Raw genomic sequence first — 72,089 nt, 5'->3', positions numbered from 1 at the left:
TCTTTTCCCAATCGGCGCACAGCCTATATGCATCCTCTACCACCCCAGACGTTCACTGCCTGATCCTGCTCTCTGTTTCGCTCGCACCCCCTTCTCCCTCACACAGCCTCTCTTCTCCCACTCGCTGCACAGCCTATATGCAGTGTCCTGAGCACACATTGTTTCCAGTATACTTCAATGCTTTAAACATCACCCTGTAATGCAGCCATATTGACGTACTTACAATGAACTGTCTGAAGGAAAGCTGCTATGGGGGCACTTTCAACACACATCAGATTCCTTGAATCATTTAAAACAGGCTACATTCCCAAGCTTTCAGGTCTATCCTGATGAACGCCCTTTATGCCCTAATAATTGAACATATGCCCATTTTCCAGGATCACAAAGACCCATTGTTTCTCTGTTAAATGTGTATACCAGTAAAGCCCCTCCTCCTTTAACCCTTTCTTTGTTTTATTAACGAGGGTGACCTCCCACAACACCCCTCTTCTCTGTTATCCTCACTCGAGCATTCTTTATACCGCTGAGTTTATTCCTTTACCATTCTCCTTCAAATATGCATTTTTCTTTACCCTTTGCCCCAACTTATACCCTACCTATACGCTACACTTGCCTATTTACCCCTAACTGTAGCCTAGTATGCAGGCTGCTACTTCTATCCTACTACTGCTACCTATACCTGAGTACCGACATGCCTGCCTGTAAGTTAGTATCCTCCCCACTTCTACTCTAGTACCTTTACACTAATAACACATGTGCGTTTCTTGGGTTTAGTAGTCTTTTCCTCTTTTTAAACAAGCATTTGCAATGCAATAGATCTCGCATTTGTGGGAGCTTGATCTATTGGCGTTGTAATTGGCAATGCTTTTTATTTACCTATTTTGAAAACCTGGAAACGGTTAATAAATATGCACTTTGTACTTATAGTCATTCCTTACGAGAAGCAAGGCTGGCAGTAACTGTGCCTGTTTTACTGCCAGCCGTGCTTCTTGTGAGCAAGGACTATAAGTACAAAGTACGTGTTTACGCACCGCTTGTAGGTTTTCAAAACGCATAAATAAAAGGCAGTGCCATTTACAATGCCAATAGCTCAAGCTCTCGCGAATGAGAGACCTATTGCATTGCAAATGCTTGTTCCCCTTCCCCTGGGTTCGGATCCAAATGGTAGAGAGGGACAAAGGCAAGGGCAGGCCTGGTGTCAGGTACCTTTGTGTGTGCAGCTGACAGGGTCCTATGAAGTTTAATCAACGCACAACTCTCCCCAAACATCCTGTCAAGAAGATGCTCTACCTCCACACCATAGTGGAGAGTGGAGATGCAGTTGTGTGCCTTCTGCTTTCAATTCTAAAAACACCTCAATACCTCAGCACCCCAACACCAGGTTAGTAACTCGCACCTTGGTCTTTCAGACCAGTGCCAGGAGGGGCACAATAAGGAAGCATGCCACCCATTGTGTGGGTGAGGGCTTTCCGTCCTGAAAACTCCAGTACCTTTTGATATTTTCTACACCCCACAGAATTTCTAAATTATCAGCTAGGAGGACCTTTTTGTAATCATTTAGTAATAAATAACTATACATTTCTAACATGGAATGTTAAGAACATGGGACATGTTTTCAAAAATACACAGTTACCTGAAAACGGAGGGGGTTACACAATTTCCCTCCAGGAAAATCCCCTGATTGCAGTGGAAGGGTGCAACTGTTTGCTACAGAGTTCTCAGAATATTGATCTGGGATAGAACTTAGTTCTTCTTTGTGCCCATTCAGGTGGGCATCAATCAATCAATCAATCATGTAATTTGTAAAGTGCACTACATACCCGTAAGGGTTTCAAGGAGCTGGGGGGGGGTGCTGTTGCTACTGGTCGAAGAGTCAGGTCTTGAGTTGTCTCCTGAAAGTCAGCAGGTCTTCGGTTTGTCGTAGGTAGAGGCAGAGGGTGTTCCAGGTCCTGGTGGCGCGGTGGGAGAAGGACCTGCCTCCGGAAGTTGTTCTACGGATGCATGGGACCGTGGCCAGGGCGTGGTCAGCAGAGCGGAGTTTCCTGTTGGGTACGTAGAAGGAGAGTAGACTGTTGAGATAGGCTGGTCCGGTCTTGTGGAGTGCCCTGTGTGTGTGGATCAGGAGCTTGAAGGAGATTCTCCTGTCGACGGGGAGCCAGTGCAGGTTCCTCAGGTGGGGGGTGATGTGGTCGCGGCGTGGGACATCGAGGATCAGGTGTGCAGAGGTGTTCTGGATTCCCTGCAGTCTGTTGATGAGCTTTGTCGAGGCTCCGGCGTAGAGGGCGTTTCCGTAGTCAAGTCTGCTGCTGACTAGGGCCTGGGTGACTGTTTTCCTCGTGTTTGTCAGGATCCATCTGTAGATCTTGCGGAGCATGCGGAGGGTGTTGAAGCACGTGGAGGAGACTGCGTTGACTTGTTTGGTCATGGTGAGTTTTGAGTTGAGGATGATTCCCAGGTTGTGTGCGTGGTCGAAGGGGGCCAGGGGGGTCCCCAGTGATGCGGGACCACCATGAGTCGTCCCATGCTGAGGGGTTGGACCCGAGGATGAGGATCTCCGTCTTGTCTGAGTTCAGCTTAAGTTGGCATTCCTTCATCCAGTCTGCGATTGCCTTCATTGCCTGGTGGAGGTTGGATTTGGCGCTGTGAGGGTCCTTGGTGAGGGAGAGATCGAAACTTACTTATTGGACAGTGGTATGCTATTTGAGGGTGATGGCGCTCCAAGGGTAAATTCACTCCCTATCTGGATTAGAAATACTGAGTGTTTTGATGGTGCTGAAAGGTGGGGAGAACCACTAGCCTTCCCAGGTTAAATGAAACAACAGCCACATTTTTCAATACAAAAAGACAAAAGCCCCAGCACACATTTGATATAATGAGATGACAGCTTTCGCAATCATATGTCATAAAGTACAGGAAATCTTTAAATATATTTTCTATTGTCCTTTATTCTTCTTTTTTTGGATCCTTAGATTTCAGTATTCTAATACAGGTTACAAGCCACACAGGTAATAAGCCAACGCGTGTTTCTTCGCCAGAGAGGGATTACCCCGTGACTTTTTCAAGGCTAAATATAAAAGTGTAAAATTGCATAATCAGTAAGCACATTAATTGCGAAACAAATAGTAAGATAAAATAATACAAAACTCAGACCCAAGATCCAGAAATATGAGACATGGTGCGTGAAACCGAAAAGACCAAAAAGCAAAAAGTGAAAGGTATAGAAACCTGACACTATCAGTAGAGTGACAACATATACAATGTGGCGTGATAAGGGTGTGTGTGTAAGTGAGAATCACATCATACTGTGTGTTTACAGTCCCAATCTCCTTATGCAACTTCCATTTTACTAAAGGCAGACCGTGAGGAACAACTTGTGATTGAAAAGGTTCGTGCATCACTAGAGTAAGCGTTCAGTGTAAAGTTCTTTCTAAAAAAAATAAACAAGGAAAGGCAGCATTTAAAGGGACATCGCTAAGGGAATCCATACTGCAAGTTATTAGCAACAAATTAGTAATAGTGATTAGCTGTATAAATACATACTTTAGGTGTGGTGATAATTCCAACCCACACGCTCTTTGGGTAAATAGTTAGGCCTCAGAGTCAAAATCCAGAACCCCAATCTGGTCTAGTGTCTGTCAAGATAAGAAAAGATGTGGAAAAAGGACCTAATACTGTTGGTGAGTAGAACCTGGTTCGAGTAAAAGAATGATCCCTGTCATTTTAAATTTGTTGGAAATACGTCCTAATATTAACTAAAAACTAGGTTTGCAGTTGAAAGGAAAAAGAATCAAAGTGGACGGTAAAGGACCTCAAACGGAAATAGCGCAATCGTTAGAAAACCATAGTCAAAGAGTGAGAAGACAAACAGCAGTATAACGCCTGAAACAAGGAGGGGTAGTAAGTGTAAGGCGGCCGAGACCAAAATGTAGTCCCTCCGCTCAGCAATAATCTAATATAACATAGGAATGCGCTAACAAGGGTAAGAATATCGTCTGGTGCATAAATATAGTCTTCTCAGTGCTGATATTAGGAAAAATCCCCTTAATTAAGAGTAAGAGAGAAACACTAAGTACAGCCTAAATTTAAGAATGCCGTCTGTCAGAAAAATGAGGAAATGGGGGGGCTGAGAATCAATAGAATCCTTCCCTTCTTGTTAAGTATACTGCGGTAGTATACATGAATATAAGTCGCCCCTAGTTAACGAAACACATGTTGGCTTATTACCTGTGTGGCTTGTAACTTGTATTAGAATACTGAAATCTAAGGATACAAAAAAGAAGAATAAAGGACAAGAGAAAATATATTTCAAGGTTTCCTGTACTTTATGACATACGATTGCGAAAGCTGTCATCTCGTTATATCAAATGTGTGCTGGGGCTTTTGTCTTCTTGGTGAGGGAGAGGATCAGCTGCGTGTCGTCGGCGTAGGAGATTATGTTGAGGTCGTGCTGTCGGGCGATGCATGCTAGTGGTGCCATGTAGACGTTGAACAGTGCCGGGCTGAGGGAATATCCTTGATGGACGCCGCAGATGATCTCGGAGGCCTCGGACCAGAACGGGGGGAGGTGGACTCTCTGAGTTATGCCGGAGAAGAAGGAGGTGGTCCAGTCCAATGCCTTCTCCCAGATCCCTGCGTCTTGGACTCGCGTGCGTAGTGTGTGGTGGCAGACGGTGTCGAAAGCGGCGGAGAGATCAAGGAGGATTAGGGCCGCCGTCTCGCCGTTGTCTAGAAGGATCCTGATGTCGTCTGTGGCGGCGATGAGGGCGGTGTCGGTGCGGTGGTTGCTGCGAAATCCTGATTGGGAAGGGTCCAGGATGTTGTTGTCTTCGAGGTGACGGGTGAGCTGGGTGTTAACTATCTTCTCGATGACCTATGCTGGGAACGGAAGCAGGGAGATGGGCCGGAAGTTCTTGAGGTCGCTCGGATCCGCCTTGGGTTTCTTCAGTAGGGCGTTGATCTCTGCGTGCTTCCAGTTCTCAGGGAAGGTGGCGATCTCGAAGGAGAGGTTGATGATTTTGTGCAGGTGGGGTGCGATGGAATTGCTGGCTTTGTTGAAGATGTGGTGTGGGAGAGGGTAGGACGGGGATCCGGAGAGGATTGTGCCATGTTCTTGATTGTGTCCTCGATGCTCAGGTTGGCCCAGGTTGTCAGGGTGTCGTGGGCAGTGGGGTGCGGTGGGCCCGTTGCGGCGGGGTCTGCAGGGGTCGTCCAGGGTTTGAAACTGTCATGGATGTCGGTGATTTTCCGGTGAAAGAAGGTGGCGAGGGAGTCGCACAAGGCTTGCGATGGTGGGATGTCGTTGGACAATTCCTTCACGATGGTGAAGAGCTCCTTGCTGTTGTGGGCGTTGTTGTCAAGGCGGTCTGTGAAGGAGGCCCTTTTGGCGGTCCTGATGAGGTGGTTGCGGATGGCGTCTTTGTGGGCAGCGCGGCTGTCTGGCGTCTTGTCGCTGTGCCATATGTTCTCCAATTTCCGGCAGGTGCGCTTTGAGTTGAGGAGTTCCGGGGTTAACCAGCTGACTCTTTTGATGGTGTATCTGTTGGTGGGTTTTTTCAGCGGGGCTACTGTGTTGGCGCAGTCGTTCAGTCAGCATTTGAGGGTGAGGGCACCCTCATCGTGGTTGTTGGGGTTAGTCGGAGGGTTGAGTGCGAGGCTTGTCTGTAGTTGTTCTTCAGTGACTTTGCCCCAGCAGCGGCGGGGGGTCTGTAGGGTGCGGTGGTGTGTGAGGGGTTTTCGGAAGGAGAAGTGGATGCAGTGGTGGTCTGTCCAGGTGAGCTCGGAGGCGTGGCTGAAGGTGACGTGGGGGCTTGAGGAGAAGATGGCATCTAGCGTGTGGCCGGCGATGTGGGTCGGCGTCGTGATGAGCTGTTTCAGTCCGAGGTTGGCGAGGTTGTCGATCAGGGTGGAGGAGTTGTTGTCGTTGTTGTTCTCCAGACGATAGTTCAGGTCTCCGAGGAGGATGTAGTCGGTGGAGGTCAGCGCGTGCGTGCTGATGATGTCGGCGATGGAGTCGCAGAATTGAGGCCAGGGTCCTGGCAGTCTGTAGACGAGGGTGCCTCTTAGGGTGGTCTTGGGGTCCGTGTGGATCTAGAAGTGCATGTGTTCGGCGGTGCTGAGGGTGTCGTTGGTGTTTATTGAGACCCTGATGGTGTTTTTGTGGACGATGGCGATTCCTCCTCCTTACCTGTTGGTGCGGTCTCTGCGGGTGATCTTGTACCCATCTGGGATGGCTATGGCGATGTCTGGCGAGGAGGCTTCATTCATCCAGGTCTCGGTCAGGAGGGCGACGTCCGGTGATGCGGTGTCGAGTAGGTCCCAGAGTTCGACGGCAGGCAAGGGATGTAAGTGCTGGTCAGTGGCAGATTAGAGATCCTGGATGTGGTTCTGGGTATTCTGCATTCCCCAGCTTTGATCAGCTTCACTTCTTTGAAGGGGCCTTAAGTTTCCATCATTCTCGGAGGGAACACCAACTTTGTGCTAAATATTAAATGGCATAGGCTGCTGCCCCCACTGGCCAACACTACACTGGAGGCAGATGCCTAGGATGCATAAGAAATACTCATCTTGCTAATAATGAAGATCGAATGTGGCAGGCAGTCCGCACCAGTACCAATATGGCAGCTCCTATGCACTGCACTGGAGGATCCAGTATTTAAAGAATCTCTAAAAGAAGTGATGGTTTCTTTGAAGGCTGATTAGATAAGACAGTGGCAGTGCAGCCTTCACCCAGATTTAGCCTTCTTTGATTATTATTGAGAACTCTACAGGGCAAGCAACAGGGTCCGAACCACTGAGCTAAGGGCTGCAACATAGGTACCCAGCTGACAGAGCCTCACATAGGCATCTTTCAATGGTGAATCTGGATTATAAGATTCTCAGTACGGTGTTGGCCATGAGGGTATACCTGCATATGTCAGTGTTTATTCATCATGACTTAAAACGGGTTCCTTCCCATTAGAAATACTGCCCTTAATTTCATTGCGTCTTCTATGAGTAAAACACAAAACACAGACATGTGCCCCTTTGGCATAAGATTGCTTGTTTGCTGTGGTAAACTGAGAAAAATCCTAACTTTAAGACTTTCGGTATTCACAGAAGGCATTTAGGAGTCCTAACTTTACTACTCCTAAACTGAGAAAAATACTAACTTTAAGACTTTCGGTATTCACAGAAGGCATTTAGGAGTCCTAAAGTTAGGAGTCCAAACTTTACTACTCCTAAACTGAGAAAAATCATAACTTTAAGACTTTCGGTATTCACAGAAGGCATTTAGGAGTACTAAAGTTGAGAATGTGACTTTGTAATAAAGACCTCTTTCACCCTACACTTGGGGGCCGATTACGGATCGTTGGTCGGAGCTTTTCTAGATTAGAATCGCGAGGTTTAACAAGTTCTCAATTTACTGCAAACAGATACCAACACGAAAACAAAACCCAGGGGAGGGCATAAATGAACCATCCTTCCAACACTTTAGAAATGCAGCTAAACTGTAACGATCAAGGTCCTAGGCGCAGAACAGGGTCAAGATGTGGTACATTTGGTATTCCCACCAAAACACTACGTTGGGATCACTGCCCCTCGAACGTTCACCTTGAAATACAGCATACATATTCTGTACTGCTAACTACCCCAAACAACAGTTTCTTGTCCTAGAATTCTCTAGAACATATACACTCAAAATTCACCATCACTATTGGCACAATATTTACACACTTGTGACTGTATTATCAAGCGCCTGAGATACTTGTGCTCATGTAAAGGAAAGCGCTCTGATACCCGATGTCTCGGGTCTAGTTTGCTCTATATAAAAACTCAATAAAAAATATATATACGCGCCTACCTGGATCGCCAGCATTCCGTACTAGACCAGAAGGCCCACAGTGCCTGTTAACTGGCAGCCTCGGGTCTCATCTGTACTCAACATGCCCTCCTTATTGCAGGCCCGGCAGGCTGCCTTGCATCAAAAACGGTTTCTCATGTAAGACTCCCATAGGATTTCACTCTGTATAGTGGTAAGTGGACATCGCGCGAGTATCGCCCGATGCCTGTCGAATATGTGTGTTTTGTATTGGTTTGAAATGTGGCTCACGCTTAGAGGGTTCGCTCAGTGGAGGTTCAAACGGTGTTAGTTGCCATTCATGCTTCTATCTGGACGGATGCTCCGTGCATTGGGTGGAGTTGTTTCCTAATAAACTCCTTTCTCAAGTCTACTTTGGAGTTCCTGTTATTTCCTCTACATTTGGCGACGATCGGCAGTCACTCCGCCCACACACCCACACCGAAGATTACCTCTATGTTCAAGTTCATGCCGTAACCGTCAACCCTTTTTCTTCCAATCGCCATCTCCTTAAATCCGGTGAACTTTAATGATCTCCGGTCGGATTCCGGCAGCGACGATAATCAGGGTGAGACCCAGCAAAGGTACGTGAATTTTGGTTATCCACAGACCTCCTATTGGCCCGCACTCTGCCTTGCGAGAAGTTAATTGGCCCGAGTGCATAGACTTCACGCACTGACGTTTCTATGCTACGCAGCGCCATCTTACTTAAACTGTGTTCCCATTGAAACACTGACTGCTTGTATTTGGAAGCACCGCACACGCTGACGTTTTCACGTTACACAGCGCCATCTTTGTTGAAGTCAACCACGGATGGATACATTATTCTACGCAGCGCCGCTTTTGTTCTTTCACCTATTGATTTATAGTTTGACAGCGCATTAAGCTACCATTTCAGCGACGCGCACGCTAAACAAATACAGATTTAAATTCAGCGCGTCCGTCTTCAGCGATGCGCACTCTACAGTTATATTCTCGGTTTAAAAAAAAAAAGAGAGTTTCTCAACTTTATCAGCATCCAACCAGCATAATTTTTACAGAAGATCCTGTTCATTTTAATTATTTTACAGGGGGACGTTGTGTGTTTTGGTATGAATCTTCAGCGACACGCACGCTTTTATTTTTAATTTTGGATTTGTAATTTTTATTTTAGCCTATTAAAATTATAATGGCTAATGTTCAGCAGATAACACAACCTCCCCCATTCCTAAGTAACCCAGGAAGTCCTGCAGTTATTTGGTCAGAATGGTGCAGACTTTTTGAAAATCACCTAGTTGCTATCGATGCTGTGAATCATTCACCTGCTCGTAAGTTTGCTTTGTTATTTGGATGTCTGGGCTAAGCTGATCAAAGGATTTTCGATAGTATTGTGCCTATTCCACCTCCGGCATCTCACTTTGGTGATGGACAGTGGAGTGTCTATTTGGAAGCAGTCGCACGCCTTAAAAAATAGTTTTCCGAGGAACCTAATATTATGCTGGAGCTGCATCATTTTTATAAAAGAAAACAAAAAGAAGAAGAGAAGGTAGAAGAATATATATCTGCACTCAGAGTATTAGCAACTACATGTGTTTTTCGACCATTAGCGGACAATTATATAAGGGATCAGTTTGTCTTTAATTGTGCATCACGTAAGATCAAAAAAAGGATCTTAGGGTGCAGAAACCCTTCTTTAGATGAGGTGATTGAACTGGCACTTAGTATCGAACGTTCTGCTATCTCTTGCAAAGCCATGCAGGAAGACCCTAAAAGCGGAGTTAATGTCATTTCATCACCTGAGGGTGAACAAGATAATTCTATATGCGCTGTGAATGTTAAGAGCAAAAATGTTAAATTTATTCAAAGGAAACAAACTTTGTTTTGTTATAGGTGTGGGTCCAAAAAACACATTGGCAATTCTCCAAGTTGCCCCGCCATTAACAAACGTTATGTAATTTGTAAAAAGATGGGGCATTTCCAAGGGGTATGCAGAAATGCTAAAAGATCATTTAATGTGAACAGTATTGATTTAGATGTAGACACATGTAGTAATTCTCTTAATAATATAATTGTAACTCTAGAATGTGAAATTGAAACAAATTCTATAAAAGGCCCGTTGTGTTTTGCTACAATAGATAATGTTTCTCTCCAGGTGATGGCGGATTCTGGTTCGCCGATAACGATTCTGAGGGATACTACCTTTGATGAATTGTGGAACAATAGAGTAAAATTGTTACAGTCTGACGTAAATCCAAAGGCATTTGGTGAAAAAGCCATAAATATGATTGGATTTTTTACTGGTTTAGTACAATGCCTAGGTAGAGAAACAATGACAAAGATATACGTAGCAGAAAAGGGAAAGAATATCATTGGATGGAAAGACCTTGCTCGTATGGGCTTATACTTAGTGCCTGGGGATGAGAATCCAATTAAAGTGGGAGATTTACCAGTGTGTAACATTGATTGCAATATGCCACAAACAGATACTAACATGCTAAAAGAAATAATCTCTGAATTTAAATCTGTGTTCAGTGAAACAGTAGGTTGTGTTAAAGGTATAGAACATCACATCAGATTAGTACCTGGAGCCCAGCCTGTTTCACACAAAGTACGTTCTGTACCATTAAGTGTGAGAAGTGAATTGGAAAAGACTTAAAATTTTTTTTGTGATCAAGGCATTATAAAAACTACTGATTCTTCACAGTGGGTGGCACCCATTGTTGTTGCCCGCAAAAAGTCTGGCGAAATTTGGCTTTGCGTAGACTTACGCGCCTTGAACAAAAATATAATTGTGGATTGCCACCCACTGCCTAAGATTCATGAGTTATTGGTGAATCTGGGAGGGGCCAAATGGTTTTCTCTCATAGACTTAAGGTCAGCTTACCATCAAGTCGCTTTGACGACAGATTCACAAGAATTAACAACATTCGTGACCCCCTTCGGGGCATACATATTTTTACGACTTCCATTCGGCCTAGCTTCGGCTGGAAGCGTATTCCAGAAGCTGATGGATACACTGTTTCACGAGGTTAAAGGTGTTCAAGCATATTTGGACCATATTTTAATATTTGCTGAATCATCAAAGGAACATAATGAGATTTTGAAACAAGTACTTTTGATTTTGAAATTTTGGGAAATGACTGTACGGTCCGACAAATGTAAGTTTGCAGTCCAAGAACTGGAATACTTAGGGCACACGGTATCTAAACACGGGATTAAACCTACGTTTTCTGTCATTAGGGCAATTGAGGATGCTAAACCACCTTCTGATAAGGACGCTTTAAGGTCATTCCTAGGGTTGGCCGAGTATTATGCTAGGTTTGTTCCTTACTACGCTCAGGTGGTTGAGCCATTATGCATGCTCCTTAGGAAAGGTCAAAGTTTTAACTGGACTATGGATATAGACAAAGTATTTGGGGAAGTTAAGAAGATTATCGTGTCTGCACAAACTCTACGTGTGTTTAGGGAGGACTGCACATCTATCATAACAGTAGAATCAAGTGTTTCAGGTCTCGGTGCTATTCTCAGTCAAAGAGTCAAAGGTCACAACCAGACCGTGGCTTTCGCCTCGAGATCGCTCAATCATTCGAACAACAGTACAGTACCATAGAAAGAGAGGCTTTGGCATGTGTGTGGGCAGTGCATACATTTAAAATGTATATTTGGGGACGAAAGTTTGAGCTGGTGACCAATCACAAACCCTTAATTTATATTTTCAATAGAGTAAACTCTTCCAATATGTCTGCCAGGTTGATGAGGTTAGTTTCCAAGCTAAAAGTGATCAATTTTGATGTAAAACACATTCAGAGCGGAAAGAATTTCCGTGCGGACTGCCTTTCAAGGTTATCCATGCATAAAGATGATGATGAGGATATTTCTACAGAAGACATTGAGTGTGTGGCGGTTGTGGATGCAGTTAATGAATATGATACGGTATTGTCGGAAAAGGATTGGAAATAAGCTTGTGAGGGTGATGTAGTTCTGCAAAAAGTAATGGATTATACCACTCATTGTTGGCCTGAGACAAGATGTTTAAATGGTTATTTACGTGTGTTTGCTCAAGTTTCTGATGAACTTTCGGTGGAGAACAATATGATCTGCAGGGGGGACAAATGTGTTCCTCCATTAAGTTTGCGTTCTTTAATTGTGGACAAAGCACATCAGGGACATTGGGGAGTCACTAAAACTATTATGAAAACAAAGCAACACTACTGGTGTCCTTCTATGGACACTCAGGTTAGGAAGACAATTGATAAGTGTCCAGAATGTCTTTTATCAGATAAGCATTGGCATACAGTGAAGGTTCCATTACACCCCACAGAGTTTCCACATGCTCCATGGGAGAAGATTGGTCTCGATTTTTCGGGTTCTTATTCCATACTGGATCAGGATAGTAAATATATTATCTTAGTTTTTTACTACTTCTCCAATTGGATGTACTATGATTTTGTGGAAACTCACGATACTAAGTCAACTATACCATTTTTGAGTAAAGTATTCTATTTAGAAGGTTCACCTAAAGTTATTGTTACGGATAACGGTACACATTTTGTATCAGAGAAGATGTGTAAATGTTTAAAAGAGTTAGAAATTAAACAACTTAAGGTTTCTTTGTATTCCCCATCATTGAATGGTTTGGTAGAAAGAGGAAATAAAGTGATCAAAGAAGGGATACAAACAGCTTTGGCTTCCAATCTCATGGTAGTAGAGTTTATTAAAATAAAAAGTTTGGAGCTATAACACTTCACCACACTGTACCACAGGGGTTTCACCTTTTACTTTGTTGAGAGGGAGAGAGGCACATACTGTTTTATTTCCAACATGGCTACGAGATATATCTGGAGAGAATAAGGTCAACTTTAAGGAAGTAACCGAAAGAGTAAATGCCAAACAGATTCAAATGAAAATTAATTTTGATAACAAATTCAGTTCTCATAGTAAGGATGTCCGGGTGTGGGACTGGGTTTTAATCAAAAAAGTAAGGAAAGGGGAATCAAAATTCTTAGATCCAGTTTAAGTAGTCAAGGTCAGTAAGGGAGCTGCTTTTATTGAAAAGAAAGGTTGGTGGAACAGAGACAACTTGTCAAGGTATCTCCACAACAAGTGGAAATTATGCAGAATAGACGAGGAAAGATAGAAGAAGATCTTGATTGGGGTCATTGGTTAGATTCAGTAAAGAAAGATGCTGAATCACTCCTGTCACCATCTACTTCCTCTACATATTCTGTTTCAGGTGATCATGTTTCTTCAGATGGAACTTCGAATTCTCACAATGTAAATGGAAGTTCTTCTTGTGGTCGTGCTATTAAGACTCCAAGGAAATTTGATGGTTTTATTAGATATTACGTTTTTTATATATGACTATGTATTTTTATTATTAGATGTGTTCTGTAATTTCTTGTCTTCCATTTCTGTGTAAGGGGGAAGGTGGTGAAGTGGTAAGTTGACATCGCACGAGTATCGCGTGATGCCTGTCGAATATGTGTGTACTTTGTATTGGTTTGAAATGTGGCTCACGCATGGAGGGTTCGCTCAGTGGAGGTTCGAACGGTGTTAGTTAGTTACCGTTCGTGCTTCTATCTGGACAGATGCTCCGTGCGTTGGGTGGAGTTATTTCCTAATAAACTCCTTTCTCAAGACTACTTTGAAGTTCCTGTTATTTCCTCTACACTCTGTCAAGGTCGCTGGAGGAGGCAGTGACTTATAAATAGGAGCAGGGGCTTGGCGGAAGGTGTAGGACTGCCTAAGGCTCGGAGAGGGCCATGACGTCACACATGCGATGGGGCCAGCAATGCCATTACTCCCTTTGTTGATGCAACCGCGCCGGTCGCCTACTGCACCAGACTAGCAAACACACTAGACACGGTTCAGGCAGGAGTTCACAATTTTCGAGCTCTAAAATGGCACAAGCATGGTTTAATTTGTGTGTTCTCGCTTAAAATTGCCTCTGCTTCATTATCATTTGTTCTGTCGGGGAATTACAATTGCTTTGGGATGTTCACAATATAAATGCATTACATGTAACATGTATCCATGATTTAGGAAAAGCAATGACAACACCCAAGCAATACTTTTGAATCGATATTTTTAAGAAAGAATAATGAATAATTAGGGCTACAAAAATACAATTGACAGAAATGTGAAGAAGAAGTGACATGTAAAGGTGAATACAAACGATACACTTAATACACTTAATATAACAAACACGATTGGGTAGAAGTAATTTTTGGAAGATTGAGTCCATATACTTGATCACATACGCATCCTGTTCATGTATGAATTGGTTTTGGAACTGAGACGTTGTGTGGACTCATGGTGTACGTCGACGTTTCGACCCTATGTTAGGCGCAAAATTTTAAAAAAGCGTCACGGCGGGTCTTCCTCGGGACGAAGGGGTAGAAGTGTAGCCTATGGGGTAGAAAGGAACTTCTTTAAGGGTGTGTACTTGTCATTACAAGTAGTTAAATAAGTGTTCAGTAAGTAATTAATGCTTACCCTGCGCAAAAATCAATCACTGCGCGTGAATTGGGCTTCTAATTAACGAAGGTCGGTATGAATTGACCTAAAGGATAATATCAAAAGTGTGGTAGTTTCAGAAACTGGCCTTATCAAGAAAGCCAAGGTTAATAAACACAGTGTGTGTGCTAGATTATATAAATGCAATAAAGGTGAAATAGCTTCAAAAAGCTGTTAGTTGAGATGAAGCTTCAATTGTGATCAAAGCAGCCGACAAGGGTGGTGCCGTAGTAATACAAAACACTGAAGCCTATATTACAGAAATCGAAAAACAATTGAGCTGCACTGAAAGCTACCAAAGAATAACAAAAAACCCCACCATGGAAATTAGTGCACTCATCAAAACACTCACCCAACGAGGTTTGACAGAAGGCTTTCTGTCCCAAGACGAGTATAATTTTCTAAACAAAAAGGACCCTAGAATACCGACCATATACACTCTGCCAAAAATTCACAAGGATTTACACAATCCACCTGGCCGACCCATTATATCAGGTTGTGGATCAATCCTCGAGCCCCTCAATCAGTTTTTGGACAGTTTTCTCCAACCATTTGTAATGGAAACTCGCTCCTTCCTCCGAGATACCATGCATACAATACAAATAATGGAAAATCAACCCTATGATAAGGAAACTCAATTTCTAGCTACCCTTGATGTGTCTTCATTGTACACCAGTATCCCCCAAGAACATGCCATTCAAGTTATAAAGAGGACACTGGATAAACGACCAACACCTGTCTGGATCCCAACTGAGTTCTTGGTAGATCTACTTGAAATCGCAATGAAAAAGAACTATTTCATTTTCCAAAACAACTACTACGTGCAATGTAAAGGCGTGGCCATGGGAGCCGGATTCGCTCCTAGCTTAGCCAATCTGTACATGGATGAATACGAGGACATGTTTCTCTACGATTCGACCAATCCCTACCTAAACAACATTTCAATCTGGAAGCGTTATATCGATGACGTGCTTATGGTATGGACAGGGAGTGAACAAAGCCTACTAGAATTCAAAATATGGCTCAATGAACGCAGCAATGACATACAGTTCACCATGTCCCACAATAATCAAACCATTGACTTCTTGGATATAACAATACAAAATGAGGACGGAAGACTATTCACCACCCTTTACACCAAACCCACTGCACGAAATACCACCCTGAAATATAATTCACATCATCCAAGAAGTCTCAGGGATAATTTACTGTATGGCCAATTTCTTAGACTACGGCGGAACTGCTCCAAAAGAAGTGACTTCTACAAAGAAACAGACATCCTCATAAAAAAGCTGAGGGACCGTGGCTACCCTAAGGGACTGTTAAATCGCTCACGAAAAAGAGCATGGTACCGACCCAGAGAAACTCTTCTGGAAATACAACCACATACAGAAGATATTCAAAAACTGGTTTGTGTGACCACCTTCAACACACGCAGTCACGAAATAAAGAAGGTACTACTTAAATATTGGAATTTAATAAGTACTGAGATTGGAATACAGGAGAAGCCCATGTTTGCTTTTAAACGAGCCAAAAACATCAAAGACTATGTAGTAAGCTCTTTCCTCGAAACCAAGAAACCACAAGACCTGAGACAACAATTTAATTTACCACCATTAATTGGACATTTCAAGTGTAGCACGTGCAAGGCCTGTGCAACTACATTAACAGGTATGACTTTTCAACACCTGGGCAAAACATATCACTTACAACATCATAGTAACTGTAATAGTCACAATGTGATTTATGCCATCAAATGCCCTTGAGGAAAAATCTACGTCGGTCAGACAACCCAAAAAGTAAAGATCAGGATTCTACAACATCAGAGTAGAATCAGATGTAACGTACAAGGAGCACCATTGGTTGACCACTTCACCACAAATAAACACACTGCTGACGACCTACAATGGTGGGTAATTGAAAAGGCCACACTTCATCCCAGGGGTGGGAGCATACTGCAAACACTCAACTTCAAAGAGTGCAGATGGATTCATCTGCTAGACTCAGTTAAAAATGGATTAAACGAACAGGAGGAGACATATAAACAAATGACAAAACTGTAGAACCTTTTTACATAGGATTTAATGTTTGTTGTCCAACCGTTCTATATAACTCAATGTGCATATGTTTTTCCTCTTGATAATTTATCCTCATCACATTAGTGTAAAAAATTCCTCAATTTTTTTACACACAATTTAAATACATGTCATTTATTTTTCTGTTCAAAGGTACCCTGAAAACGCACATATTACATATCTTGCCTTTGCTTGAATAAGAATGCTTTTCAATCTGTTTTAATTCCTCCTTAAGATATTATAGGTGTCACATCCTTGGATGCCAAACAGAAATGTTATCTCGTTCGCTTTTGCCTAGCCAGTATTTTCAGTATTTTATAATTGTTTAAATAGTTGGCTTTAATTTAATTTAATTCCTCTGTGTTTACCCAGCACCAAACTATGATCTATTTACTTGCTGCAACTTGATGTTTCGTGTTGGAAAATATGTCACATTCTTTGATGCTAAACAGAAATGTTATCTCGTTCTTTTCAGTCTAGCGAGGCATTTATAATTTGTTTAAATAATTGGTTTACCCAGCACTATAACATGATTTATTCACTTGCTGATAATTGATGCCAAACAGAAGTTTCAGCCCAGCGAGGACTTTTTATATTTGTTTAAACCAAATAATCGGCTGCAGTTCAGTTCTTCTGTGTCTACCCAGCACCAAAACATGATTATTGTGCTAACTTTTATCATACGTAATCAACTTGTGTTATACCTGTGTTTTTCAGCACACATGATTTTCAGCACATCCCTTGACTCAGGTTTTCACGCGCCTTTCTTTTTACATCACATCCCTTGCAATTACACAGGTGTAGCCAGTGACACTTTTTGCATCGTCATGGGTGAACGTGCACGTCTGAGGCACGTTTACTGGCGCATATAAACAGTTTCCCTTCTCTCGCCTCAGTACTGCATCGGACTGAGAGCTGGAGAGATGCTTTTTCACCAGATCATGGTAAGTGCGAAGTCTCTAGCCTTGACCCTCCTTAATCATTTAAACAGACACCCTTTAAAACCCCTTCATTTTCGTTACAGTAAAATTACTCGACTGGCTTTAAAGGATTTAATCACCTGGCAACCCTCCCAGACTTTCATGACCCGTGTCACTCTGGAGGTATGTGTATTTAACCCTTGAGCATGTAGCCTTGAAATAGAATACTTGACCTTTGAACACCAGAAATAATCTTTTGTCCGGGGAGCACTCTGAATCCCTTTTTGTGTCCATACACGGAGCCTTTAAATGCACTGCATGACTTTTTTTACTCGAACCAAGTCCGATTTAGTCGTCTGAGCTTCATCTCAACTAACAGCTTTTTGAAGCTATTTCACCTTTATTGCATTTATATAATCTAGCACACACACTGTGTTTATTAACCTTGGCTTTCTTGATAAGGCCAGTTTCTGAAACTACCACACTTTTGATATTATCCTTTAGGTCAATTCATACCGACCTTCGTTAATTAGAAGCCCAATTCACGCGCAGTGATTGATTTTTGCGCAGGGTAAGCATTAATTACTTACTGAACACTTATTTAACTACTTGTAATGACAAGTACACACCCTTAAAGAAGTTCCTTTCTACCCCATAGGCTACACTTCTACCCCTTCGTCCCGGGGAAGACCCGCCGTGACGCTTTTTTAAAATTTTGCGCCTAACATAGGGTCGAAACGTCGACGTACACCATGAGTCCACACAACGTCTCAGTTCCAAAACCAATTCATACATGAACAGGATGCGTATGTGATCAAGTATATGGACTCAATCTTCCAAAAATTACTTCTACCCAATCGTGTTTGTTATATTAAGTGTATTAAGTGTATCGTTTGTATTCACCTTTACATGTCACTTCTTCTTCACATTTCTGTCAATTGTATTTTTGTAGCCCTAATTATTCATTATTCTTTCTTAAAAATATCGATTCAAAAGTATTGCTTGGGTGTTGTCATTGCTGTTCCTAAATCATGGATACATGTTACATGTAATGCATTTATATTGTGAACATCCCAAAGCAATTGTAATTCCCCGACAGAACCATTGTATCCGTATAATACATATACCCAGGTTCTGAGGGACACAGGGTTACCCCATTATTTTGTATAAATCTGCTTCATTATCAGTCAATGGAAAAAAAAAAGAATTTGTTTTCAAAATCACCCACTTTTTTGTTCGAAACTGTTGGCAGGTATGGTTTGGGTCTTAAAAAACTCAGTCAAAACAACCTGTCCCCGCATTTACAGGGGAGCGCAGACATGACAACAATATCTCTGTGTCACAAGTGATCGGTTTTCTTTACACCGTCATCTGGCGAGAAGCCGACATGACACAGCAAAAACAGGTGGCGGTGAAAACCCTCAAACATATGCAGTGTCGCCTCCAAGTCATGAATGCCAGTCAATGTAAAGGCATAGGGAGTACAGTTCACTGAGATGTCATTGTATGAAGTAGTACAGGGCTATATCACAGTACAATAATTAGGTCCAATAGCATAAGAAGTAAATGTGGGAAGGGTTCTGGTAACCAAAAGGAGACATGCGCAGGTTAGTATCCATTTAAGTGTCATATCCGTTTAATTCTACTGTGATAACATGGATTTAAAGATTGTAGTGTAGTACTAAATGTGTGAATGTGACTTATTAGTACAGTTGCCCTAAATGACGAGTTACTGGTCCATAGCACCAGGGTAAGCAGCACCATACAGACACCAGTTATTGTTCAGTCCTATTATGATGGCTGGGGACGAGGCCCAATACAAAGTGGAGCTTGCAGGTTAGACCATCTCCTAACTAGGCTATAGACTTGTAGATTTGCCATAAAATCCACCATCTGCTCGTTAATTTGCAGATTGTAATCATTTTTTTTTGTTTCTGGATCAAACCATTCAAAAGTTAGTAAAAAACACACAGTGATGCATGCATGTTGCTGTGTAGCGGAAGGCCCTTTGAAAAGCTCAAATGGCAACCTTTCTGTTGCTTATTGCAATTTAAGTGTTAAACTGGTACTAGTTAGGTGCAACCAATGCTCAGACAGTGTAAAAGTGACAAAGTAACAAAGTAATACCATCACAAAATGTGTTGCATTGTGCCACATAAGCGGTCTTTTCTTGCAGCATAATTTACTCAACCCTGCTGCATAATTTGGCCCTTCCAAACCTCCTAATAACAGAAATGTACAAGTATGAAATGGACATCGTTTGACTATGCCCAGCTTCTCCGTTGACCTGCAACTCCAAAATTTTAGAGGGTGGCCTCATTAAACTGAATAATCTCCCTTGAGCGGTTGGTACCCATTTGCAAAGCGAGGGCCTTTTGCTTTCGAGAGGGTAGATGTGATTGAAAAAGGTCAAAACTGACCAAACGATCTGTGACAAGCATACTCCTGGAGTAAAGTGAGTAGAAAAAGTGATCAAGCAGGTTTTCAATTAATAACACACCACGGGCCATATTATCAAGAACGGCGATAAGGGGCTTGATAATATGCCCTAGAGAATTCCAATAGAAGCCCAGGTTCTGGTGTCAAGGACATCGAACATGGGCTTCTATTGGAATTCTCTAGGGTATATTATCAAGCCCCTTATTGCCGCTTTAGCTGCAGTTTCCTGTCGCTAAAGCAGCGATAATGTTTGCGCCGTTCTTGATAATATGGCCCCACATAGCTTAAATTGTTCCAAAAGAATAATATCGCAAATGAATAGTAGGGCGATTTAAACAAAGAAAAGGGCCGCACTTAAACCAGAAGATCACTATGAGGGCATAAATACACAGCATTTCTGAGAAGTCCATCACAATTAAAAGATGATCCATATATTAAAGCAAACAGAACAATTGATGGACAGAATGCAGAACAATGTCGTACATTCACCCCAGTACAGAGATCTGGGCCTAAATCCGTTGTTTTTTTTGCTCCCCATGCCATTCCAGTTTGAACTCAGCCATATGCAAATCAATCTTGACCCTGTGCCCAATGGGAACAGTCCAGCCCGAACTGCCATCTCCTTGTGTTTGCTTTTCTCGCCCTAAGTTGGCAGGGTATGCCCAGACGTGGGACCCTTGCTTACTTTGCCACTGGATTCAAGCTAGCCTGGCTGATGAAGGGTGTTACCCAGAAACCGGTCCAGGATGCTTCTTTCCGGTTCAGGGAAGGTTTTGCAGTTCGGGCAGGACTGTTCCAATGAGGCATAGGGTCAGGACTGATTTGCATATAGCTGGGTCTGAACTGAGGTGGGAAAGTGAATTAAAGAATGATGATGGATTCAATCCAGATCTGTGACTGGGGGTGGTTGTCTGAAGAGTTTCAGTGCTCCGTCCATCATCTCCCTGTGTTTGCTTTGATCCATATTGTTAGATCTGGGGGTCTCTAGCTGGCAGAGGTAGGTACCACTGTCCTTACTTCTAGTCAGGGTAAGGGAGATACACTCTTTAGATAACCCCTGCTCACCCCCTTGGTAGCTTGGCATGAGCAGACAGGCTTATTAAAGGCAATGTGTAAAGTATTTGTACCAACACTCACAGTAACACAGTGAAAACACCACAAATGGACTCCACACCAGTGTAGATAAATAAAGTACTTTTATATAAACTACACAAGACCAAAACGACAAAAATCCAACATATACAGTTCGAGAATATGGCTTCAAAAGAGTTCTTAGCTTAGTGACAAAATAATCCACATTAGTGTCGATTTTAGCCAACAGTACCTGGTGATGAGATAAAAGTTCCTAGTAGCGCTCAGGCGTTAAAAAACAAGCAACAGCGTCAGTCCTGAGACCCTGGGGAGGTGATGCGACAACCCCGCTTCACGCAGCGGGCGTGTGCGACGAATCCGCCCTGTATGGGGAGTGAGGCGATACTTGTATGGAGTCCAAGGCGTAGCTTCTCCGGTAGAAATTTACTCGCAAAGGCACGATGCGACAATCTTCGATGTTTCTGCGATGATGTTTGCAGCGATGAAATACGGCCCGCAAAGGAGTGGTGCGACGATCTTCGATGGCTCTGCGACGATGTTCGCAGCAACGAAATGCGGCCCGCTAAAGAACGGTGCGACGATCTCACTCAGCGGCAGCAGGCTTTAAAACCCATCCGCCATATTCAGTTCTGTCTGATGCTTCAGCGCTTGGACGCCCTCGGGCAGCAACCGCGCTATATAAATGACAATACAATACAATACAATGATACTCGCAGCGAGGGGAATCTACCCGCTCCGTGGGCGATGCGCTCCGAAGATGAACGCGGCGTTAATGTTGCAGCGGCGACAGGCGCTGCGACGATCTTCGCAGCGACAGACATTTTCTCGCTAAGCCGGCGGTGCGTGAAAAAGTTACAGATCTTTTACTTCTTTTCTCTTGGTCAGTTTCCCAACAGCAGGCACCACTTCCAGAGGCCCCACAATTGGATCAAGCACTCTAGGAAGGGCAGAACTCACACAGCAGAGTTCAGGGGGAAGCTGGGGGTGAAGTCCTTTTATTACTGGGACTTCTTAACAGGAGGCCTGCTCTATTCAGGTCCTTCGAGATTCCTTCAAGCCAGGGGACACAGCACACAGCAAAGTCCTTCCCCTCTCCTTGGCAGCAAAGCAACTGCAGGTCAGCCTTACAGCAGGTCAGTCCTTCTTTTTCAGTCTTCCAGCTTTCTCCTTGGCAGAGGTTCCTTCTTGATTCCAGGATGATCTAATTTTCTGTAGTCTGGGCCCCAATACTTATACCCAAAAATCCTTTGTCCTCTGAAGGCAGAGGGGCCTTGGCCTAGTCAGAACCAGTTCTGGCCAGTCCTGGAGCACTCTGTTTACTTGGTTTCTTCTTTCCTTTAAGAGAGAGGGGCAGGGTCGTCAGCCGCCCAGCAGGGGGTGGAGCCAGCATTGTGGAAGGCATGCACAGCCCTATTCAGGCCCAGGTGCTACTCCTCCCACCCATCTACAGGGGAATTTCCCTATTCAGCCCTGGGCTGACTCATTCAGCCTCTGGGAGCCACCCCTGTCCCTGTCACTCACAAACCAGACAGTCAATTCACAAACAGGCCAAGGCACACAGAAAGGGCAGAAAAGGAAACAGCCACTTTCTAAAAGTGCTGTTTTCACACAAAGGATTTAAAAACCATCTTTCCTAAAAGATGTGTTATTAAATTCTGAGATTAGGGATACCAGACGTTAATTTTCCATCTTGCTCCTAAGGGAAGATATGCAGGTAAACATTATACTCAGCATTCCCCATTATAGACTATGGGCAAGATAGCCTTTCAATAGTGAAAAACGAAAATGGCTGTAATTCACTACCAGAGCATGTCACCTACACCAATACATGCTCTACCATTCACATACACTGCACCCTGCCCAGGGGGTACCTAGAGCCTTCCATAGGGGTGTTCAATGTATACAAAAAGGGAAGGGTTAGGCCTGGCCAGTGGGGACACTGGTCAGGTCAGCATGACAGTTAGCAACTGCACCCAGGCACTGTGGTGGCAGGCCTGTGACACTATTTTAGGGCTACTCCTGTGGGTGGCACAATCAGTGCTGCAGGCCCACTAGTAGCATTTGAATCACCAGCACTGGCACACAGTGCACTTTACTAGGGGCTAACAGGTGAAACACATATACCAATCATGGATAACCAATCAATATAACAAATTACCTAGGGAGCACTTGCACTTTGAAACTGATCAGCAGTGGCAAAGTGCCCAAAGCATCTAAACCAGTAAAAACAAAATCCAGCACAGCGTCAAAAATACAGGAGGTAGAGGCAAAAAGTCAGGGGAAACCACACCAAAGATGCCAGGTCTAACACGTGTCCCCTCCAGCTGAAAGTGGGGAGAACTACCCACCCTCTTGGGAGTTCTCATCGCTAAGGCCGAAAAACTTGGACAGACCATCAGCGTTGGCGTGTTCTGTACCGGGACGGTGTTCCACCGTAAAGTCCATTCCCTGTAGGGAGATGGACCACCTCAACAGTTTTGGGTTCTCACCCCTCATCTGCATTAACCATCTGAGGGGCCTGTGGTCTGTCTGAACCCGGAAGTGAGTCCCAAACAAGTAGGGCCTCAGCTTCTTCAGAGCCCAGACCACAGCAAAAGCTTCCTTTTCAATCGCACTCCACCTCTGTTCCCTGGGAAGTAGCCTCCTACTAATGAAAGCTACAGGTTGGTCCAAGCCCTCGTTGTTGATCTGTGAGAGCACCACTCCCACACCATGCTCTGAAGCGTCTGTCTGCAATACAAACTCACTGGAGAAATCAGGCGCCTTGAGCACCGGTGCTGTGCACATGGCAGTCTTCAAGGCATCAAAAGCAGTTTGACAGACATCGGTCCAATTCACTCTCCTGGGCTGCTTCCTTGAAGTCAGCTCTGTCAAGGAGGCAACAATGGTGCCATATCCCTTGACAAATCGGCGATCATACCCGGTGAGTCCTAGGAAGGCTCTCACCTCTGTCTGGGTCTTGGGGGGCTCCCAAGCCAGGATGGTATCAATCTTCGCTTGGAGGGGCGCCACCTGGCCGCTCCCTACCTGGTGTCCCAAGTACACCACAGAACCCTGCCCTATCTGGCACTTACTGGCCTTGACAGTGAGGTCTGCCCCTTGCAGAGCCTTCAACACTACACAGAGGTGCTGCAAGTGCATAAAAGATTTGATCCGCACTCAATAAAGTATAAAACACACAATTCCATCCAATAATTGTATTTTGTATATTCCTTTATTCTTTTATTTTTTGAGTTATAATTTCTTTCTTCCTAGTAGCCAACGCGTTTCGTCCTATTTAAGGACTTCTTCAGGGCTCATCTGTTGTCTTTCGGGTAGTTTTAGATCTTGTCTTGCTTTCATCCCCTCTACCTTGTGTTATTCTTTCTGTGTCATCATTCCGAATTCCATGACTATGTAAATTTGAATGTTTTTTTTTTTACATATATAAAAAAGCAATCCTTCAATGAACTCAGGTCATAGTTGACTCAACAAACTCAAGTAAAGAAATTGGAGGGATTCACGGGAGTGGAGCCACAGGCGTGTGCTCGGACGGCGTAATGACCAATAGTCGATGAATGCGCCGTGCTACTCAGGGGTCAGCATCCGGGATGCTGACCTCCTGAGGGACGATGCGACGATCTTCAATGTTTCTGCTACGATGTTCACAGCGATGAAATACGGCCCGCTAACGAGCGGTGCGACGATCTTGGATGGCTCTACGACGATGTTCGCAGCGACGAAATGCGGCCCGCTAACGAGCGGTGCGACGATCTCACTCAGCGGCAGCAGGCTCTACGACGATACTCGCAGTGAGGGGAATCTTCCCGCTCCGGGGGAAGATGAACGCGGCGCTGACGTTGCAGCAGCGACAGGCGCTACGACGATCTTCGCGGTGACGGAAATGTTCTCACTAAGCCGGCGGTGCGTGAAAAATTTTCAGATCTTTTACTTCTTTTCTCTTGGTCAGCTTCCCAACAGCAGGCACAACTCCCAGAGGCCCCACAATTGGATCAAGCACTCTAGGAAGGGCAGAACTCACACAGTAGAGTTCAGGGGGAAGCTGGGGGTGAAGTCCTTTTGTTCCTGGGACTTCTATAACAGGAGGCCAGCTCTACTCAGGCCCTTGGAGATTCCTTCAAGCCAGGGGACACAGCACACAGCAAAGTCCTTCCCCCTCTCCTTGGCAGCAAAGCAACTGCAGGTCAGCCTTACAGCAGCTCAGTCCGTCTTCTTTAGTCTTCCAGTTTTCTCCTTGGCAGAGGTTCCTTCTTGATTCCAGGATGATCTAATTTTCTGTAGTCTGTGTCCCTAAACTAATACCCCAAAATCCTTTGTCCTCTGAAGGCAGAGGGGCCTTCGCCTAGTCAGAACCGTTCTGGCCAGTCCTGGAGCACTCTGTTTACTTGGTTTCTTCTTTCCTTTGAGAGAGAGGGGCAGGCCCAGGTGCTACTCCTCCCACCCATCTGCAGGGGAATTTCCCTATTCAGCCCTGGGCTGACTCATTCAGCCTCTGGGAGCCACCCCTGACCCTGTCACTCACAAACCAGACAGGCAATTCACAAACATGACTCATCAGTGAGAATTATTTAGCTCAAAGGCAAGTAATACAGTGGAGGAAGAAGAGGAAGAAGGACTTATAGTGAGTGGCTGATAGTATACGAGTAATGAAAGGTGTTAGCTTGGACAAGGAACATACAATCATCCTATAAATCCACACACACATTTTTAAAATGTTAGTTTGAATAACGAATATACACATATGAAAAACAAGTTTCAAAAGAGACAGTTATAGACATTCATGTGAGAACATGTATATATCAACATTTCTCTTGAGAAAATGGCAATTAATCTAATCTGGTGTTAAACAAGGAAACAGAGACACAGGACTACAAAAATGGTTAAAATGATGTATTCCAGCTATGTTATCCTTTGCCAGCTTAAGCTATGGGTGGTGTAGATGACATAGTGCTTAGTACAGTGAGTGAAGAAACACAATGTAAATTGTGCAGAGAATTGCAATAAAAACAAATGAGCTCATTAATTGGTAAACAAGTGGTGAAAATGCTTTCAAGGATCAAAAAGTCCAAACTGTCCTGGTAATCACTGCATATATCAAAAACAATTAAGTGTTTCTACATTTACTTTATTTTCATTAAAAAATATAACATTTTCTCTTAAAAACCATATCAATATTTGGACTTAAATTCATGTTGAGTCAGCAGCACAAGTGAATTTACTAAAATCACAATACAATTAATAATTTGGCATCATTTGTAAAGGTGAATACAACATCCATAAATTTCTTCATAAATAATCAAAAATCTCTCTGGTGGCCAGAAAGAATAGTGGCACATAGCTGAGTGTATAAGAATATATTTGTCTTGGATAGAATCATCTTGCATTTTAAATAAATGCATAACTATATCAGAGTAACACTTTGTCAGATATTCTACTGTACATTTCCTGCATTAATAATAAGGAAGCTTGTTTTGAGGAACTACATTCATATAGCAATTCAATTAATTAACTGTGAGAATTATTTTTACAGGCAAAGAATGCTCTTGCACATGGGTTAAAGTCTGCCTGCCATGGCTGTGACTTACTACGTGAGCAATATGAAGAGGAGCAGGAGACAGCTGCAACGAGCAATGTCCAAGGCCAACAGGGAGGTTGCTCAGTGGAGGACCAAGTATCAGAGAGATGCCATCCAGCATACAGAAGAACTTGAGGATGCAAAGTAGGGTCCCCTGAAGTTAACATTTCCTAACAAAATATATTTTGCTTTCATTTTTTTTAATAGTATCTCATTACATTTGAATATTCCTTCAGAAAAAAAACCTTTCTCAGCGTCTTCAGGAAGCTGGAGAACAAATTGAAGCTGTAAATTCAAAATGTGCCTCACTTGAAAAAAAAAGCAAAGAAAAAGCAAAGGCTTCAAAATGAAGTGAAAGATCTCATAATTGATATGGAAAGATCCAACAGTGCCTGTGCAACTCTTGACAAAAAACAGAAAAACTTTGACAAGGTATTACTGAACCAGGTTTCAGCTATTTGCCTGTTGTCAGTTGCCTAGTTGTTACATTTATATAAAGTGTAATCTGTATTTTAGATTCTTGCAGAATGGAAACAGAAATATGAAGAAACTCAGGCAGAACTGGAATCTGCCCAGAAGGAGTGCAAAAGCCTGAGCACACAACTCTTCAAGATGAAGAATGCTATGAGGAGTCTCTGGATCAACTTAAAACTCTGAAGCGGGAGAATGAAAACTTACAGCGTAAGGATCTTTGTCATTTACATTCAACACAATTACATTATATCACACAGTAGTATGTTGTATTGCTAAATCTAGATCATAGATTATATTAGTTTCTTCTTTTTAAAAACAGAGGAGATTTCTGATCTCACTGAGCAGGTTTCAGATGGAGCAAAGTATGCCCATGAGCTCCAGAAAGCAAAGAAGCAAATTGAGCAGGAAAAGAGTGAAATTCAAACATCTCTTGAAGAAGAAGAGATATTTCATTAGTATCCTTCCCACATCAACTTACTAAGCAATTTGTCTTTTTTCAAACAGTACGTGTGGTGTATTTTTTCTGGCTTCTTCAGTTTAGACTATATTCTATAATTGACTTTATCATTTAAACCTAGGCTTCACTTGAACTTGAAGAGGGAAAATACTACGTATCCAACTAGAGTTGACACAAGTAAAATCCGAGATAGATATGAAGATTGCAGAAAAAGATGAAGAAATCGACCAACTGAAAAGAAACCACCAAAAAGTGATAGACACCTTGCAGACCACACTTGATGCCGAAATCCGAAGCAGGAATGATGCCATAAGGTTAAAGAAGAAGATGGAAGGCGACCTAAATGAAATGGAAATCCAGTTGAGCCATGCCAACCGCCAAGCAGCAGAATCCCAAATACAGCTGAGGAATGTAAAAGGGCAACTTAAGGTAGTCTTTGCTGTTATATTTTATATTTTGTGGACATTTTCTAGTATTAAATCTAAAGAACAAAGATACTATTGATTAATATTTGTAAAATCTAAAAGTTAGGTCATCTTTTAACAGGATGCACAAATTCATTCGGATGATGCACTGCGTGGTCAAGAAGACTTGAAAGAACAACTGGCCTTGATGGAATGAAGAGCCAACTTGATGCAGGCAGAAATTGAAGAGATGAGGGCTGCCCTTGAGCAGTCTGAAAGGAGCAGGAAAGTGGCTGAGCAAGAATTGCTTGACACAAGTGAATGTGTTAAACTCTTACATTCACTGGTACTGAACTCCAGAAGGCCAATGCAAACACAGAAACACAGTTACCCAAATCTCTGAGCAAAGATGTGAATATATCTCTCTGTACCCTTAACTAAAACTGACATTTAATGTTGACAATAGTATAAATTGTTCTTACAGTTAGAAAGACACATATACTGTAAATTGTGAATCCATCCAATTCCCTTACATAATTAGAGCTAATTTAATAGAAATGAAGATATCACAAGGATATTATTCATGTTATCATCACATAATTATTTAACTATTATGCCAACCCTTACCAATTATATTAAAATACAATTTCAGCTGGTTTAGAGCCTATTGTAGTCTTAAGTGCATGTACATGATTATGTAACATTTACACTGAAAGGGAGATCTGAATATCAAATCGGTAGGTGCATCCCTAAGGTTCAATCCTCTCCACTTATTAATAAGTGTGTCAGGCACTTTCTGTAACATTGCCATTATTAGACATTTATGGATACAAAGACAAGGCAGACAGGCAAGAAACGTGTTCTTGACCTGGTGGCTACAGTAGGCAAAATGCAAGATACACACTCATGAGCTCTTTCAAGGCCATCTTAAAGGTCATTGTGTTTTGGGAGAGCAATGTATGAAATAATAAGACAGCACAATACTTCTCTACAATTGTATTTTAAAATGTGTAGTATCAACTGACAATCTTAAAAATCTTTAGCTAATGCTGACACATTGTGCCACCTAATTGACTCCTACAATCATCGTAGTTTGCTGTTTACTTTAAATACACTAGCATTTTGTCCCTTTTAATGAAGTTAGATAGTTAACTTTTTAAAAGTAAAACAATAAGGCTGCTTTGAGGTGAAAAAGGATATGAAATAGTTAGCAATTTTTTTAAGCAAGATTATGGAAAATAACCTTTTACCACTTTTAAACAGAACTCAAGCTTGATTAACGGAAAGAAGAAACTGGAAACTGATATTGCCCAGCTTCAAAGGGAAGTGGAAGAGGCCATCCAGGAAGCACGCAATGCGGAAGAGAAGGCTAAGAAAGCCATCACTGACGTAAGTATTAGCCAATCAGAGTAGTAGCCAATTTAGTAGCTGGATCTCTTTGTTCTAATTTCTTGCCTGATCCAATAGGCTGCTACGACGGCCGAGGACCTGAAGAAGGAGCAGGACACAAGTGCCTACCTGGAGAGGATTAAGAAGAACTTAGATCAGACAGTGAAGGGTCTTCAGCACCGTCTGGAGGAGGCTGAGCAGCTGGCATTAAAGGGTGGCAAGAAGCAGCTTCAGAAACTGGAAGCCAGAGTGAGTATTTCTGCAAATAGGATTATGTCTCTGGTAAACATGATAAAACACTTGGATAACTCGCTCTCCATTTCTATATTCATTTTAGATTCGTGAATTGGAAAATGTAAATCTGTAAAGCGCAACCTACTCACCCTTGCGGGTCTCAAGGCGCTGGGGGTCATCATGGAAATTAAGTGAGCTATTGCCCAGAGTCACATCGGGCTGAGCTGCCGCCAAAGCCGGGGATTGAACTGTGAACCCTTTGCTCCGAAGCCAGCTGCCCTGGCCGCTGCTCCACACCTCTCATGAACAAAAATTAGGTGTGGAGGCTACAAAAGGCTTAAGATAATGTGAAAGGAGAGTTAAAGAACTTTCATAGCAGGTACTCAAAGTATTCCTGAGTCTTGATTTTTATGTGGTGGACATCAATAATATGCAAATTCAACTCGTAAAAGTAATCTGATATTAAAGCAAGTTTCATAGTCTACTGAGCTTTAAGGTAATTTATTCGTTTTTATAATAAAGAAAACACAATAAAAATTTGATAGAAAACAGGACATAGTATTTCAGAAAGAAAATGTGTTTTGAAAAACAAGAATTATATTGCTCATTGAAAACAAAAACAGTCTAAGGCCAATGTTAATGGGCAACTCTATACCAAGATGATTATTTTTCAGTGAAATTGTTTTCTTTCCTAATATAATTGAGTGGACAGGATACTCTGGATGTCACTTACCATATGGATATTTTGGTACCTGAAGACTCAGCCACATAAATTAAGATGAGCGAGAAAATAAATACATTTGACTGATAAGTTCACTGAAAGCAAATGCCCTGTCCAGCCAAGGACGCATGCACTCAACCCTTTCCTTCTAAGGACCCATATTTCCTTTCAATGAGGTCCAATATTTATGCATTAAACAAAGAGCGTATTCATGCACTATATTCTGATGATATGGTCTAAATATTTTTGACTAACATATTTGCACTTTCATAAAGAGATGTGGCAGACTACATACACTGCCCTTTTTGTTAGAGAAAAATTATGTTTGCAATAACTAGTCAATTCAAGAATAACATTTGTATCAACTGAAAATGGTCAGTGCAAAATTATCTGGTAACTAGTGGCAAATTGCTCAGTCACAAATTCACAGGATGTACTTGTGTCACTTTACTTCAATCATTTGGCTAGTGCACTCTTTTTACCGCTAAAATTATAATTGTATAAATCCATCTCTGTAAAGCACACCAGCTGGTTTGCAAACAAAGCTGCATGTTACAATGCAAATGATCTGTTTCATCACAAAATATACAATTACAGAGATGTCAAAATCTCCTTCCTCAGGAAAATATGCAATTCGAAAAGGATCACAAAAGCCAGTTTGTGAACCAGAAAGACTTTTTCAAACTGGAAAAATTGCTTTTGTACATTGTAAAAAGATATTTTGCAGTCACAAACCTGGAATTTTGTGAGATGAAGACTTTATACCTGTAAAATATCTTTGTACATTTGACTTGTTATTCTCTGCTTTGCATGCTCTGTATGCTCTGTAATACAGGTTACATGTCTTAGTAAGTCTGTTATTTAGAAATAGTATAGGGTTTTATGCAGATTGTTGTGTTAATCACATTATTTTTGATTACTAAGTATGAGAGTATCTGAATACGAAATGCTAAAAACCTTAAAGCATTTCTTTATTGTTCTAGCATATATTTTCCATCATTATAACGAAAGACAAGGCATATACATAGAAACTTTGTGTGCACCAATCTATATCGTCATTACTAGGTGTGGGTATTACTCGCATAATTTTGTCTATTGTAAATACCTGAAATTACCACAAAAGTATGCAAAATTGAACACAAATGTGCAAAATGCATCTCACACTCACATAATTACCCAAACGGTTCACTCAGGTAAAAATTAATTGCAAAAATGTAATTTACAAATTGATTTCCGGTTGCCTACATTTAAAACACTGCAGCTTGCATTTGGATTTGCAGTTTTGTGCTAAACAAATACCTGAACGTTCCACTCGGGTAAAAAAAATCTACCTGAAATATTTGGTTGACCTCCCATGTTAAAGGAACTGCTGTTCATGTGCAAAACACTGCTGTTCACATTCAGATTTGCAGTTTCCCTCTCAAAAATTACCTGAACTGTCCACTTGGGTAAAACTTGACATGTAAGGGTGCTTGCGTTAAAAAAAGACCACAATGGTACATCTTGCAGTAAAATGTCTCGACGAAATTGCACGATGTGGTGTAATTGTGTAATCTGTGTTATTTCACATAAAGTTTGTTTTGTAAAATTACAAAGATTAAGCCAATCATTTGGGTGTAATTAAACATTTGTCAAGGCCTAATCAGTACATAATTTCCTATAACTGCTTTTTCAACAGTGTACTCATTGAACATTTGTATTTCGTACTCTCTCATCACTTTGCACTTTGGAGGAGTTTCATAATATTATATGTGATAAACACTTGGCAATAGTATTGCAATCACCTCATCACTGCACTGTAAATTACATAAATAATTACATTTGTATCTCCATTTATGCTTCTCACCAAAAGATATTATTGCAGGGGTTAAGACTATTAAATATATACTTAGCTCACAATTTAGTATTAGGTTGAAGTCACGGATGCCATATAATTGAATGTTGTTATCCTCGATATATATTACCATACCGTTATCACTTTTCAGATGTGTTGGTGCAGTCAGTCGTGACATGTTTTTGAATCCCATGAAGCATGATTTGAACATGAGTGTCCAGTATTCCTAAAGTGTTTTGTGACACATTCTGCCTCTCTTTAAAAAAAACAGTATCTGATGAAATATTATTTGATGCATGTAAACTAAAGTTCAGTAAATTAGCTGAGATTAGGAAGTTGATACACTTGCTTTCCATTGGTGAAGTTTGTTTGAAACAAAGTAATATTATTTTACCCCATTGGCTACTTTCTTTTTTACAGTCCTTACTTTATGAGTGTTCTAATCATGAACAGGTACCCTATACCTGCCCTTTAACTAGAAGACATACTGCCCACAGCTTGCCCTGCAATGGCTAAGACGGAAACAATGAGCCAATAGCAGACCCAATGCATGGCGCCATAGCTTATTATTTTTTCACAAACAGAGAGTGAGAGAATAAACAACACGGTTGCGTTCTCCCAAATCAACTTTTTATCACAAAAAGCAACCACTGTTAAACTGGCAGAATAACCAGATTCAGGGAAGTGTTGGAATGTTATTCAACTATCTACTTCTCAGGTGGAATGTCAAAGATATTGAAGTAAAAGCCTCACTCACATAATAGTGACATGCTTCATCATAGGCAGTTACTCCACACCCAGAGAAGATGGTACTCTCTGGGCGGACTCAACCAAAGATATAATGAGAGTACTTAGATAAATGAACAACTGGTTAAGCAGGGAACCAGATCAGATTAAAAATACCTATGAGTGTACCCTTTTACGAGTCCTTTATTCCTGGGCACTCATGGTATCACTAAAAACTTATTATTGGGGTTCTTTTGAACTTGATTCTGTTCAATTATACCCTCAACCGTGTGCCAACATGTTTCGGCCCATATGGGTAGCCCAATCGGGTCTGAGGGCCTTCGTCAGGGCGTTATATCTCTGTTCCTTATTCTCTAAGGTCCCTGCGGTGTAGCCGTACATGAGTTACATGCAACCCATCAATACGTGAGGCCTAATGCACTCACCTGTCCGTATATTATCTCCAACTTCAGTAGATTTTCTACTGTCCGATGCCTACTAGCATCATGCGGATCTCATGTGTTCAGGTGCTGTCCTGTAGTCAAACATTCATCAAGGACACCGCACCGCCGTTTCACCTAGTTAAACACATCGTCCGCCGTCATTAGGCCTCACGTATTGATGGGTTGCATGTAACACATGTACGGCTACACCGCAGGGACCTTAGAGAATAAGGAACAGAGATATAACGCCCTGACGAAGGCCCTCAGACCCGATTGGGCTACCCATATGGGCCGAAACATGTTGGCACACGGTTGAGGGTATAATTGAACAGAATCAAGTTCAAAAGAACCCCAATAATAAGTTTTTAGTGATACCATGAGTGCCCAGGAATAAAGGACTCGGAAAAAGGGTACACTCATAGGTATTTTTAATCTGATCTGGTTCCCTGCTTAACCAGTTGTTCATTTATCTAAGTACTCCCATTATATCTTTGGTTGAGTCCGCCCAGAGAGTACCATCTTCTCTGGGTGTGGAGTAACTGCCTATGATGAAGCATGTCACTATTATGTGAGTGAGGCTTTTACTTCAATATCTTTGATATTCCACCTGAGAAGTAGATAGTTGAATAACATTCCAACACTTCCCTGAATCTGGTTATTCTGCCAGTTTAACAGTGGTTGCTTTTTGTGATAAAAAGCCATAGCTTATTAACCTCTTCTGTGCCCATGACGAGATAGTCTCGTCATGAAACCCGCCCACTAAGGAAACGCCCGGCACAGGAGGGGGAAAGGGCGTGGCACTGAAGGGGTTAATGCAAATGGTCCCTTGTTGGCCAAAATAGGGACTATGGGCCCGATTCACAAAGGTAAACTTAGACGTTTGGTCTAAACTTAGACCAAACCACTAGGTTTGAGACTTTGGGAATTCACAAAAGTAATTTGCGAGTAGTATCTCAATGTGTGGAGTCGAGGCAGAAATCTGCTCCGAAGGGATATATAAAGATACTACTCGTAAATGCCCTTTGTGAATTCCCAAAGTCTCAAACTTAGATGTTTGGTCTAAGTTTAGACCAAACGTCTAGGTTTACCTTTGTGTATCAGGCTCAGTATGGGTTGTTTTTGTCAATCCTGTTTGAGCCCGGAGGAGGCTGGGCCACCGCTCTTGGTTCTGTTTTTTAAAGGTACTGTGTAGTGCAATTTTGACTGCCCTCTAGGAAACCGGGTTTGTACGATGGAGGCAGATTAAATAGTTCTGGCAGCTATTAAAAGTCACATAGGACGCTTAGCTGCCTGTTGTTTGACCTGGAGTGTTAGCAGGATGGCTAAGTGAAAGTACAGCCCTAATATGAAGGGAAAAACCAAAGAAAATGATGGACGGAGTGTTGAACATTGCAAGCACTCACCCCCAGTCAACTGATCTGGGTTTAATCCATCACCGTTCTTTAGCCCACTCTGCCACCCCAGTTCAGACATGGCCTCAAGCAAGCCTGGCTGAAGACGGCTGAAATGCCAGAAACCGGTCCTAGGAAGCTTGTTTCCGGTCCAGGGAAGGCATGGCTTGGCAGTTCGGGCTGGACTGTTCCCATGAAGCACAGGGTCAGACTGATTTGCATATGGCCATGTCTGAACTGGGGTGGCAGAGTGGGCTAAAGAACGGTGATGGATCAAACCCAGATCTGTTGACTGGGTGTGAGTGTTTGATTGGTTCCGATGCCCCGTCCATCACCACCCCCTTTTGTACCGCTTTGTTCGCCATAAGTTGGCAGGGTATGCTCAGATGTGAGTCCCTTGCTCACTTTGCCACTGGATTCAAGCAAGCCTGGCTGAAGACGGCTGAAATGCCAGAAACCGGTCCTAGGAAGCTTGTTTCCGGTCCAGGGAAGGGAAGGCATGGCTTGGCAGTTCGGGCTGGACTGTTCCCATGAGGCACAGGGTCAGACTGATTTGCATATGGCCATGTCTGAACTGGTGTGGCAGAGTGGGCTAAAGAACGGTGATGGATCAAACCCAGATCTGTTGACTGGGTGTGAGTGTTTGGTTGGTTCCGATGCTCCGTCCATCACAACCCCCTTTTGTACCGCTTTGTTCGCCATAAGTTGGCAGGGTATGCTCAGACGTGAGTCCCTTGCTCACTTTGCCACTGGATTCAAGCAAGCCCGGCTGAAGGCGGCTGAAATGCCAGAAACCGGTCCTAGGAAGCTTGTTTCCGGTCCAGGGAAGGCATGGCTTGGCAGTTCGGGCTGGACTGTTCCCATGAGGCACAGGGTCAGACTGATTTGCATATGGCCATGTCTGAACTGGGGTGGCAGAGTGGGCTAAAGAACGGTGATGGATCAAACCCAGATCTGTTGACTGGGTGTGAGTGTTTGATTGGTTCCGATGCTCCATCCATCACCACCCCCTTTTGTACCGCTTTGTTCGCCATAAGTTGGCAGGGTATGCTCAGACGTGAGTCTCTTGCTCACTTTGCCACTGGATTCAAGCAAGCCTGGCTGAAGACGGCTGAAATGCCAGAAACCGGTCCTAGGAAGCTTGTTTCCGGTCCAGGGAAGGCATGGCTTGGCAGTTCGGGCTGGACTGTTCCCATGAGGCACAGGGTCAGACTGATTTGCATATGGCCATGTCTGAACTGGGGTGGCAGAGTGGGCTAAAGAACGGTGATGGATCAAACCCAGATCTGTTGACTGGGTGTGAGTGTTTGATTGGTTCCGATGCTCCGTCCATCACAACCCCCTTTTGTACCGCCTAATATGAAGGGGGCAGCTGCAATAAAGCTGGTAAACCTGATGCGTATATTGAGAAGGCAGTGGGGTCCTAGATAAAGACATCCTTCTTGCCGAATTGTGGCTATCAACTACCCTTCTGTCCAATGACTGTGGAGCCTCATTCATCACATTAACCCGGGCCCCTTCTGACAAATATGCTTCCCCCTCTAATACGCAGGATGTGTGGCAAGTTTCATCACCTTGCAGTAAACGGAAATGAGGGACAACTCACAGACAAACAGTTAATTTAACCAAGCCACCAACCTCTAGGAATCCAATGCCTGATACCATCTTCAATAATAAGAGGTCATTGGTGGTATATTTGCCCAGTTTAGCAAGGGTGTTGCTGACCTCCTTGATTCCAAGTTATCAGAGCTGTATGAACGTTTGGGGTGTATTGAGGTGAAACTTAACAAATTGGATGTTAGGCCTGCCGAAAGCCTAGTGGGAGGGGGTGGCTCCATAATTGTCCTGATGCGATCAAGTCTTATTCAGGACACACGGCTCCTGGTTGAGGGGAAGGGGTAGCTGCCCATTTGTGTGTCAAGTGGAGCTCCTGAGTCTGGTGTAGATACTTCTAGCTGTGCAAGGGAATCTGAGCAGCCCAGATTACAAGCTGGGGGCCTCAGGACAATGGGAAACCCTCATTTACCTCCCAATCAGGTGGGTTCAGCTATGGGATGCATCTCTTGATGCAAGCTCCCGCCAGCAGCATGCCCATTGCCCCTATGTCATAATTATGGCAAATATTCCAATCCTATGCCCCTGTGAGTCCGCTGTGAAGTTAATTAACAAGACTACTCACTGGATTAACAAGAACATAGGGTGCCAGGGTAACATTATTACTGAGGTTCTTATGGCGAGAAAGGTGGGCTGAGTTGGGAAGATGCATAAAGAATTTATGGGGGATTGTGTTATTGTTACCTTTAGAAGACCTAGATTTGCAGGTGATCTTATTCGGGCCTCTTATCAAGGTCAAAACAAATTTTGTTATGGTACAATATTGCCCCCTTGGCTACTTCTATAGAGAGTTGGTCAAAAATACACCTACACAGGAGAGTTTTCCCTGCTTATGCCTGCCCAGTCATTTTCCCACGATATTCCCACTCAAAATGACTTTCTCTCCTTGGGGATTTGTCAGAGAACGACTGACTAAGCGTTTGTAATGTGATAAAAATGACCCCTGTCCAGGATGTTAGAATTGGAATGGGCCCTTCCGTTGTCAGGCCCTGCCAACCCCTTGGCAAATTGCAAGGATTTGACAGCCGTCAATTTTAAAGAACACTACTTGTCAACTAGCAAGGTGAATCAAGCTATCTTTTGGAATATTGCTGGCCTTGCTAGAAAGTGGGCTTCGAGGATTGGGATAACATCATACGTAAATTAAGATATTATTTTTTGCAAGAGACTTGGGCCACTGAAACTACACCACACGGTTTCTGTGGTACCAGCTTTGTTGAGCAGAGCAAGGGCAGGATTAACGGTCTGCTGTAAAGTCACTCTGGAGCATAACAATAGTCTGGTCCCTTGCAGTAGCAACTTATTTGAAGCTTTGTTATCCATGTGGCCTGATAGTTTGAATATTGTCTAAATTAGCTTCTATAATGGATATTTTGAGTCTCACATTGTTGCAAATCTTAATATGTTATCTGATTTTATTCTCAGCCTTGAAATCCAACTTGCATTTTTGCACAAAGTGTATCAAACTATTTTAGGAGTGAATTTTAATGCTAGTGTTGCGTTAAAACAGGTGGGAAATGAGTGCACCATGTTTGACAATATTAGTATAGGTAATGATAACCAGTCCAGGGACCAGAGGGCCCATGTTCTCTTCCAACTGATTAAACCGTTCGATCTTACCAACATCAGTGAACTTTTGGACGCGGCCTATTCTTCTAAGGCTACTTTTGAAAGGGGAGAGTAACGCTCTGTCATTGACTATATTTTTGCCTCCCATGAACTGCTGGCTAGGTCTTTTAGGGCAGTTATAGACGTAAGCTGATATACTGACCATAGGGGCACATGTAGAATAGTACAAGTTTGCAAGTCTTTAATAGCACATTTTTGCGAATCGCTATTAAGGACTCGCAAACTGCTATGTAGGTAGGAATCTGATAACATTTAGAGATTCCTACGCATTCCTTATTTACGACTCGCAAATTGCGAGTCGCAAATAAGGAATGGCTTCCCAAGAGGCCCATATGAATGTATGGGAATAGTGTGCGCAATTTGCGAGTACCCAATAGGTCATTGCAAATTGCGCACGCAATTTCAGGGCTACAAGGGATCCTAAAGGACACCCTGTTGCACCCCTGCAATATACAGGTGTGCACATGTGGCGCACATACATGCCCAGGGGCATGTATGTGCACCACAAGGCACTTTGAAAAATGCATTAAATTACATTTTTAAAGGAAATCGCAATTTACCAACAAACTGAAGTTGGTGGTAATTTGCAATTCCTTACAGCAGAATTGCAAATTGCGATGTCTCCCAGAATAGCAATTAGGGAATCGCAAATTGCGATTCTCTAAATGCTTGCGCAAAATAAGGAATCGCAAATTTTGCGATTCCTCATTTTGCGAGTGGGTTTCAACTTAAGCGATTGCAAACGCTGAAATTCAGCGAATTTCAGCATTTGAAAACGCAATTTACCTTGATACATCTGGCCCATAATCCCTTAAGCCTTGGTTTATGTATCATTGATTTGCCCAATTTAGGGTCAGACTAATTCCAATGATTTTCCCTGATCGGGACCTCCAAGTGAGACATGGCAGACTTCAGCAGGGAAAAAAAACAATACTCCCCAAGTGCAGGGAGAAAAATCCCGGAGCATCAACAACACTATATATTTGTTTTTCTGGAAAAAAACAGCTTTGAACGTTCACTTTTGAAACCAAGAAATATATGTCAAGTGGGACCTGCTTGCCATTCATCTGTGCCTTCAGTGCAACTGCTGTACTGGTAGATGCACTGAAGGCAAAAAAGATCCCTGCAAGCAGGCGGGGATCACTCAATATGGCAGATTTTCCTAAGGTAGGCTTCTGGGTCACTCCACAAATAACAAATGAGATCTAAGATCTGTTGTTGACACATATGATATGACACTAACATGTTTTCTGGGCAGAAAAGGATCTGCAGTTTTTACAAATTGGAAACAACCACCTAAAGAGGGTTGAAGTTCACTCCTTCTATTACTGTTGAGACACATCTGCGTCTCTATGTGGGAGCAATCTCGCTAATGGCAGTTAAATGCTGCTCTATAAGCTATACTTTTTCACACCTGACATCTAGGCAGTCCATTTTACCTGCAGCAGATACTCTATAATTAGCAGGGAAGGATCTATCCTCTTGTTGTCAGTATTCCTTTTGTTAGACCATGTCAGTAACAGTGCTTCACAGACTATGCTTGCTCTCCATTGCCTTCTATATTGTAATTTATTTCCATCCTGTCCTTTTTTTACCCTCTCTAGTCAGAGGAAGGCAGGAAGGATGTTCTGAGGCTGCAAGATTTGGTCGATAAGCTGCATCTCAAAGTAAAAGCTTATAAAAGACAAACTGAAGAAGTTGTAAGCGGAATTTTAAAATATGTTAGAAATTGATTCATATTTTTGTTCTATCAGATCTATAATGAAAAATATTTGTTTGATGAAATAATCTCCAACAGAACAGTGTATTCCATCAGTACGTTTGTCGCAGACACAATTTGCCCATGATTTAAGTATGATTTAGGATAATTAAAGCAACGAAAAGGCAATTGCAGGACAAGGCAAATGGTTAGTCAAATGGATGCCTTGTTTATGCAGTTATAAATGTCACACTTTCTGGTGCAGACATATCAGTTTAGAAACTGTTGTGTTAGCTATTCTCAGACAAAATGTTGAGAAATGCAGTTGGGTGGCCAAAGAAAAATGTATATCTCACAGTTTTGGTATGGCTTATTCCACGTGGCCATCAAATCCAGGTAATGGTGCCCTCAAAGGTTCCTACAGTTGTGTTCACCAGCCCACTAACGAGCCCCAAAGTTGAGACGAGAATGCTAAGCAGGGGGCCTCGGGATTACCATTAGGAATGGAAACTTTAGACAGTAATGTAATAAGGAATGGAAAGGGTCGGTGTGTGAAGGGAGGAACAGCGAAAGTGTGTAGCCAGTGAAGGCAAAGTCAGGATGCTTGAGGGACAGTACTTGCTTTTGGGAAACATTAGATGCATTTTAACAGGTACTTTGGTTAAAAAGCAAGGAATTTAGAGGCAATGGGGGGTCTCAAGGTTGCAGGGTGTGCCACTTCCTCACTAGAAAGTTAAGTGAATTGGATTATGATTGAGACAGAAGGAAGTTGTAGGAGAGATTAGAGTTATTTATGGGGGTACTACCATTACAATGTACTAAACAACTTGCTGACTTTGTAGCGACAATTGATGTTGATGGTATAGAATTTATAAATATATATATATATATAAAAGTTAAATCATTAAAAACAATTGTTTACAGTTTACAACCTATTTATTAGACAGGCTTCCATTATTCTTTACTTATCAGTGCTCATTTGACCAAGAATCCTTCTCCAACTAGTTCGCCAAGTGGTTCTCATTTAATAATACAAATTGTGCTCATGCTTTCAAAAAATATAACTTCTCTTAAATGTATTTAAAACATAAATTATACAGAAGCGCTCATTTCGAGTCGTAGGTAAAATCTTATCACTGTGTAGAAACGAGGTGCTGGAATTATTGCACAGGGTATTTCCCCAGACTGAGGTATTTACTGCATTCACTAATTACCACCTTCCCTCCCCCCACAATTTACCCAGATCGATTTCGCCTGTGAAAACCTAGTGAACTTTACTGGAGTAAAATGCTTAGAAAAAGTCAAAACATTCTGAAGTTGGCGTGGGAAATACCGATCTGCAAAACATGTTTCATTTCCATCTACAAAACAGAGACTAGTAGTGATTTTCTGCACCTAGTAAATACCCTAATGAAACTACTCATAAACAGAGCCTAAATATTCACAGATACCATAACACTAATGATCCTACATTCACATCTGACCTTGAGTTCATTTGCAATTTTCTTGAAATTCACGCAAAATAACCAGAGCACGCCTAGGAAACTATAACACTCTCAATGCATTTGTGCATGCATAAAAATGGACATGGAGGGGCAGATATACTAAGATTTTACGCTTTGTTTGCATCACAAAAGTGATGCAAATCGGCACAAAATCTTTTTGCCCAATATTCTTTCCAAAGCTAAACTTTGCATTACCTAGCGCCAAGGTGGCGTACCATGGGTAGTGCATGGGCGTTCCCATGCAACCACCCAAGGTTTCTGACGGTTAACCCAATCTACTAAATAAAGTAGACAGAGTTTAGCCACAGAGAAAAGTGCACCCTTCAACTAGGCGCTATGAAGGAGAAATGCTTTCTTTCTCCTTTATTTTCTGACTTTGCATGTGTGCTGCCTGTAAAGGACACATACAAAGTGGGAAAATGTTTAAAATGAGTCTAAGCATAGTATTTTGTGCTGGAAGGGTAGCCTTCCAGTACAAGACCTATGCTTGACTCATGGGGAAACCCTTGCACTATGACGCAAAGGTGTCTCCGTGGCGCAAATCAGCTAATTGCAGTGCCTGGGCTAGGGAGAGGGGAAGAGAGTGCCATATTTCAGTAAATTTCACGCTCTCCTGCTCTCTCCTTCTTTCGCAGTGGAGCACAACATTTGCGGCTGCTGCACTGCGCTGCATGAGAAATTGGTAAATCTGTCCCCTAGGCTTTAAGTCCTTGAGAAAAAGTTTTTGCTATATATTTAGTTGAAACCCATTTTTCTTGTGAAGTAATTCCATCCTCTCTAATCCCCGAGATTATAGAGGTTTTGACTCAGTGTTCCCATCTTGGCTTTGTCCATACTCATATCCCTTATAGGAATAAACCTCCAACTGTAGCTAGGAGATTAATATGAGTCTTGAAAAAATGTGGGAATCCCAGGAAACGCGTGTACACTGTCGTGCCAATGACTTTCAGGCTCCGTCTTTGTAGATCAGAATTAAAAACCATATTTTACACACTGCATTAACATGTGGTTCCTTTTTAGGAGGAGCAATCCAATACCAACATTTCTAATTCTCGCAAGATTCAGCATGAGCTGGTAACGCAGAATCGCAGGTTAACAAGCTCAGATTTAAATCCCGCGAGATCACCAAGATTGGCAAAAGTGAAGAATGAAAGAGTTTCAAAGCAGGCGGGTCGCCAAGAAATTAGCAAAATGTGTCGTTCCTTGTGACCCGTAAATACCCTGTACAGTAGCAAATACATTTAAAAAAAATCTCACAGAATTATGAATGCTTCCTTTTATTTCAACTAAAATTGATCACATTGCTCGCAGAGTAAGTTTGCGAGAGTTATTGCTTTTTTCAACATCAAATTCAGTGAACCTTACGACTCCATGTTAATAGTCCAGTCAAGGTCTTTTGTAGGTTTTGGGAGCAAAGGATGAAGCACACCTTAATATTAATAAAAGGCAGACTCACAAGGCATGAATTCCACACCGAGCCCATAAGCGATCCCACCTACGCTTCTATCAAAAAGATGCAACATTATATCATTTTACAGTAAAACATTCAGGACGTTGAACAGAAAGAGTGAACAGGAAGTTCCCGTATATTACTACTGCATTTTTTATGTACGCCAGTTTAATTACGGCACTATGTGGCTAGAATCATCTTTTCCTGGTGCTGCTGTTAAAGAAGCTATGGTGTCACTTGAATGTGTCCAAATGCACATATCATCATTCCCTGCTTAATGGCTCCAAAGGAAATCTTCACCTGATTACATTGCTCGCTAGGGAGATCGTGGGGTAAAGACTTACAATAAAAAAGTAAGGACATCCATTGAGTGGACTTGTGGGAAATCGAAAGGAACGCCTGAGGGACATTGGAAGGACCTGTATTAAACACAAACTTGTGCTTATAAGCTAGAGGCGTGCAGTGTTGATCCACAAGGTCCATAGCAATCCTTGTTTTGAGGATGCCAACATCCGTTGATATGACTCAATGTTGAACTGAATTTTGACCCAGTCAAGAGGTACTTTATTTATGCCACTGATGTTCGTCCTGTCATCCTGCAAGTCATTTTTGTTGGGGTTTTCATATTGTTTAAATGAGATTTTTCTTGGTCAATACTCATTAGAAAGTATCAATACACTGTATAACAATGATACATTAAATCAAAAGCTGCAGGAATATGCTTGTGTGTGATCCATCCTGTTACCTTGTGGTTCCATGACTAAATTTGTTTGAGTAGAGCATTTTTTAGTGGTAATACCCCATGCACCTTGTTGCAAGACTGCTTCCTCAAAGGTGCTAAATACCTCTAGCAGTTTTCCTAGTGGAAGACCTTCTGCTGGAAAAATTAAATGCTTGGATTTCTAGTTGTGCCCCTCTCTGGAGCTGATTGACTCATAGTACTAGCTAATCTTGTCTCTGTGAATGTGCTCCATATCCTCCAACTGAGAGGCACGGGAGTGATTTGCTCTCTGTATCACAAAGGTTGAAGGGGGCCTCCAGGATCTCATTGCATGAAGTAAGCAGCTCTAACATGATTGCTTAATGAAAGGATGTGACAATTCCCACTGCTAATGGAATGAAGGTTGAATTATTAACTGTGGTAATTTAGCATCATGCCTATAGCAGTATCTGGAAGAAATATAAAAAATGTCTTCAAGTGTCAGACTACCAGCTAAGATACATGTTTTTTATCTGCTGTAATTTACTACAGTAATGGAACTCGCAATGTTTGCTTTCTTTTTACTTGTTTGTAATTCATTTGTGAGTTAACTGTTTACTGTTTACTTAGACTGAGAAACGTTCACATTATGGTGCTTGATAGGAATACTTTTGTTAGATCTGATATTCTTGTCATGGTATTTCCTGAGATGTTTTGCCTTCACTCCCTTGTTCTTGCTGAACAGTAGGACTCCGTTAACTAATGTTAAGCTAGGTTAGACGTTATTTCTATGGTGTGCACCCTTGAGGATAGCCAGGCATTTTGCAGGTGGATAGACAACTGTCTCCTAGGAGAGAATTGGTCTATGAGCCATGTCTTCAGCTTCTTGCGGAAGTCGAGGAAGCAGTAAAGAAGCTCTGATGTGCTGTGGGGGGTTGTTCCATGCCTTGAGGGAGATGTATGAGAAATAGTTGCCACCGGCAATGGTCTTCTGAATCCAGGGAATGTGTGGAAGTGAGAATCCACCTGGGTAGAGGTGTCTGGGAGATACGTGGAAATGTATGCAGTTGTTGAGGTAAGCTAGACCAATGCTGTATAGTGCATTGTATGTGTGAGTCAGCAGTTTAAACTGAGTGTGTTTGTGTATGGGGAGCCAGTAGAGTTGTCTGAAATATGTGGGGATGTGGGTTTGGCAAGCAAAGCCTTGCTGCTTGGTTCTGGATGGTTTGGAGTCTGTCCAGGAGTTACTTGGTGGTTTCTGCATAGAGTGAGTTGCCGTAGTCCAAACTGATAGTAATCAGGGCCTGTGTTAACAGTTTCTCTGGTGTTTTCTGCAAGCCATTTGAAAATCTTGCATAGCATTTTAAGGATGTGGAAGCAGGTGGAGGTGACTGTCTTTATGTGGGCTTACTGTCCAGTTTGTTGTCCTGAATGATTCAGAGATTTCTGGCCTGGGGGATGGGGGTCAGGTTAGGGCCATGAGCAGTAGGTCACCAGGTGATTTCCCAGGCCGATGTTTCTCTTCTGAAGGAGACAAAGGCTGAGGCATAGAGCTCCTCAGTAAAAATGAAGGCTGGAGCTGAAATCCCTTTAGGGGAGAAGAAAATCTTACTAGCTCATGAAGTGAGTGAAAAAGGTACTGGACCTAAAAGCCAAACACCTCTCAGAGCCCATCAGAAATTGTAGCACAGACAATGCAGTTTCCAATGGAGGCAAAAAGTCCACATTCATAATGACCTGCTACCCAGTAATGAGGAGGGTGATGATATTGATAAGTGGCTTACAACTTATGAGGCGGCCCTGAGAATGCAGAGGAGGATTGGGAGGCTAGTCTATGGAATCACATTCCAGTGGTGTGAAGGGATATCCTACTGGCATTATAGGTAGCTGGCCAGATGACCTATACCTCCATTAACACAGCCCTTATCACCAAATTTGGTGTCACCCCAGAGAAGTACCACCAGAGGTTCAGGGACAGTCACAAACTGTCCTTTCCCACCAGTACTGGGTGCATTTTGTGGAATACTCTGGTAAGGTACTGAATAGTGGGAGGAAGCAATCTGAGTACTGAATAATGGGAGGAAGCAATCTGAGTGATGTTGATGGGTGGTGTAACTTGGCTTTATGGGGGCACCTGCTCAGTACTTGCTTTATAAAGTTGCACCAACACCTGATAGAAACCAAGCTCACTATACCCAAGAAGCTTGCAAAGAAGGCTGACCTCTGGATCATCAACAGGGTGCCCACCAGTAGAAAGAGAGTAAGAGGGGTAGACAAGGAGGGAGAAAGAGGTAGAGACAAGGATAAACCCTATTAGTGCCCTCAAGGTCCCCTATAAAGTGTTCAAAAAATTAGTCCCAGTCCCATCCAGAACAAAAGAAAGGAGGTTTCCCTAGGAGGAAGTGACTTTAATCCCAAGTTCCATGAGTGATACTAATATAGGCACTTTACGGGGATCCCTTCTGGAAGCAAAGGATGCAGCCCCCCCCCCCCACAAGTGGGTCTATCCAGAGAACGGCGAGTGTAGTGCTCAGGGAGGAGGCTGTCCCAGTTAGCCATGTACGGAGTAAAAAGGTTACCCTGGTGTCCCTAGGTGACAAGGAAATGGTGCCAAAGACCAATGTAGCTGACACTACCAAAACGTACAGGCAGCGGGTCATCATCAATGGATAGAGGGTTGGAAGCTCAGAGAGATACAGAAGTCAGTGTGACTATTGCTTGGTGTCATTTGGGGTCTTCAGAGCAGGTTGTCCATGATGTAGTCCACAAGGGTGTCACAGCAGACTAACAGGTGATCCACTATCGAGTGACTCTATAGTACCCTTTGCATGTGGGGGGGTTCCAGGAACTGTAAAGGTAGCTGGGAGTCCGACCATGCCCATTGACTGACTGTTAGGGAATAAAAGGCAGAATACAGCCTGGAAAAAGGTGAAGCTCCAGTCTCACCGGGCGATGTTTGGAATGCATGATGAGTGGGTGTACCTATTCACAAAGTTAAGGGCAGCCAGTCAGGTATTCAAAAAGATCTAAAGCCTGGAAAAATGGCTAGGTTCCTGGCAAAAAGAGAAAAGTCAGAGGGCGTAGGAAACCAGTCCTAGAGATTCCCACGGTCTGGGAGGAGACTTACCCTGAGGGTTACAGCCAGGATCCTACTGGGGAAGTCATTGCTGCCCTGGGGAAGCTACCTGTTTTGGTCGGCTAGCAAACTGAAGGGGGGCAACCCAGGAAGAGTTTTGAAAAGCACAGATAGAAATCCTTACTCTTAAGGGCCTAAGGAGGGCGTAAGGTGGCTGGCAAAGGCACAGGTAGTTGACGACACATTTGGTGATCACCTTATCTATTGGGAGAATGGTCTCCTGTAAAATGAGCCTAATGCCCTAGAGCAATCCATTGGTTGGTGGTCCCAAAGGTTCTACAAGGCTTTCTTACTGGAGATAGCTCAAGACATGCCCCTGGCAGGACATCTGAGGCAGGCCAAATACATTAACCGATTGGTCACTCACTTTTATTGCCATTGGATGAGAATGCAATCAGATGTCTTCTGCAGATCCTGTCCAACCTGCAAGGCCAGTGGGAAGCCAGGGGCAAAGCTGAAGCACCCCTCTGTTTCCACTACACATAGTGGGAACATATTTTGAGAAGTTGGGCATAGACATTGTTGGACATCTGGACCCAAGTCTACTCAAGGCAGCAGGTTTATTCTGGTCTTGGTAGACCATGCACATGGTACCCGGACACCATTCCTCCGAGGAAGGTGACTGCGCCTGCAGTGGCAAGAGCATTGATGGTATATTTTCCCATGTGTGTTTCTCCAAGGACTTTGCATTTGACTGAGGTACCAATTTCATGTCTGCCTACATGACGTTCATGTGGGATGTGTGTTGGCTAACCCACAGGTTTTTCACCCCATACCAACCCCAGAACAATGGGTTTCATGAAAGATTTAACAAGACTCTGAAAGACATGATTCTGGCCTACAAGAACCCATGAGGTGCAGGTGGGATGTCCCCTTGCCATGCTTCTCTTTGCTTACACGGAGTGCCTCAGAAGGGAGAAGGAGTTCTGTCCCATTGAATTTCTGTTTGGTCAACCTCTGTGTGGACCTCTCAGTCTCGTCAAGGAGAAGTGGGTGTAAGCACCCAACAAACTACCTTAGGATGAAATGAGCTACATGTGGCACCTCAGTCTCAGATAAAGCGATTCTGTAAAGAGCCACTGAGAACTTGGAAGCAAGTTCTAGGAAGTGATGAAACACTGGTAGGATGAAATAGCCACTGTGGTACCAATCTAGACAAGAAGTATAGGTAATACAGCCTGTACAGCCTTACGCGTTAAAGGACTAGTGGATTGGGACATATGAGGTGAAGGAGCAGAAGGGGGAGGCAACCGACCTGGTGAACATCAAGAAATCTAGGACACCCCTTAAGTGTCCCATATGTCAACCACCTCAAGCCCCACTTTGAGAGGTCTGAGGTAGCTATGCTCCTGGTGATGGATGATGCTGTGGAGGAGAAAAGCAAGCTTATTTCTGATCTCATGTCTTTCCTAGAGCAAGATGGGTTAGTAAATGGTGTTGTTATCTCCCCTGACCCCAGAGCAAGAGAGGGGCTGTTACTACTTGCTGGGGCAGTTTGCCTTTCTTTCACCACTGACCCCACAGCTCACCACTTAGCGTACCCATGATAATGACACAGGGGACAGCATGCCAGCCAAAAATAAAATGTACTGGCTGTCTTAAAAAGTGAGATCCAGTATTAAGCATGAGGTGGAGCCAGGGGTAAGATGAGCAATACAAAAGCCCTTGGTGCTGTCCAGTGTTTCCAGTATCCAAGGCCACAGGCCCTCCCCCTGGGCACCACACCAAAGCTCAGGTTCTGTGTAGATTACAGAGGGATCAACTCAGTCACCAGGACCAATGCACACCCTATCCTCCAAACTGATAAACTCATTGACCGGTTGGGGACAATCACGTTCCTGAGTACATTTGAGTTGACACCAGGTTACTGACAGATTGTCTTAACCAAGGGGGGCAAGGAGGGGTATGCCTTCTCTACTCCAAAGGGCCACTTCCAATTCACAGGGATGACCTTTGGGTTAAGAAATGTGGCTGCCACCTTTCAGAAGTTGACTAACCGAGTCCTGCTTAGGTTAGGCGACTTCAGTGCTGCCTATTTGGATAACATTGCAGTCTTTATCTGTAGCTGAGATAACCAGCTGCACCACCACTGAGCAGTTCTTCAGGTCCTGCAGAGGACAGGCCTGACGATCAAGGCCAGCAAGGTCCAAATAGGGCACGGACTTGTGGTGTACATGGGCAGCCAAGGCAGTGGGCTAAGCTCCAGCATGTTCAACGAAAGATAGAAGCCCTCCTAGTTTGGGTACCCCCCAAGATCCAAATAGAGGTGACAGCCTTCTTAGACCTCACTGGTAACTATAGGAGATTTGTCAAGGGATATGGCACCATTATGCCCCCTTGACAGAGCTGACTTCCAAGAAGAAGCCCAAGAAGTTGATCTGGACAGAGGCAAACCAGAAAGCATCTCACACCTTCAAGTAGGCCATGTGCACAGCACATGTGCTTAAGGTATATAACTTCTCCAAAGAATTCGTCATGTAGACAGATGCCTCAGATTATGGCATTGGGGGCTGTACTCTGACAGCTAAGTGATGAGGATTTGGACCAACCTGTAACCTTCATCAGCAGGATGCTACTTGCCAGGGAACAAAAGGTGGAGGACATTAGAAAGGATAGCCTTTGCAGTGATTTGAGCACTGAAGAAGTTGAGACCCTGCTTGTTTGGGACACAGTTCCTGGTTCAGACATACCTTAGACCCCTTTGATAGCTAATGCAGATGAGGGGCGAGAATCACAAACTTTTGAGGTGGTCCATCTCCTTACAGGTAATCAACTTTGCATGTGGGATATCACCCCGGGATTTGCCATGCCAAAGCTGATGGTCTTTCTATTTTATTCGACCTTTTCCTCCCATGGGGTAGAGTAGTTCTCCCTGCTTTCTGCTGGAGGGACACATGTTAGACCAGACATCCTTGACATGGTATTCCCCTACGCTTTCTTTTACTTTAGTGCTGTTTGTGTGCTGCATACATACTTACACATTGCCCCTAAGTAAACCCTAACTGCTTTTATGGCAAGCTTCCAATTCAGCGCAGGCTTATTCAGCGACTTTTGTGGTTCATCCTGACAAGGATTGTGTTTAATATTTGAGTGGGGCTTCCACCCTCCTCAACTAATAACCATATTTCTTACAATTTTGTAGATATAAATATAAATAAATACAAATATATTCATAATTTTCTTGAACATATGGACAATCAATTTTAAAGTAATTTCACCCTAAAAGTGTCATGAGAACCTTACTTTTCCTAGTGCTTATAATTGTAAATTGTATTTATATAGTGCTTATGTTAAAAAAGGAGGTTTCTGGTTGGCAGAGTAAACACCCTGTCCAAGCAGAAGCCACAATTCTAGTCAGGGTAAACCAGATATACAACCTAAATTAACATGCGCTCACCCTCTGGTAGCTCGGCACAGAGTAGTCAAGTTTAGCTTCAGAGCCAATGTGTAAAGTATTTGTGCACACCTTAATTACAGGAACACAGTGAAAACACCAGAAAGAGTACCCACACCATTTTAGAAAAATAGAGAATATTTATCAGAGTAAAACAAGACCAAAACAACAAAAAACAATCATTAGAAGTCGAGATTTCCATTTTTAAGGATTAAATCAAGAAAACTGTGCTAAAAAGTCAAAGCGCTTAAAATTCACTTGAGGTGGCACTAGACTGGGGTAAATCCAAAGCTCAGGCCAACCATGATGGAGTGTAGGCTGGCTACAGGACCCACGCATGGCAAGCTGAAAAAGTACCTGGTACCAGTGGTATTTGTGAAACAATAAGTGCCAGGGCCAGGGCCCTTGTCAGGAGGCAACTCCAGATTGCACCTCCCATTGCCCTCCTAGTGCTGTGAATGACAGTACCAGCACAACTTCTAGGCAACACACTCCTCCAAGTGTGACAGTTCAGACTATTCTAGGCACCGCAAGCTATAACAATGGCTTGGAGACAGGTATTAATTTTTTTTAAGTATAATGAATTAACAAACAACTGTTGTGGTGTTTATCTCTAAAGTAGACAAAAAGCATCACAATGTAGCTGACTATCGAAAGTGCCGATGTTGACCATTATGTGACAGTGCCGGGCTCAAATTAAGCACTGCCTTGCACGGAGCAAGTGTCACGGTGAGGACTCCCTGAGTGGGTTCCTATTCACGCAGTTGGGTTGATGCGTCAGAGTTGAGCCTTGCAGTGGGTGTCTAAGGATCGGTGCCACGTCTACGTCAAGCCTCACAGTCAGTGTCAAAGGGTCAGCGCTGTGTTGAAGTCGAGCCTTGCAGCAGCGTCTTTGGATCAGTGCTGCATCATCATCAAACCTTGCATTGTGTTGGAGGTCGAATTGTCGGTTCCGATCATCATAAAGAGGTCATTGCATCGATTTGTGCAGAAAACAGCTGCAGACCCCTCTTTTGAGGCCCATTACTGGAGGGGGCATCTCAGGCTGGGGTAGGACTCAGAGATGGTAGAGTCCAGCAGCACCAGCAGAGTTGCAAGAATTCTTTTGTGCCTCTGAGACTTCAGAGAAAAGGAGGCGAGCCAACAATCCATGGGATGTAGAGGGCAGGTCCATTCCCTCTCACTCCCAGGTAAGAAGGAGCAGGCCAACAGAGCAGAGCAGGTAGCAAAGTGGCAGTCCCTCCTACAGCATAGCAAACAGCAGGCAGCAGGCCAACACAGCAATGAAGGTAGCAAAGTGGCAATCCCTCCTTCATCAAAGCAGCTCCTCTTCCAGACAGAATCTCCTTGGTTTCACCAAAGTTCTGATTTGGTGGTGTACGGGGCCCAGTACTAATACCCAAATGTGCCTTTGAGGTGGGGGAGAAATCAAGGAGGCATTTGAAGATCACAAGGCCCCTTCATTTCCTGCCATGACTCCATACTCACTACAGGGGGATGTACCTTTCTTTGTGTGGGGACAGACACAGCCCTATTCAGGTGCAAGTGTCAGCTCCTACCTCCAAATCTACCTCAGGATGACCCATCAGCCTGGTGATGGGCCATCAAAATGCAAATGCCGCATTCCAGCTCCCTTTGTGTGACTGTCTAGAGGCAATGCACAAAGCCCAGATGTGTATTCAGAGACAGGCAGAGGCACAGAATGGTTAAAGTAAGAAAATGGCAACTTTCTAAAGTGGCATTTTCAGACTTACAATTCAAAATCCGACTTCATCATCAGTTGTGATTTTAAATAGTGAATCCAGAGACACCAAATTTAATTTTCCTTTCTTGCCCCAATGAGAAAATACACTTATAAAATGTGAGAGGACAGTTCCCATGTTCATCTATAGAAAAGATAGGGCTTGCAGTAGTGAAAAACTAATTTAAGAGTATTTCACTACAATGACATGTAAAACTCAAAAGTATATGTCCTACCTATTAAATACACTGCACCCTGCCCATAGGATTGCCTAAGGACTACCTTAGGGGTGACATATGTAATCAAATGGAAGGTTTGGGCCGTCCAATTAGGTTAACTTGGCAGGTTGAAATGGCAGTTTAAAATTGCACATACAGGCTCTGCAGTGGCAGGTGTGAGCCATGTTTAAAGGACTACTGAGTGGGCCACACAATCAGTGCTGCAGGCCCACTAGCAGCATTAAATGTACTGGCCCTGGGCACCTATAAATGAAACATGCCAGCTGTGGATAAGTCAATGTTACCATATTTTGAGTACCGAGCACATGCACTTTAGCACTGGTTATCAGGAGGCGAGCCAACAATCCATGGGATGTAGAGGGCAGGTCCATTCCCTCTCACTCCCAGGTAAGAAGGAGCAGGCCAACAGAGCAGAGCAGGTAGCAAAGTGGCAGTCCCTCCTACAGCATAGCAAACAGCAGGCAGCAGGCCAACACAGCAATGAAGGTAGCAAAGTGGCAATCCCTCCTTCATCAAAGCAGCTCCTCTTCCAGACAGAATCTCCTTGGTTTCACCAAAGTTCTGATTTGGTGGTGTACGGGGCCCAGTACTAATACCCAAATGTGCCTTTGAGGTGGGGGAGAAATCAAGGAGGCATTTGAAGATCACAAGGCCCCTTCATTTCCTGCCATGACTCCATACTCACTACAGGGGGATGTACCTTTCTTTGTGTGGGGACAGACACAGCCCTATTCAGGTGCAAGTGTCAGCTCCTACCTCCAAATCTACCTCAGGATGACCCATCAGCCTGGTGATGGGCCATCAAAATGCAAATGCCGCATTCCAGCTCCCTTTGTGTGACTGTCTAGAGGCAATGCACAAAGCCCAGATGTGTATTCAGAGACAGGCAGAGGCACAGAATGGTTAAAGTAAGAAAATGGCAACTTTCTAAAGTGGCATTTTCAGACTTACAATTCAAAATCCGACTTCATCATCAGTTGTGATTTTAAATAGTGAATCCAGAGACACCAAATTTAATTTTCCTTTCTTGCCCCAATGAGAAAATACACTTATAAAATGTGAGAGGACAGTTCCCATGTTCATCTATAGAAAAGATAGGGCTTGCAGTAGTGAAAAACTAATTTAAGAGTATTTCACTACAATGACATGTAAAACTCAAAAGTATATGTCCTACCTATTAAATACACTGCACCCTGCCCATAGGATTGCCTAAGGACTACCTTAGGGGTGACATATGTAATCAAATGGAAGGTTTGGGCCGTCCAATTAGGTTAACTTGGCAGGTTGAAATGGCAGTTTAAAATTGCACATACAGGCTCTGCAGTGGCAGGTGTGAGCCATGTTTAAAGGACTACTGAGTGGGCCACACAATCAGTGCTGCAGGCCCACTAGCAGCATTAAATGTACTGGCCCTGGGCACCTATAAATGAAACATGCCAGCTGTGGATAAGTCAATGTTACCATATTTTGAGTACCGAGCACATGCACTTTAGCACTGGTTATCAGTGGTTATCAGAATCCTAAAGCTAAAAAAATAGCGGTCAGTAAAAAAGGGAGGAGGAAGGTGTTGGGGGGGGGGAAACTGTAATAAAAAAATAGGACTCCTCTTGGCAAGGTAAAGCAGGTTTACTGTGGTGTGGTGAGAGTAGCTATCTCCACACAGGTAAACAGCTGGTCTTAAATGGCTGCTCCCAGGTAGCCCACTTAAAAAGTCAGACAAACAATGTCCCTTACAAAAGGTAAAGCAAGGCAGTGTGGCCCACTAAAATAGGGGCATTTTGGGAACCTGAAGGCAAAGACGGGCTGTGTGCCTAACTGCATCTTTAGCTTCCCAATCTGCAAATCAATCAATCAAGTTTCTTGTATAGCGCGACTACTCACCCATTAGGGTCTCAAAGTGCTGAGTAAAGGGTCATGGATCTGCTGTTCAGTTGAAGAGCCAGGTTCTGAGGTCATTCCTGAACTGAGGCAGTGACGGTGACTGCCTCAGATTTAGTGGCAGGGAGTTCTAGGTCCTTGCAGTGAGGTAAGAGAAGGATCTTCCTCCAGCCATGGTCTTGCAGATCTGTGGGATGGTGGCCAGGGCCAGTTGGGCAGGGCGGAGACGTCTGGTGGGAGTGTAGAAGGAGAGGCAGTGGTTAAGGAATGCAGGTCCGGCGTTGTTGAGGGCTTTATAGGCATGCATGAGGAGCTTGAAGGTAATTCTTTTGTTGCTAGGTATCCAGTGAAGCTCTTTCAGGTGACTGGGCATGTGGCTGCAGTGGAGTTGTTCAGAATGAGTCTGGTGGAGGCGTTCTGGATGTTCCGCAGTTTCTTTAGGAGATTTTGGGTGCTGTAGTCGAGTCTGCTGCTGACGAGTGCATGGGTGACTGTTTTCCTGGACTCAGTAGGGATTCACTTGAAGATTTTATGAAGCAGGCAGAGCTTGTGGAAGCAGGAGGATAAGAAGGGGTTAATTTGGTGGTTAACAGAGAGCGAGGAGTCCAGGATTATGCCGAGGTTTCATGCATGGTCCACCAGGATTCATCCCATTCGGAGGAGGTGGAGCCCAGGATGAGGACTTTGATCTTGTGAGTTGAGCTTTAGGCAGCTGTCCTTCATCCAAGTGGTGACTGCCTTCATCCCATTGTGGGAGTTGCTCTAGTAGGCTGTGAGTTCATCTGTGAGGGACAGAATTGGCTGGGTGTCATCAGCCCAGGAGAAAATGTTGAGTCTGTTGCTTTTGACGATAGCTACAAGCAGGCCATGTAGATGTTGAAGAGGGTGGGGCTCAGGGATGGTCCCTGAGGCACTCCGGAAGCAGATATCTGTGGGTTTTGAGGTGAACAGTGGAAGTCTGACTCTCTGTGTTCGGCCGGCGAAGAAGGAGCGGATCCAATCTAGGGCTTTGTCCCGGATGGCAGCGATGTGGAGTCTGCCACAGAGGGTGTGGAGGCTGATAATGTTGAAGGCGGCTGAGAGGTCCAGGGGGATAAGGGCAGCAGTCGCGCCTCAGTTGAGAAGGGTGGGGATGTCATCTTTAGTGGCGAGGAGAGCAGCCTCGGTGCTTTGGTTGCTTCTGAAGCCCGATTGGGCTAGGTCCAGGATGTGTTAGTTTAGATGAACTTGAGAGAGTTGGGCGTTGATGGCTTGCTCAATGACTTTGGCTGGGAAGGGGAGGAGCAACATTGGTCTGTAGTTCTTGAGGTCTGTTGGGTCGCAGAGGGTTTCTTCAGCAGGGGGCTGATCTCTGCGTGTGTCCAGTCTTCAGGGAGGGTGGCAGACTCAATGGGGCAGTTGATGGCGTGGCAGAGTTCGGTTGTGATGGAGGTGCTGGTTCTGTTGGAGATGTGGTGAGGGTTTGGATTCGAGGGGACTTCAGAGTGGATGCTCTTCATGATCCTGAGAGTGTTGTCAGAGGGGAGGGTGGTCCAGTAGGGCAAGGTCTGCTGGGGTCTGAAGCCAGTGGGTGTGATGGTTGCATATGGGGTGGGTGGGGCTTGGACTGCGAACCTATCATAAATCTCTGTGATCTTGCTGTGGAAGAAGGTTACGAGGTTGTTGCAGAGGTCTTGAGAGGGTGGATGACTGCTGTCTCTGTGCTGGGTTTGGTAAATTCTTTGACCATGGTGAAGAGTTCTTTGCTGTCATATGCGTTGATGCATTCCTGTAAGGCTGCTTTCTTTGTTGTTCTGATGAGGTGGAGGTGTGCAGTGGTGTCGGTTTTGAAGACTGCAAGGGCTGCCACTATCTTGCTGCTCCTCCATCTACAGGTCTGTACTCTTGGAGGGTGGAGAGAACCAGCTGGGTTTCTTGCTTGTGCTGGTAATGTTAACTGCTCTAGTATATGGAGTGTGTCAGAAGAATCATGCTGTTGTGCCCTGACTCTTGCTGCACCTGTGTGTCTTACTCCTATATCCTGGTCAATAGTAGAGGAACCATCAACAAAATAGACAATGCTACCAGGAATAGGATGCTCTGTTGCTTTACTAGATTCAGTAGGAATATACATTGCGCAGTCATGCACAACATCCTCAGTGTCTAAAACAGGATGAGCTCAATATGTCACAGGATTCAAGGTATGACACTTCACAACCTTCAAAGATGGCAGTGGCAGTATCACTTTGTATCCTGATACTCTGTTTGCAGTTAAAGTAGTCTCAACCTTCTAAATGATAGCAAACACTTCATGTTCTGCATAGAGCGTCAAATGTGCCCCAATGACAATAGGGGTGTTCTCCTGTACTGCAAAAGATGCAGTGACAAGGGCTTGCCGCAAGGATCAAGGACAGCTGCCATCACTTGACCATTGCAATGACAAAAGAGATAAAACTCCTTGGTGTAATCAGGAGTCTCCAAAACTGGGGTATTCGTTATAACAGTTTTTCATTTTTTTAAAGTCTACCCCATTTCTGGTGTCCACGTTATCTTGTTTCTGTCTTTTATCAATAAAGTGCTGTAATCAAAGACCCTTTGTCTCACGTTCTAACGGAGGCCAAGAAACTCCTGCATTCCCTTAACAGTTTCGGGCTCAGTCATTTGACGTATAGATGCTGCTCTCTCAGGAATTACTCATCGGTCAGAAGCGGACAATAACTGCCCAAGGTAATGGACCTCTTCCTGACAATACTGAACTTTGTCTTTCTCTACCTTATATCCTCTCTGTGCGAGAGTAACCAAACGAGATATGGCGCCCTATTTTGTATAGGGAGCACTTTCCCTGTTTGCTCACGGTGCACCTTAAAACAGGTGAGCCAGGTTCAAACAGTGAAAGTGTGTCCGATTACATAGATTGCACTGACCCAAGGGCAGCCGCAAGCTTGTGCTTCCCTGGGGGCAGCACTTTCAAGTGAAATAGGGAGCGACTTTGAAGCAGCCTGCCCATGCTTCACTGTGCAGGTGGCAACCCATCACACTTGCAGGCGGGTACAGTGAGTGACTGCACCCACCTGCAAGGAGATTTCTGGTGGTCCGTTGCACCCCATATCCCCCTCCCGAGGGCTGCTATCAGGGTGCGCACTGACTGTGTATCACCTTTTTAGGACACTGTAACTGTCCCTCCTCACAGCTTCTTTGTCTCTGCGCCTGCATCTATAATATGGCATGGGTACAAAGTTAAAGGGATTCCTTCATTTGAATGGGGCCAAACCCCCATGCAAATGAGGCAATGCCCTCTTGAGAAGGCCAACTGCCAACTACACCTAACCATGTGGCCCATTATACAGGCTACATCACCAAGTGGTTAGGACTTTTTAAAAGTACAATTGTAAGAGTTCTGACTTAAAATTAAACTTTACTATTAGAGAGAATTTTAATTTACTATTCTTTAAACATCAAATATATTTCTGCCTGTTACAAAACAAAAGTTATCACTTATCAAAGTTAGTAAGATAACACAAAGTTATCCTGTTGAAGAGGTAGGCCTCTCAGTAGTGAAAAATGAATTTGTGAGTTTTTCTCTACCAGGATATGTCCAACTTTTGAAACAGAATTCACAGTGCCCTATTGGCTGTTTTTGGGCCTACCTTAGGGGTGACTTATATGTACTAAAATGGGAGTTGTAGTCTTGCCAAAAGGTTTATTTTGCCAAGTTGAAATGGCAGTTTAAACTGCACAGGGACTTCAATGGCAGGCCTGAAACATGTTTTAAAAGGCTACTTACGTCGGTGGCACATAAATGTGCTGAATGCTCACTAGAAGCATTTAATTTAGTGGTCCTGGGTATATGTTATACCACTTTATAAGGAACTTATAAATAAATTAAATATGCCAATCAGGAGTAGCCAACTTTAGGGTGTTTTCAGGAGTGAGCACAAGAACTTTAGAACCTGTTAATAGTGGTAACATGAACATAGTCGTAAGGCCACCAAAACAAATTCAGCACAACAGGAAGTGGAATCCTTGTGCTGGCTATCATCCGTACCTAATAAAGTGCTTGCCCCTTCACGTTGTGCTTGAGTGCTTCTCAACTAATGGGTAAAACCAGGAGCAGCAATTCTTTCACGAGGCCGCCCAGCCGCGAAGCAAGCACCACCCCACTAACCGAGGGGGCCACGGAGCCTTGGTATTCACCGATCCGCCGAAGTGGGGCAACAACGTAGGATTTAGGATGACGCTGGCACACGGAGGTCCATCTGAGAGCTTTGAATTTTATCCCACAGAACAATGGTGCATTTGCCTTCTGGAACTACAACTCCCATAAGACTTTGCATAGTCTCAAAGGAACTGCCCATTCAGGGCGTGCAATCAAGTATAAATTTGAGGGTGTAACTAGAACGTGCACACTTTCTTTCCCGCCATAGCCTCTGAAGAAGGAGTTTTATACTTCGAAACGCGTCAGGCACAACAAGCGGGACAAGCTGTGAAAGGAATCCTTGTACTAGCTATCATCCGTACCTAATAAAGGACTTGCACCTTCACGTTGTGCTTGAGTGCTTCTCAACTGATGGGTAAAACCAGGAGCAGCAATTTTTTCACGAGGCCGCCCAGCTGCGGAGCAAGCACCACCCCGCCAACCGAGGGGGCCACGGAGCCTTGGTATTCACCGATCCGACCGAAGTGAGGCAACAACGTAGGATTTAGGATGACGCTGGCACACGGAGGCCCATCTGAGGGCTTTTGAATTTTATCCCACAGAACAATGGTGCCTTTGCCTTCTGGAACTACAACTCCCATAAGATTTTGCATAGTCTCAACGGAGCTGCCCATTCGGGGCGTACAATTAAGTATAAATTTGAGGCTGCAACCAGAACGTGCACACTTTCTTACCCACCATAGCCTCTGAAGAAGGAGTTTTATACTTCGAAACGCATCAGGCACAACAAGCGGGACAAGCTGTGAAAGGAATCCTTGTGCTGGCTATCATTCGTACCTAATAAAGGGCTTTCACCTTCACGTTGTGCTCGAGTGCTTCTCAAATAATGGGTAAAACCAGGAGCAGCAATTTTTTCACGCGGCCACCCAGCCGCGGAGCAAGCACCACCCAGCTAACCGAGGGGGCCATGGAGCGTTGGTATTCACCGATCCGCCGAAGTGGGGCAACAACGTAGGATTTAGGATGATACTGGCACACGGAGGCCCATCTGAGGGCTTTGAATTTTATCCCGCAGAACAGTGCTGCATTTGCCTTCTGGAACTACAATTCCCAGACTTTCCATAGTCTCAACGGAGCTGCCCATTCGGGGCGTTCAATCAAGTATAAATTTGAAGGTGTAACCAGAATGTGCACACTTTCTTTCCCGCCATAGCCTATGAAGAAGGAGTTTTATACTTCGAAACGCGTCAGGCACAAACAAGCGGGACAAGCTGTGAAAGGAATCCTTGTGCTGGCTATCATTCGTACCTAATAAAGGGATTGCACCTTCACGTTGTGCTCGTGTGCTTCTCAACTGATGGGTAAAACCTTACAGCAGTATACATATATATATGCGGTCGCCATTAGGTAGATATAGTTAGGACCTATTTTCCATAGGAAATCTGCAACATTCTATTTGGAATAACTTTGGGACCGATTTACGAATCTTCGCGAAAGTTTTCAAACTTTTGGCCAGTTCCAGTCCACTCCTATCCTGAAGTTTCACGTTGATTCGTCAAGCGGGGGCCGAGAAAAAAGGGGGGTCCCAAAACGCGTTTTCCCATAGGACCTTTAGCTGCAGCTACAGCCCGAACTGATGAATGGAATTACACCAAATTTGGCAAAGAGGTAGTCCTCAGTTCAGACTCGTGCCTTTTGCTTAAATGGTGTAAATCTGTTCAGTAGTTCCTGAGAAAATTAGAGTTAAAAGTACATATATATCTATGGCCTCGGAGGATCCGCGCACCCTGTATTCCAATTGGCTGTCAACACTCCAAATCAGGAAGTGTTGGCAGCCATCTTGTGCCTCAGTAGAACCGAGGTACAAGAAACCTAAAAGACAAACGTGAAAAACGCAAAAAGGGGGCAGGGTAATAACACCCTGACCCCCTAGGCCGTCTCAGGGGATCCCACAAGGACCCCCAGGGCCAAAAAAAACATTTTAAAAAAAATAAAAAATATCGGCGAGATTCGCACACCCAGCACAAATTTTGGCCGAAAATAAAAAAAAAATTCAGCGTGGACTCCCGCGCTGAATATGCTAATTTGCCCCCGGGGGCCAAATCCCAGGGGCACATTGAAAAATTAAGTGTGGGGGTGGTCCCAATCCCCCCTACACTGCCCCGGAGACCGCCACCCCCGGGGCTTCTTTAAAATGGGTGGGGGGCTCTCAGGCCCCCCTAGCCCCGGGGACCGCCACCCCCCGGGGCAACTTCACAATATAGGAGGGGGCCACGCGGCCCCCCTCCTGGAGCCTTGTATAGGCCCTGGGGACCGCCACCCCCAAGGGCCAGGGTGCCCATCCCCGGGACACTGCTGTTTGCAATGGCAGGGCGGGAGCCTCGTGGCTCCCACCCTGCCATTGCAAACTGCTTTGCTTCATTGAAGCGAGAGCAGGGAAACCTACTCTCGCTTCAATGAAGCAAAGCAGATTGCTTTTCCATATGGGGAGCAGCATGTTAGCTGCTCCCCATGTGGAAAAGCAATGCCGGCTCCCGCAGGAGGTAGGGAGCCGGCAGGACTGTGGGGGGATTGGGGACTCCCCCACGGTCCCCAACAGTGAGGGCCAGCCCCGGGGGATGGGGTCCCTGTGGCTACCAGTGGCCCGGGAGGGGGCCCACGCGGCCCCCTCCCCAATTAACATACAAACAAAAACTTTTTAAAATGGGGTCCCCGGGGCCTTGAAGTGGCCTGAGGAGGGGGGCTACGCAGCCCCCCTTCAAAATAGATTTTTTTTTTTTTAAATTGGCCATGCCCCGGTGGATGGGGTCCCCGGGGCAGGAATTGGCCACGGGAGGGGGCCACGCAGCCCCCTTCCCGATTTTTCTTTTAAAAAAAAAACAAATTGGGGACAGAACCTTGGGGATGGGGTCCCCAGAGCCAATAAATTAGAAAAAAGACAGGATCGGGCCAGAGGCCACGCCCCCTCCTGGCACCACTCTGCAAACGCGCCCTCTGGCGCATTTTGCAGAGGGGGAACTAATTCCCCTTGAATCATGGGGGTCCCTGGGGGCCAACTAGCCCACTAGGAACCTCCAGTATGCGCCAGGGGGCTGCGTTGCAGAGAGGTGTAATGAGGCCACGCCCCTTTTTACACCTCTCTGCAACGCAGCTCCGTGGCGCTTACTGGAGGTACCTGGTGGGCTAGTTGGTCACCAGGGGACCTCAGGATTCAAGGGGACTAAATCCCCAACTTAAAACATGCCACGGGGCGCGTTTGCACCATAGTGAAGGTAGGGGGCGGGGCCTGAGGTGATATGTGTGCAAACACGCCCTGTGGCAAGTTGTAAGTTGGGGAATTAATTCCTCTTCAATCCAGAGGTCCCCTAGGGGCCAACTAGCCCACCAGGTACCTCCAGTAAGTGCCACGGGGCTGCGTTGCAGAGTGTTGTAAAAAGGGGTGTGGCATCATTACACTTCTCTGCAACGCAGCTCCCTGGCGCATACTGTAGGTACCTGGTGGGCTAGTTGGCCCCCAGGGGACCACAGGATTGAAGAGGAATTAATTCCCCAACTTAAAACGCGCCACAGGGCGTGTTTGCACACGTCATCACAGGCCCCGCCCCCTTCCTTCACCATTGTACAAATATTCCTCTAAAATCAGCCGAACTACGAATTCCCATTTACTCACCTGTTATCAGGAGAGAACCCAATGCTGCATCTTTTAGCCCAGCACTGACCCTGAAAAGTAATTCTAGGCGTACTTACCAGTAACTTGTATTTCCTTCCATTGGAATCCATTGTGTGGTTTTCAGCAGAAAAGTTTCCAAGTGTCCAATTTTGAAACGTACAACTATTCCTCTAAAATCAGCCGAACTACGAATTCCGATTTACTCACCTGTTATCAGGAGAGAACCCAGAGCTGCATCTTTTAGCCCAGCACTGACCCTGGAAAGTAATTCTAAGTGTACTTACCAGTAACTTGTATTTCCTTCCATAGGAGTCCATTGTGTGGTTTTCAGCAGAAAAGTTTCCAAGTGTCCAATTTTGAAACGTACAACTATTCCTCCAAAATCAGCCGAACTACGAATTCCCATTTACTCACCTGTTATCAGGAGAGAACCCAATGCTGCATCTTTTAGCCCAGCACTGACCCTGAAAAGTAATTCTAGGCGTACTTACCAGTAACTTGTATTTCCTTCCATAGGAATCCATTGTGTGGTTTTCAGCAGAAAAGTTTCCAAGTGTCCAATTTTGAAACGTACAACTATTCCTCTAAAATCAGCCGAACTATGAATTCCGATTTACTCACCTGTTATCAGGAGAGAACCCAGTGCTGCATCTTTTAGCCCAGCACTGACCCTGAAAAGTAATTCTAAGTGTACTTACCAGTAACTTGTATTTCCTTCCATAGGAATCCATTCTGTGGTTTATAGCAGAAAAGTTTCTAAGTGTCTATTTGCACAAACTAAAAATATTCCTAAAAAATCGTCTGTATGACTTAAACACATTCTTTCAACTGTTTACAGGAGATTCACCAGTGCTGGATCCAGGATCGACCACTGAGTAAGAAAAAGTAACGATAACACTACTTACCTGCTAAGTGAATTTTCGCCATAGGATAACATTGGTTATTCTATGTGAAAAAAATTCTGTGTCATCTTTTAAAATACAATAATATTCCTTAAAAATCACTACTGTAACCAAAATGCTTTTACTCAACTGTTAACAAGAGATGTCCAACGACTGAATCTAGGATCCAGTCCTGTGGTTAGAAAAGTTATCCATAAAGTAACTAATTGCATTTGACTAGAAATTCACATTGAGCTCAATGTTGCATTGTGTTTGAAACTGTGTTGCCCATTGCAACAACTGTAATTACTGTACTTAAAAATCTATTGCCTATTTGCAAAGTATTTAAACTAAAGTAATTCATTCTGAGAAAGTATATTTTGTATTGTAATGTATGATGTAATTTTTTTTAAAAGATCTATAAATAAATAGTTTAAAAAATGTGGTGAATCAGTATCAAAAAAATCTGTATAACAATTCATACATTAAAAATTGTCATTTACAAAACCTTTGAAATTCACTGAAAAACCATAGGTTTCAGGCCTGATATAGTTAGGAATTAGCATTTAAAAAACCTTTGAAATTTACTGAAATAAACATAGGTTTCAGGCCTGATATAGTTAGGAATTAGCATTTAAAAAACCTTAGAAATTCACTGAAAAAACAATAGGTTTTAGGGGTGTTATAGTTAGCTGGACATTTCACTCGAACAAAACCATTGAAATTCCTCTGCTATAGTTAGTTGTACTAACTACATCTCGCGCGCCCACAATCCACTGCTGATGATGTCACATATTACATCATTCCTGACATGGTCAGTGACATCACTGATGACGTTTCAAATGACATCACTGATTACATCACTGATGACATCATCCACATGACAATCAGATACACCTCATCATACACTAGTATAACCTTTCATCACTCACTGTAAAATAGAGTGCCAGATTTAAAACCATTGACACACCAATACAAGTTTCTAAACACCCACTCAGTGATTCCTAGATCTATACACACATCTAATCACTTACCTATAGATACACTCATACATGCTGTCAATGATCAATAGAACACTATAAAATATACTTATACACCTATATCGACATTACACACCAGCACACATCCTAATCACTTATGAAGTCATCCTACTCACTTATGCAAACAATGGATCATACTTACATTTACTTAGCTATACACTTATAAAAACACCACTTCATCTATTCATATAGATAATAACTCATACTTAGTGTGTTATAAAAACACTATTACAAGAATACAGTTATTCATACAGTCACTCATACAATCACTGAGTCTTATGTATACTTATTTATATACAACAACTGACACATACACTGGCTTTTATTTTTCTAGTTTGTTGGACATGTACCATTGAGACATATATTTGCTCATCGCCACACCCATAAAGATATTCACTCACCCAAACAACTGTTATAACATGTAGTTTTAACTTCAGATACCTACTAAATCAACTATTCACACATATGTTGCAGGGATTCTGCTCATGCACAGAACTATGCGCAGGAAACCAGGACCTCAGTGAATTGTGGTGTACCAAAAACTCACCTCAGAACCCAGAACCCCCATCCGACCAGCATCAGTGTCCCATTCGTTATCCGTATTATCTCGGAGGTCCCAATGTATAGACAACCCAGAACAAGCGACTTAGAGTACTCTCAAGAATGGTGGGAATCAGAAATACCTGTTCATAATTATTCTCATATCAGTCCACAACAAGAGTAATCAGTGACACGGTAAAGTTTAAAAGGTTTATTTTATAAACTACGTGTCCTAATATGCAGTACTTTGGCTAACATAAGCAGACAAATGATTATAATTAAAACCATCAGCATTGTTACAATACCATAAAAAATGAAAGGAGAAATCATAGTATAAATGACAGTGGAATACTGCCACCTTCCTTTCGGTAGTAAACTAATATTATTAGACTAGTAGAAGGTCAATAGGCTTGAATGGGGAACCCCATACCTTAAAGATTAGCTTAGTTGGATCACATCAAATTTAGCAGACAGTGGTCCCGTCTATTAAGGGGGCCATGTTTACCTTCTCTGTTGCCAACAACCTTTGAGGTGCAGGAAACTGTGGATAAAAGCTACGCTACCCTTAGTAAACAGATTGTAACATCACTGGATGAACTGATCCCTCTAAAAAGGGTGAAGAACAAGCCTCGGAGAACTAACGCTTGGTTCACTAGTGATCTTAGCCAAGAGAAACTCCGCTGTAAACAGGCGGAGCGTGCTTGGAGGAGAGGGTACGCGGATTCAAATCGCGCAGAATACAGACAGGCTCTGCGGGAATATAAAGACCACCTAAAGATGGCTAAGGCGAAGTTTCTGGAAGACTCTCTAGCCAAAGCCACCAACAAATCACAGACCCTTTTTAAGCTGGTCAACAACCTGGCAAACCCGGCCTGTGCAGTTCCAGTCACCACAGCATCTCAGGAGCTGTGTAACTCCTTGGCCTCTGCTTTTGAGGAAAAATTCAGGCTCATCTTGAGTGGCCTCTCGACTCCGAGCCATTTGGTCCCGATAGAGTCTTCTCCACGGAGACCTCCTCACCCTCTGGGTGTGGAGGAGGTCAAGGGGGAACAACAGCAATTATCTTGCTTTCCTATCCCTTCCTTGGAGGAATTCTGTATGGTGGCTAATGGTGTGTCGTCGGGTTCCCCACTTGATCCCTTGCCACATAGGATATGGAAGGTCTTCCAGACAGAACTGCTACCTCCGCTGCATACCATCTGCTGCCAGTCTTTGACTTCAGCTTCGGTTCCTGATAGCTGGAAGCTTGCAATCGTGACACTGTTGCTAAAAAAGGCCTCTCTGGACCCGCTTTGTCCTGCCAGCTATAGGCCTATTTCGCTGCTTCCATTCCCTATAAAAATTCTAGAGAAGTTGGTTACAAGAACTTTATCAAACTTTCTGGAATCTAACGCTTGTCTGGACGCTGTCCAGTTTGGATTCAGGCCAGCGCATGGGACTGAGACCGCCCTGATCACCGTGCTGGACAATCTGCGAACGCGTGTCGATACGGGTAAGGCAGCATTTTAAGTGCTGCTGGACATGTCGGCCGCGTTCGACACGGTGGATCACGCCGTCCTGCTGGACCGTCTCCAGAGGGCGGGCGTGGGTGGTCTGGCGCTGGGTTGGCTTGAATCTTACCTGGAAAATAGGCAACAAGCAGTTGCATTACCACCTTTCCGGTCAGACACACGTCAGGTGAAGCAGGGTGTGCCACAGGGGTCGGCGATTAGCCCGATCCTCTTCAACCTATACCTCCGACCCCTAATCAGTCTGATAAAATCTTTCGGCATCTCGGTCATCAATTATGCCGACGATACACAACTGATTTTTTCCTTTGAGGGTAAGGAGGCGGTTTCGAGGGAAACTTTCCATCAGTGTATGTCGGAAACAGCAGAGTGGCTTTGCCTTAACTCACTCCAATTTAATGGGGCAAAGACCGAAGTGCTCCATTGCTCATTGGATCAGCCCTCTCGCACGCTGCCAGAAGGTTTTTGGCCGGTATCCATTTTGGGTACGGTGACAGCGGCGGAGTCGGCCCGTAATCTGGGGATACTGTTTGAGCCTGGTCTGCAACTGGATGCCTCGGTGAATAAGACTATAGCTACATGCATGGGCTTGCTTCGAGCACTACATAAAATCCTGCCGTTGCTCCCCCAAGAGGCTCGAGTAGAGGTGGTGCGTAGTACTATACTCAGTAGGTTAGACTACTGCAACGCACTACTTCTGGGGGCACCTAAGTCCTTAGTAGGTAGGCTGCATAGGGTTCAAAACATGGCGGCCAAACTGGCTTTAGCCCGACCTCGCTCCGCGTCATCTTCAGAAGCATTATCTGACCTCCATTGGCTGCCTGTCCAGCAGCGCATTTTCTTCAAGGCTGCCTGTATTGTGTTTAGAGCGCTGCATGGGCTGGGACCGCTGCCACTCCAACATCTTTTCTCGTGGTACCAGGCTGCTAGACCCTTAAGATCCTCCTCGGCTTTTTTGATCACAGTCCCTAAATTTGTTAGAGTGAGGATGGGTGGTCGTGCTTTTGGTTTTAGAGCAGCTAAGCTGTGGAATACCCTCCCTTTGTTGCTAAGGAGTAAGCAGGAAATCTTCTCCTTTAAAAAAGAGTTGAAGACCTATCTCTTTCCAAAGTAATGTAGTGTATTAGATCTGATGACTCATTCAAGGTCAAGCGCCAGGATACCCTTGGGGTGGCAGTAGCGCTTAATAAGAACTCAATACAATACAATACAATACATCACAGGATCTGCTCTGCTCCTGGGAAAGCTCTTCTTCAGAATGTGTGTAAAGCATGCAGTCTGCAATATTAAAAGCACTCGACTTTCAGGTATTTGCAGCTGCGTGCGTGTTATGGCTAAATAGTGGGGCGATCAACCTGAACTCAAAAACATGCATTGTCTGGTAACCCAGACTGTTTCTTTACACAATGTACAGACCAAGGTCGCAGCGCACGTCTAGGGATGTGAACAACAGACAGTTCTCATGTGAAGAAAAAGGCGAGCAAGCAGTTTTCAAATAATAACATGTATCTGCAGTGTCGTGTGCAAAGGCAGCAAAAGTGGAAAGATGGCTTTCTAACATCTAACGCGCTTATGCCAACATAGCAATGTATGTATTTAAAACGCAGCCCTCACTACACCCCCCCTTGATCGGACCACTAGCAAAATAGGGATATAATAAGGGACGCAGAGTTCTAGTTCGATAGAACGGTACTAAGGGCACGAATTGGAAATCCATATAAAAGGCAGTGAAGGTTCGAAGGCAAAAAACCAATAAAAGGAAAAAAAATTTGAATGGAAAAATTAACGGCAAGGCTCAGAGAGCCCGAATGTCGAATAAAAAACCAAAAAGTTTGTGCAAAGGAAAGTTGGACGACATCCAAGTTAATCCATCAATGTAGCAACAGCTTCCAAGAGGAAGTCATTGGAGTGTTCTGTAAAAGTGTCCGCCATCCAGTCTAGTAAAGCAAATGAACATACATGTTCTTCAACAACTGGGACCTCTAGTACAATCAGAGGACAACTGGCGTGTTCTTCAAGATAACTTCGTGCCAGGAAGTCATATGCAGCCGTACCGATGTCCCAGTTCCCCAGGACTCCATGTGCCGCTCCACAGGCCATAATCCTGACGCCAGAACAGTCCAACTCATGAGCCACTAAGGGACTCATTAGTCGATCATAATCCGGGGCTGGAGACACCGAGTTCGACAAGCACAAATCCAGAGTCCATTCGAATGGACAATCTAGGCAATGAAAAACAGGTTGTACGCATGTAAAGTAGGAAAACCGGAAGGACAATCCATAGACTATGCTCAAAGTTGCCAGTGGTAATGTTCCATAATATTCAAGCATCCGGTTACGAAGATGGAGCAGCCGGGCCAGACTGTCGTGTGACACAAACTGTGTAGGCATTGCGTAGTAAGCAGACCAACAACAGCACTCCAGCCACAAGGGCGAGAATCAACGGGAGACCGCCAAAGACGCTGGAAAAAATAGAATTAAATAATGCCGGTATCACACCAAAAATAGTTTGGAAGGAGGTCACGAGGCCGGAGCCCACAATTTTGAGAAAATGTGCCAAGCCAGTTGTTGACGAGGCATTAAAGATAGTTTGAATCAGGGCACCAAAATGAAGTGGGAGGTCAGTATTCAAAAGCGCTTGCACCTCGGTGCGCGTATTTGCTACGTGAAGGACAAATGTTTCCCGGGAAGAAGTCAGTGCGACTTCTTTTTGAGACAATAGAGCCCTTATTCTGCTCATCTTGTTGAACTCCGCTTTCAAGGTTGGAATGGAAGGCCAGATGGATACATCTAGCCGTCGATGCGGGGGTGGGAAAAGGACATTCTTACAGCAGACTACTCTCTGTGATACAGTCACTATGTAGGGAATTCCCACTAGCAACCCGCAGCAAGCCTCATTATTTAAAAGCAAATAACTACTGTTAGCCAGCAGCATGAAAAAGGGTATAATAGCTGGCACTGCAATCCCTTTCAGGACACAAGCTAAATTAGGAGCGCGCACAACCATGCGCCATGCAATTGAATGTGCCTACAAACTACAGAGTGATCAGGTGTGGAAGTGCATTCCTCACCTTTCAAATAGACCTCTTTACCGTCTCTCATGCACCTGTATGTAAATGGGAGTGACCAAACTTAATGCAGGAAGGCAGTACCCAGTTGTTCATATCTACATAGGGCATAATGTTTCATGCATGAACTGAATTTAAACAAAGGAAACGTCAATGTGATTAACCCGTGGATAAGCCACACAGCGGAATTCAATTCGGCTACAGAGAAAGGCAAAGGTTCTAACTTTTCAATATGCAGTAAAGAGTATGTCAAATCTTTCATGGACATGAATTGTTGTGTTGCAGTGAGATTAAAGGGAAGGAATAAAGATGATTTATTCATGTAGTCCCAGGGAACTTTCCCAGCCTTTAACGTCTGCAATATCCATTATAGAACGTAATTGATTTTGACCATGATACAAAACCGACATATCATTCTGCACAATATCAACAACAGAGGAAACAATATTGTCTAAAGTGTAAATTCTGGAAGAAAGGGTGTTAATGCTATTATCTATAACAGCTAGTACTTTTTCCATATTGGCTTGATCAATAGCCCTCAATCTGGAAGCAGCTTCAATTTGTGATAACTTCCAAACTTCGTTATAAATAACATACACCCATCTTTTGGACCTGCCACCTATAGGGCCCTTAACAAAATCATTCAAATCTATTTTGTCATGTAATTTAGATAAATGAAGTTTAACAGATGCCAAGGTGGAATGTTGCAGCCAAGATTGGCATAACTTCCCTACAGAGTAGGTAGCTACAGTATGAGAAGATTCAAAACGAGGGTCCACGCGAACCTGCGTATACCCAGGTGTCAACCCAGAAAACGATGTTGACAGGAATCAGAACTTGTCTGCCAAGTCAACCTTCCCTCAGAATGCAACTTGGAAATATTGAAGGATGTATTAGTAATGTATGACTGCAACGCATCAAGGGACAGATCTGTATGATGATCCCAATTTGGATAAGCACCCAGATCCGGAGTAGAAGGATAATTTAGTTTTTTCGCAGTAGCCAATCCAAAGCAGGTGGTCTGGTAGATTGTTGAATTTAAGAACAACATGTGGTTCGGGATGAGGCAGGCACGATGCAAAGCTTCTGTTCCTTGTACCTGCCACGGTTTGGAACCCCAAACCGATTTAAGATCAATAGTAGCCTTCCACAGGTCATAACCGCTGATTGACAAATCATCCATAAAGGACTTGGAATATAATAATTTAGTGTGTGTCATCCTAACTTTCGAGGCAGACTCAGCCGCTACTTTAAAATAAAAAGAGGCAGGATTTGAAACACTGAAATCTGAAAAATATGTGAATTTTTCCACCAACGTGGTGGAGCTACCTAGGATTGGCGTTGGACAATGTTCCCATTGGGTATAATTTACAAAATTTCGAAACGTATTGGCTTTATGTAGGAAATGATTGCCATAATGTTGATAGCAAAACTGCTCACCATAATTAGCAGTCTAAATACAAATCCTCAGCATCAAATGCGGCATAATATTTCAAATCAGAAAACAGTGCTTCTATGGCCTGAACGTCCCAACCATCAGAACGGATGTTTTGTTTAACCACATCACCCATAGAAACACGAAATACATTTGGTACATTGATAACCTCAGTTGGACCATGAATCTGAAATTTAACAGCATCCCACGCAATCCCATCTAACACTGGCCAGGCAGTAATATTCACAAAAGTCTGGCCCCTCTTCATGATGTGTGATGAGTGGGGGGGCCAAAGTTCCATCAATTAGTCTAATTGTAGATCTTTCTTTAAGGTAGTGTCCATTCACAAAACGAAAAAATACCACTACAAATCCAATGGACATGAACAGAAAAATACATATGAGCATCAGCCAAATGTAAGTCCAAGGGGGAATTAAAAAATTTCGTTTGAACCAAACAGCAAAAATGGAAACCTTTGACGTGGCATTGGAAGTCATTGAGTTAGTGTCAAAGGAGAAACGGGACTGGGTAACTGCGGTTGAATGTAAAACAGGCAAAGTTACATCTGCAGGATAAGCATACTCAGTATCTTCAGGTGGACCACCCGCCAGTGGCAGTAACAAAGGATCAGTAACCGTATGCATCTCGATGGCAATATCAGACATGGTGGGAGATGCCAGAGCCAAAACAGAATTTCTCAGCATCGCAGGGCAAGAAACCGCTGGAGTCATACTAAGAAGAATCGGCCACTCGCTGTAGTTTGACATTGTCAATGGAGATGTACCTGTTATCCTTGAGACCAGGAAGTGGAGGTAAAATGACTGTTCTTGTACCCTGCACGCCAAGCACTGGAACCGGGGCTCGATAAGAGGGGCCGAACTCCTTCTTGTTCTCCACCCTCTCACGGAGCAGGTCACCAACTCGAGGTAGCCAGCCGACTACTGGAATCTGAAGCGCAGCATCAGATGTGGAGGGCATATGTTCCTTCGCGAGACTGTCTCTGGCTTCTTGTAGAGTCTGTAATACAGCACAGTGATCATCTACGTCAAAGGGTGCGGCAGGCGCCGCCATGTCTAGACCGTCAAGGTCCGGGACAAACATTTTTATGCCAAAGAGAATCATGTATTTGGTCCGCCCACCCAGAGACCTTCTAGGGAGATTATTAAGTGCACGTTGGATGTCATACAAATGGGCTAACCAGTTCCGGCCAGTGCCTATAACCCTAGCTGCCAAGGATTGCTTTAAGTCACGGTTCATTCGCTCCACCACCCTAGTACCCTCAGGTCGGTAGGGAGACGAAAATTTGACTTGGACCCCCAAATTTTTCATGGCTTCTTTGTACGCCTTAGAGGCGAACGCAGGGCCCTGATCAGAATGAAAGGTACCACACACAAAACTTCCCACAAAGAGACACAAATCCCTGATGACAGTACAGGCATCAGCATTCCTTTGTGGCCATACCCACAGAAAACATGTGCACGAATCCACTGCAACTAAGATATACTTGTACGCAGTATCAGAGGAGAAAGGACCGCAGTGATCCAAATAAACACACCCAAGTGGTTTATTGGATATGTACAACTGAGTTTGTGGTGGACGAGCAGCAGTTGAAGGTTTAATCTGCTGGCAAATGTCACAATCAAGAACATAAGTGCGAGCCTGTTTATATAACCCGCGCCACCAGTAACGTTGTTGTAACAGATTAACAGTAGCTGCAACGCCGGCGTGGGCAGAGGCCATGCCCTCGTGAGCTGCTGTTATCAAGGATGGTCTGCAGTCCGCGTTGGGAATCAATCTGTCACCAACGTCGTTAATTCTCACCCATGGGACGTTATCAAGACTTAAGTGATAATGGTAACGAGAAAGGAAACCTCTCGGGTAATTACTTCCCTTCTCTGTAGCAGCAATAGCTGCCAAGATGTCATCATCGATCTTACTTTTGGATCTTGTAACTGCTGCTACTAGATATGTCGCCACTGCTGTTTTCGCTGCTTCGTCAGCTAAGCTGTTGCCTACAGCATGGACACCAACTCGCTGGTGCCCAAGAGTGTGAATTACATTCACGAGAGGCAGATGTTCTTTAAGTTCTGCCACTCAAACCCAACGCATTTTATGCTTAATTGTGCTACCTTTGGAATCCCGATATTCATTTTGAGACCAAAAGAATAGATTGTCATTGAAGGATTGAACACAGTAAAACGAGTCACTGACTATAAGAGTAGTGACTCGAGGTTCAGCAAACTCCAGTGCAAGCACTAGAGCACAGAGTTCCGCCAACTGTGCGGTACAGTCGCCCAATGACTGCGTATGCACAACATCAG

General features: G+C 43.8%; 1 pseudogene; it reads left to right on the top strand.

The window, feature by feature from the left end:
- The first annotated feature begins 14,652 nt into the window (after positions 1-14,652).
- Positions 14,653-42,104, top strand: LOC146809879 (uncharacterized; annotated as a pseudogene).
- The last annotated feature ends 29,985 nt before the right edge of the window (positions 42,105-72,089 follow it).

This window comes from Triturus cristatus, chromosome 7 (assembly GCF_964204655.1).
Source record: "Triturus cristatus chromosome 7, aTriCri1.1, whole genome shotgun sequence".
Taxonomy (NCBI): Eukaryota; Metazoa; Chordata; class Amphibia; order Caudata; family Salamandridae; genus Triturus; species Triturus cristatus.
This window is presented reverse-complemented; position numbering and strand designations above follow the sequence as displayed.